Source organism: Phyllostomus discolor, chromosome 2 (genome assembly GCF_004126475.2).
Source record: "Phyllostomus discolor isolate MPI-MPIP mPhyDis1 chromosome 2, mPhyDis1.pri.v3, whole genome shotgun sequence".
Taxonomy (NCBI): domain Eukaryota; kingdom Metazoa; phylum Chordata; class Mammalia; order Chiroptera; family Phyllostomidae; genus Phyllostomus; species Phyllostomus discolor.
In genome coordinates, this window is record NC_040904.2 from 187304403 (window position 1) to 187372754 (window position 68352).

Sequence of the window (68352 nt, forward strand, 5' to 3'; positions counted from 1 at the left end):
AATGAATTGGAGAAAAAAATGAAGAGTTTGCATATATGCAGAATGGATCCCAGTGAGCAGTTGAACATGAGGACCTGAAGCACTGGTAAGTTCCAAAGGAATGCAGCATGTTCTTAAGCAACTACCTTTCTGCTAGACCTTTGTCTAGTTTTCATCAGGTAACCAGAAGTATCTATATTAGTTTGGTGTTCTACTGTTTGAGAATTAATGACAATTTTAGATCAAGGGTATACTCTATGTAATAATCAACAATGCTGACACAAAGAAAAAAATTATGATAAATAAAACCAAATGTTAAATCTTATATAAGTAAAAAATAACAAGTCACACAATTTAAAATTAAAAAATGAAGAAAAAATCTAGTTTTTAAATATATTGTAGCTCTTCTTAGTATGTTTACCTGTAAGGTCTTGTGGCTATCTTCTAATCCTTAGCTGAATCTAACTACTTTATTATCCTTAAGTAGATAAAATATAATAAAAATCAAAATAAACTAAACTAAAAGACTGTAAAGGCTGTAGAAAGGAGAATATTTATCTTAATCCTGAGTTCCTTCTACCTGAATCAAATCAGTTCATAGTTACAGAAAGAGATGTTAGGTTTCCAGGAACGCCAGTGAGAGATGGGTGAATAAAACAGATTTTATTCCTTCCCATGGATTAACTCTACTATGGAGCTCTAAACATCTTAGTTTTGTTTCTTGTTTGTCATGTATATACGTGAAGAAAGGTAAAGAAGCAGCTTTACTTTGGGGAACTGTGACTCATGTCGACATTATCTGTATGAGTAGGGAAATATAACGGAGGAGATATCCCACTTTCTAAGTCTGAGGGATGATGATAGTTCTAATGATTGTGGGGAAAATGACAAGGTGACAGTTTAAAAGGTGAGAAGTTCAATTTGTGCCAGATTTAACTTTAATGGGTGGCAGTATATGTATATGCTCATGTCACTCAGGAAGAAGCAAATGTAAAATGGGAACACAGCTGAGAAATTACACCCTGGAATAAAGATTAGGGAACCGTCTTCATACATATAGTAGGAGAAAGAAAGTAGAGAAATAACAGGGCACAGATTTCAACCCTCCGTCTCTGAAGAAGAAAAAATGAACTAGAAGAAAAGATCAAAATAGTAATTCACATGTCCAAGCATGAAAACATGTCCAGAACAGAAGACAGTTAGGTCTTATGAATGAGAGCTTACAGATTTCAGATATTTTAGATCACTAAATTTTGCAAAGATGATTTAAAAACTTTTGTATAGTGGTACATGAAGGCCTTTGTCCATTTCCATATACTTTTGGATAGTAAATGCTGTTTATTTCAAAAGTTCTTTCACAAACTTCAGACTTCGGGTAAAGATGGTAGAATAGGTAAACACAGTTTGACTCCTTGCATAAACCACATCCAAATTACAACTAAATTATAGAACAAACATCCCTCAGAACCATCAGAAATCAAGTTGAATGGAAGTCCAACTTTGGAATTAAAGAAACCACATCCATCCAGACTGGTAGGAAGGGTGGAGAGGTAGAAAGGGCTGGTTCCACATCCACATGTGGTGGATAAAAATTTGGGAGCTATATCTTGGGAGTGAGTACTCCCAGCCTCACATCAGTCTCCCCAGCCCAGGGTTACATGCCAGAAAGATAAGACCCCATAACTTCAGGCTGCAAAATCCAGTGGGGATTGACTCAGTGGAAGAAACTTCTGGAGTCCCATGCAGTTCCTCTTAGAGAACCCACACACAGATCAGACTCACTCCCTCTGAGCTCCAGCACTATGGTAGCAGCTTGAAAAGCATCAGTGGAATACATGGAGAAACTGAGTTTCTAGCATCAAGGCAAGAGATGGGAGACAGCTTTCTCCCAGACAGAAAGGCAGGCAGAAGCCATTGTTTCTTTTCTGAGCCCTCCCCCAACAGAACCACAGAGCCAGCAGGTGCCATGTCTGAGACTCCTACAACCTGGTTAACACTATTTGGCCCACCCTGGCAATCCCCTGAGGCTCCATTCTGCTCAACTTATAATGGTTAACAGTGGCTTTTCCATATGAATGACTGATCTTGGCTCACACTTCACAACTTCCTAAATCCCCTTAAACAAGCAATAGCTGGCTTCAGCAACCTAGCCCCCATACCTCTTGCTAAGTGGCTCTAGCCCATCATTAGTAGCAGCCAGCCTAGCTTCACACCTTGGCTTCTCCTGGGAATCTCCAAGCCCAACACAAGTAGCAGCCATTTCAGATGCTTTATAGCTTAGGCAGGGTGGATGCAAGTAAAGCAGGTGAGGGCTGACCTTGGCCTGCACCACCCAGGAAACCACAGGGCTTGCTCACCCACTGAACAGCTACAGACCACATCAGAGTACCACCATCCTGCCCCTGCACAGCTGATCCTCCATGGAGGGTAGAGATTGGTGGTCAGTGGACATAGCCAGCCTTGAAGCTGACTGGCCTGGGTAAATCCCTCCCATTTACTACCAAGAGCAACCAAAACTCAACTACAAGATGAAGGTGTACTCAACCACATGAAGGGCACAACTTATGTACTCAGCTTGGATAATAGGGGAGGCTGTACCCCTGGGCCCTATAGGACACCTAATGCATTAAGCTGTGCTTCCAAGACAGGAAACCATAGCAATTCTACCTAATACATAGAAACAAACACAAGGAGACTGCCAAAATGAGAGAACAAGGAAACATGGCCCAAATTAAGGAACAAATCAAAACTCCACAAAAGGAACTAAACAATGGAGATAAGCAGTCTATCAGATGCAGTATTCAAAACACTGGTTAGAAGGATATTCAAGGAACTTACTGAGAACCTCAAGAGCATAAAAAAGAACCAGTCAGAAGTGAAGGATTCACTTGTTGAGATAAAGAACAATTTATAGGAAAACAACAGTAAAGTGAATGAAGCTGAGAATAAAATCAATGATGTAGAACATAAGGAAGCAAAAAAAAAATCATGCAGAACAAGAAAAAAAAGAATCCAAAAATTGAGGATAGTGTAAGCAGCCTTTGGGGGACAGATTCAAGCAATCCAATGTTTGCATCATCGGGGTGCCAGAAGGAGAAAAGAAAGAGCAAGAAATTGGAATTCTATTTGAAAACATAATGAAAAAAACTTCCCTAATTTGGTGAAGGAAATAGACATGCAAGTCCAGGAACCACAGAGAGTCTCAAACAAGATGGACACAAACAGTCCCACTCCAAGACACATCATAATTAAAATGCCAAAAATTAAAGATAAAGAGAGAATCTTAAAAGCAGCAAGAAAAAACAAGTTAGTTATCTACAAGGGAGTTCCCATAAGACTGGATATTCTGTACATAGTCAATAGACAAAGTATCTGAGAATTTTTTTTGTTTCACATTAAAAGCAAAATGCCTACTCCCCTACACTGGGGGGGGGGGGGGAACCAGATGCTTATATGTTTGTTAAATTCCATATCTGAACTGACATTATCACTTGAGGACATTGGTCAAGATGGAGAGCAAATTAAGACTCCCTACATAACAACCAAATAATTGAAGAAAATACATGAAACAATGGTTTTCAACACGTTAAACATCAGGGAGTGAAAGACAGTGATCCCTGAGAGGATGAAAAACTGAGATGAGCTCTGTGATTGCTCCAGGTTAACATCTAGAGAGTACCAGGTTGGAGCTTAAAGAGGGAAAACTGTGGCAAAGCTCAACAGACTTCCTTAGTTGAGAAAACAAACAGAGTGTGAGGAAAACAAGGCAACTAGAGTTCACAGGGCAGAGTGTTGTAGATCAGAGAGGAAGCTCAACAGATCTTCAGAGCTTCCCTTAGAACATTCAGCTGAGTATGATCATCACATGCATGTGAGACAAACAACCACCTGAGACCCAGAGTAGAACCACCAAAAAGACTGGAGGAAACAATATCTAGAGGTTATACATAGTTATGAGGTCTTTTTCCCTCCAACCAGCCTGGAAAAACTCATAATTCATGAGACATCCAATAGGGTACTCAGAAAAGTTTTGTCCTAAATAGCCACTTAGTGTCAAATGTATTATCTTGACCAGTCTTGACCAAATGGACTCACATTTTAAAAATAAGTTTGCCTTACTGACTATGTTAGAGCTCACAGAGTAGCTGACCTATCAGCAAATGGATCTGAGAAACTCAATGGTAGACTGTAATGGATAGTGAGGCACTCATTACCTTTACTGCTGGGAGTCTCAACTAATATTTGAAGGTGTTCAGCTGGGTCCTTCTCTGGCAGTTGCCTTCAGCAGAAGAGAGCAATCTCACCCAAGATCACTTGCCCTTCCTTGGACAACCCAAATCCATTGACTGTTTGAGGAATAGGAATCAAGGTCCAGCTCTAAAGCCACCCGACTTCCAGAGCTCCCTTCAGGATCCAGGGAGGCTTTTGTGATTGCATCACAATTCAGCTCCTCCCTCTGTCATGGTCCTTGTTTCACTCCATTATAGCTGGTGATCCTTGATCCTGAGAGCACTCCTTAATAAACATCCTCCTAGAAATGTCCAACTCAAGGTTTTTTTTCCCCCCCAGGAAACCCAACTTAAGACCACTTCCTACCTAGGTTCAAAAACATATTAAAATTTTGATATAGTACAGAAATGTTCTTTATAAAAGTAAATTTAGTGCCTTCCAAAGACAAGAAATGTAAATTTTTCTTAGATTAGGAATGTGCTCAAGGTCAAAGAATCAAGGGGCAGTTGGCTTTCTCAATCAAAAAAGATGAATCTGCGGTGAAGGTATTTTGCCCCACTGGTAGTGAACATATTGATGAGTTAGTCTGAGATATCAAAATGCTCCTGAGTGAGTGTTTAGTAGATTAGTTTTTAAGTTGTTCATGAAAGAGGTGAGAAAAATTATACCTTTTATGATTCTAGAGCCAAACTTTTATCATTCATAAAGACAAACTTTAAAGAAAATAGAGTCCAAATCAAAATAAATTGTTAGCATATACATTTCCTTTCAAATCACCCTTAAGTCCTTGCACTAGAATCAAACTGCTTTCAGCATTAATATACCTCGGTTTTTCACCAAAATCCCTCTAGACAGCCTTCGTTAGCTGCCAATACATCTCCATCACTGACCCAAGTAGTCTGTTCTCTCTGATTAGACTGTTAGAGCTAATTTAAACTATGGCTTTTGTTATGTCTATAGTAGCCTAATCAGCTAGGAACATTCTCTGACACCCTGACATCCAATCCGTCTCCATGTCACTGAAGCAGAAAGATAAAGATTATGGCCATCAAAGTATATCTTCAGGCAGAGATATAATTCTCCAAACAGTGCTTAGTTAAAATTGTCATGTTTTAAAATCACTGCAAGGATATTCAGATTTTTTTTTGATAGAAATTTTAGGAAGCTCAGAAGTGTCTCACTTGTTTTATCTTGACTAGGTCATATTTCCCTAAGTAAAGGGTAAGCCCCTTGAAGGAATAGATCATATTTTTTAATATTCCCTATAGTATTTTACAGATAGAATGATTTCATACATATTTATGTAACAATGTAATTTACTGAGAAAGTTCCCTGTTGCTTTAAATTTTTTTTCTGACAAAATCTCACTAGGAAATAATGAAGGCATTCCTCTTCCCTCAATGAGGATAGACCAGAGTTGTGTTTCTAAAGTTTTTTCTGTCCCACCACTCCCACCCCATGGTGAAGAAAGACTACTTTGTCTTCAGAATCAAAGAATGGAATATGCCACATGAGCTTTGGCTATTCTGACGATAATATTAGAGGTCTGTGTGTTAAAAAGATGTAGGCTGAGATATCTTAGAAAAGGCAAGGACAGAGGATTTTGAAGAAGAAATTGTCCAAACTGAAAATGCATGGTTAGATCTCTAAGAATGGGAAAGGAGATCTTTACAGGGCTTCTGAGATTGGTGGTGACCTGATCCCAATCAAATGAATGGTAGAACCCTGGAAAGAAATGGCTGCAATTTCGAAAGTGCTGGAATATCTTGGGAAAGGGGCCCTATTTGGGGATTAGAGCCGCCATCTCTGATTAGGTCTCAAGAGCCTTGACATCAACAATGATTCTCCTTCGATTTAGAACTCTAAGCTCTAAACATCTGTGCTCCAAGGGGTGAGAATGAGATCTCCAAATTAATCAGTGGACTTTTTACCAACCCTTGAAATAGATCAGAATTAGTTTACAATATAAAGATATGTGTCATTTCTTTCCTCAGAGTACAGGAAAGCAATCTATATTTATCAAATTTGTTTTAAAATAACAATTGAAAAACTAACACTTGTTGAACACTCACTTTGGACAAGACACTGTGTTAAGTTCTTTATATGTATTATTCTCCAAGTTTAGGAGTAAGGCATTATTAAGATTTTCCCCAGTGAGACAAACAGGACACAAGAAAGTTAAAGATGATAGATAGACAGATAGATAGATAAGCAGATAGATATAGATAGATAATAGATGATAGATAGATAGATAGATAATAGATGATAATAGATAGATGATAGAGAGAGGGAGAGAGAGAAGTAATAGATAGAAGCAAAGGTGGTATTGAAACCCAGGCAGTCTGCCTCTAGAGCCCAAGATTTCATTGTCCTACTTCTCAATGGATGCAGAATCTCTCAGAAGATTCTCTGTGAGTGTTGTTGTTTGCTCCTGGGTCCAGCACAAGTAAGATGTGAAATTAGTTTGTTTTCTGGTACCACTTGTTGAAAAGTGATTTTTGATCAGAGAATAATGAAGATTACAAGTTAAGCCTCTCTGCTGACATATTTGTTAATTCAACAAAAATTTAAAATGTCAGCCTTTCCCTATCTCTGTCTTCCTACTTCAACTTCAGGTATTTTCTTTTTCTCTCATTTAAATCTCCTTCTAGCCCTGACTGGTGCAGCTCAGTTGGTTGTTTGTCATCCTGTAAAGAGAAAGTTTGCCGGTTCGATTCCCTGCGAAGGCACGTGCTTGGGTGGCAGGTTCAGTCCCAGGCTGTGTGCAGAAGTCAACCAATCAATGTTTCTTGCATCCATCGATGTTTCTTTTACTCTCATTCTCCTTCCCTTCCCCTCCCTTTATAAGTGAAATGAAATGAAATGAAATGAAATGAAATGAAATGAAATGAAATGAATATTAAAAAAATCTTGCCCTAGTCCCTGGAGGTGGCATGGTGCAGTGCAAAGAACATGAACTTTGAAATTAGACCTGTCTGGTTCAATTTCTGACTTTACCACTTGTAAACTGTTTGTCCTTGGGCATAGTGTTTAAGATATTCAAATTTAGAGTTTAGTAAAATGAAGACAATAATCTGCACTACACAAGGTTGTTTTCATGAATCAATGACATGACACACGAAGTTCAGGGCGCGTGAATGATACTCAGTAGTTCTGAGTTCCCTTTGCCCTGCTTTGACTGCTTCACTTTCATGATGAAGAAAAACAGGTGCAATTAGCCACCAACTCTTAAGTCTCTCCCTCCAGTAAGGAGGAAGGCAGAACTGTTCAAGCTGGAAATGGAAGATTTCCTATCTCCCGTATGTGGAATTGCTTTAAGTGAGTAATTAAGAAAGGACCTCAATTACATTTAAATACTTGTCTTGATACTTTAAATACTTGCTTTAGTGCTTTGATACTTTAAGAGCAATGCCTTTGATGTTTTAGTACTTGTGTTTGGGGATGTTTCTTAGATTTAGAATTTGATTGCAATTGCAAGGACTTAGGGTCCATTACCTCAGATTCTGTAGGTTTATTTTTTAATAGTTCCCCAATACTGAGGCCCTTATTAACCCACCAGGAGGTAGAGGTACTCGTTTGCTTACATCATGTCATGCATTCTCCATTTTTGTATTAGTCAGACTTTTCAACTGCAGAAGCAATGTGGCCTTCAAGAAAGGGCACTAAACCAGGGACCTTGACACTGGATTCTCACTGTGGCTCTGCTGCTCTCTTTCATCAAGACCTTGGACAAATAGCACTGAGCACTTTCGGGAGGGCACCATTTCTCATTCATTCTTATACTCAGAGTCCAGAAAAGCACTTAGAATAAAGTAAAAACTACAAAAAAAGTTAGTTGAACTAGGAAATATTTTAGTCATTAGATAATCAATTAATATAATAAGAATTATAAGCTAAAAATACTGTGGCATTTTCAGCTGGCTACCTTGTGGTCATGCTTTTAATCTGGACATGGTGCAGCAGATTAGAGGAAGCATGCTGTCAATGAAAGAACATTCAGTCTAAGAAACAGTCTTGTAAGAGTTTATTTGAGCCAAACTGACAACTACCAGGAAGCAAAATCTCCGAAGATTAAGAAAATGCCCCAGAGAGTGGCAGATTCGCAGATTTTATTATACATTAGAATCAAAGGAGAGGTTATATGAAATTCATTAGGGAGGCAGGAAAAAGCAAAGTGGAGAAATCTCTGAGGCTGGATACAAATGAAAATGGAGAGGCACGTACTTCTTTTCCATTGGTGGGCACAGGATAGTTAACATTTACCACAGCACATGGAGATGGAATGTGGGCAAGAGAATAGCAATGTGGTCTCATGCTATGGTGCTGACTGTTGTGTTTCTGAGGGGCCTGGAAAAGAAGAGCACACTAACATTTCAAAGGTATGTTATCTTAGATGCACCAGGACAATAGACAATTTCAAAATAAAGATTGACCTTTGTCAAGGTGGGCCTAGGATGAGACTACCAACCATAACCTGCTTTTTGTAAACTGGGAATTTATATATACTATGTGTCTATTCTCGTTCTTAAGGCCCACCTACTGGCCTTGCCTGAGCTTGTCAGGGTTAGTATGTGGACCCTTATCATTCAGTATGCTAATTCTGCATGTTTCTAACTTAGTTTTTCACAGTGAACTTTCAAGAAATATATTCAACCAAATCTTTTCAGTCTCTATCATTTCTTTCTACATCTATACCCCCATCCATTTTATTTGTTTATTTTCCTGTGTTAGAAATTTCTTCAACTTTTCAATCCTAAACAATTGCACTTCATTCTAGTTCAATAGTTTGTTGTACAGTTTTCTGTTTTTTTCCTAGGCTAAGCTTGACCTTTACTCATTTTTAACTTTTACAAACTCTCTTCATTCACATCATTAAAACCACAAGCTTATAACAGAACATTTATAAACAATAGTTTCAAGCAGACATATAACAAGTTTTTAAAATAGAGGTGTAAATTGACTTCATAATCAGTGAAATCTGTAACTAAAAAGTTTTTTCTTTACCACATGGTCTCATTTTCTATCTTGTTCCCAGATTGAAAATTTAAATTCTCAAATGAAAATGAATAAGCCCAGCTGACCCTATGTTAAAGGCAACTATATAGTTATTATATATAAGCACACATGGGAGGGACTTCTAACCAGGTATTATTTATTTTGTTAAAATCTCTATTTATATGCAAAGCCCTGGCTGATATGGCTCAGTGGGTTGAGTGCCAGCCTGCAAACCAAAGGGTCACCAGTTGGATTCCCAGTCTGAGCACAGACCTGGCTCACTGGCCAGGTCCCCAGAAGGGGGCACATGAGAGGCAACCACACATTGGTATTTCTCTTCCTCTCTTTCTTCCTCCCTTCCCCTCACTCTAAAAATAAATGAAACATTTAAAAAAACTATACATATGAAATGAATTTTAAAGTTATTTCTATAATATAGTAATAAACATTTATAAAAGAAACTATAGAATTGTACGTGTGAGTTTTCTCCTACTGATGCTGAAGACAAGTAAATCATTCCTGCCTCTGGGAATGTCAGCTTCCCCTCACTTGTGTGGTTAGGTATATTTCACTCCAGGCCAAGAAAATCTGGTGAGTAGATAAAAAGATGTCTTCAAATCAGCATAGTTCACAATGTGCCCTTCTTTACAATGAAAATTAATGGACTGGCATTGTGAAAGAAATAATATAAACTGTAAATGTTACAGAAAAAAGTTCTTGCATTTGTATTCAAACTAGGAAAATGGCAAGAAATATGTGAAGAGTAGAATATCTAAAATCTTAATGTTGTACATGAAGGACAGCAGAATATGCAACTCCCAAATATGTTGCTTTGGTATATCGATTATTTTGAGGAGTAGGCACTTGGGAAATAGCGAATTTCTCTGGGATAGGCATCCTCCGAATTCCCATTATCTGAGGAAGACACATCCTCCAAAAGGGACCCTACTGTCAAAAGTGCCCCCCCGGGGAGTTTCATTAACCAGGGATGATTCATTTCTATCATGGGAGAGGGGACCAGAAGTCAAGGCCACACTCAGACAAACTTTGTCACAACTATCACACCTCCCATCTACTCTTCTAAGAGCCCATTGATCTTTCCTAAAAATCATTTACATGAGAGACCTATGAGAGACCATGAGAGACCTATGTCCTCTCCCTATTTCTTCTGTTACTGGTATTTAAGCCTGAATTCTAAGCCATATTGGGGAGTTACTCATTTTCCCAAGGATATTTAACATGCATATATGAGAAACACATGTTAATAAGTTTGTTTTTATCTTGTTGACTTGTCTTTTATTATAGCTAAGTGCTCAAAAGTGTACAGGAGAAATTATATTTCCTCCCCTATATGTAATTCCAGAAAATGAACATATCAACTATGAAATGCAAATTTTGCTTTTAATGTTTGGTTCCTTGTATAAATGTTTTAATCTGCCATAAAGTCTAAAACATATAGTGATTATTCAAAAATGTTTTTAAATAATCATCTTGAAGCCCAGAAAAGTCAGGTAATATGGAGGAAGACATGAATCTTCCCCTTCTGGTCAATAATTTGAACCTAATAAGTGGTTTACCAATTCAGAGTCTCTGACCTGTAGAATCCACTTTGTAGACTATGAAAATCATAAATCTGTATACGTACCAAAAGACAGTAGCTAAAATAGTTGATATACTAAAGCAAGTTAGAGAGTATGAAAGCTTAGGGAGCCTAATTGTCTTTTGGGGCACAAATATTCCTCTTGGTAGAACTAGCTTATGTCTTCCCTTCTAAAATTTCTATTTATATGAAAAGATAAGTTAACCAACTATTCACAAGTTAACCAGCATGTTCTCTTTGATATTTTATTATTTGGATCAGAAAGTGTGTAACTTGTAGTTTTCACAGGGTTTGAAATCTAGATAGAGAGGAGAGAGGGCACATAACAGCAAACAATACAAGGTAGAATAATAAATGTAACATTTGAATTATAGTTTATAGTTTACAAAGTTCTCGCCATTTCATTTAATAAAAATGAATAAAGTTCAATTACATCCTGGTGTGCCTCGAGAATTTTTTAAACATTCAATACCTGATTATTTAGTCAGGAATACTGACCTCTTCTCCCTTAGATTATCAAATTAAGAAAAATAGGACAACTGTAATAGAATAACAATTAAAAATTATTTTTAAAAATGACAACAGCTAACACAAAAAGAATCATTCCATGTGTAAAATCAAAATTATACCCATTTTCCGTCAGATTGGCAAAAATAATATATTTGGTATTCTGCAGTTTTAGTAATTAGCTCATGTGTGCCACAAGATGAAATATGTTGAAAATCGCTAATGTAGGAATTTGGAGAATAAATAGATTAGAATGAGTAATAATAATTTGGAAAGTCTTTATTCATGGCAAGCTTTTAAGGGGCTCTTGAAATATGACAAGAGAATAGATTGTGGTGGCCTAGTATGTTTGCAACATCTAAAATGACTTAACACTGGCAGAAACATCTTTTGATATGTTTATATAGACACCAAAGATCTATCATAGTCTCTACTATTGGAAGAACTTTTGCTTCTACCACCCACATCGTCCACTGGTTGTATAAAACACCCTCTGTGAAATGACACATCATATACACATGCTACCCTGAGTATTAAACTTGAATCTCGACAGAATATCAGAATCAGTTTGGAATTTTTTATAAGTACAGGCAACTCCTCAGACCTACTGAAACAAAATTACAAAGGGTTGAAGAATTTGTATTTTTTACAAGCTTCAGGAAATTCTGGGGATTAGCCAGATTTGAGAACTACTAGATTTGAGGTTAAAGGATCTTATTATATTATTTGTCAAGGTTTTCTTAAAATTAACAACGATGAAATGTTGGACAGCAGTTCTGATGGGGCTTGCGTCACTCTCATGATTACACTCAACTTTGCTAGACTTTGTGCACACCCCGGCTCTGGGCCTCTTGGTAGGCTTTCAGGAATGTCCAAGAAGGCAAATTCCAGAATTTGTTCAACCAAGAAGATGGTAATCACAGTGTTTGGAACTATGTTAGTGAGGACCATTGGCAAAGTGGTATTTGGTTCTAAGAGAAAGATACATGAGTAATAGAGCAATAAATATGAGCTGCCTCTATTTGAGTGTAAAAAGTACCTCACTTAAAAGATATTTTTATTAATAAAAATATTACAAAATGGAATGACTTTAAAAGAATAATCCAACCATTGGTAACTACGTCTACTCTGAACAAAGTACAGTATACTACCAGACTGGACTTGCAACTCATTCAAAATTTGTGTTGAAACTTGTGGCTCTCTCATCTTTTCTACCATCTCCTTCACACTCAATGCATTGATTGTGACTTCCTTAAGTTTGCACTCTTGATTATTAGAAATATTGATTTAATGGAATTTCAGGTGTACCAGAAGTTGGAAGGAAGAATATTTGCCCAAAAAAGCTTTCCAGAAGCGCAGCACAAATTACACCACAGAGGATTACTTTATACTGTTTACATAAGACCATATGGTCAGAACTCTTACAAAGTAAATATAACATTTAGCTATTGATCTTGAAATTTTCACAAAACTTAAATTCACTCTGATTTTTTAAAGTGCTATAGACAGTAAGCCTTATAATAAACTCATTTATTCATTTGACAATTGCTAAGAGTCTTCTATGTGTCAGAAATTATATGCTGGAGATGCCAAGATTAAATAACACCTTTAATTGGGTAGCTCAGAAGTGTAAACAAATGTGAACAAATATTGGCACATACTCTGCCAAGAAGTAAGAATACAAGATACAGTGCCTTGCCCAAAAGAGGATGTAATCAATACGTCCTTGAGAGTGGGTAGAAAAAAAAGTAGATGAGACATTTGAGTTGTATCTGTTAGGAAAAGCACAATTTACTTTAATGACCTGGCAGAAGGAATAAAAGAGGGTTCTGGTGGAATGGGTATTGCTTTCCCACACAGATACTGATGCTGGGGTATTTCTCCCTCATCAAACCCTGCACAGCCTAGTACCTGATGTCTCCAGAGTTCATAAAATACCTTAGCCAGGAAAAATCACTGTTCTGTTCACAATGGGGATACTGAGATGAGAGTCAGCAAAACGTTAGGCAATAGACTGATGTCTTTTCTGCTGAGGAATTCATAGACATCATGCAGGCAGCTGTGGTTATGACTTTCCCCTGACAGCTCCATGAGAAGCAGGCCACAGGCCCCCTAACATAAATGACATGTGGTCGTCACCAAAATGGCAACAGAGCATCTGCAGGCATCAGCTCAGCTCCTTCACAGCAAATTGTGGTCAACAAAGAACAGCGACAGTGGCTTTCTTGATTCTAATTCACTGACCTCATCATTTCTTCTAAGCGACACTCCTTGAGTAGCCACACTACTCACCCCAAATTAATGACCATTACTATGACCATCAAGGGTGGGTGTACTGAAGAATTTCTTGCTTTATTTTCAGTTTATTATTTTGGCATACAATAGTGGTTCTTCTTCCTTCAGGGTGCCTCTTGAATCTTAAGAGCCTTTTCTTCTCTCCATATAAAGCTGACTCTTCCAAATATAAAACATTGTTTCAAAATTATTGCATTTGACAAGGGCTCCAAAAGCCTAATCTGGGAGTCAAAAAATGAAATGTTGGTCATTTTTTCCTCCAAATACTTATTATCCACAATTTTAATTTTTGAAACAATGGATACCTCTGAGAAATTTCCACTGGACAGATATTAAAACAAAATTATCATTTCTAAGTACTCATTCTACTACAATCCTCACTATATTTGTCAATTTAAAAAAGTTAAAAGGGAAATTTAGGAGATGTAGAGACCTGAATGGAGCACTTACATTACCTACTACATTTATAAGCTTAATACAATCTTCTCAGGGAGATGTAGTCATCCCCTACACTACAGATGTAGTTGTGTTCATGTCTACAGTTAGTGTGTTGAGTTCAAATCCAAGTCTTCTGATTTCAAGTGTACCATGGTTCAAGTTTTATCTATATAAGAAAACTAACTAGAAATAATATAGCCCAAATTTCTATATTGCATGTGTATGACTTCTTCTTTTTTAAGATTTTATTTATTGTTTTTTAGAGAGGGAAGGGAGGGAGAAAGAGAGAGAGAGAAACATCAATGTGCGGTTGCTGGGGGTCATGCCCTGCAACCCAGGCATGTACCCTGACCGGGAATCGAACTTGTGACACTCTGGTTCTCAGCCAGTGCTCAATCCACTGAGCTACGCCAGCCAGGGCTGCAAGTGTATGACTTCTTAACTAAAGAATTCAAGTGTATCACAAGCAAAATAATAATGGCTAACATTTATTAATAGTTAAATATTCATCAGGCACTATGCTGTGCACATCATATGACTTAATTCTTGTTATCCTGACAACAAGCTTATGAGGTTGATATTATTATTGATTCCATTTGATACCTAAGTCAGCTAGGACTTACAGAACTTATGTAACTCTCCATAGACCACAGAGCTGATAAGTGTTTGGAACTGAATATGATTTAGAATTCAGACCTCATTTCAAAATTCTATGGTTTTAATGATTATTCTACTCTATCTTTACAACTAAAGAGATCCAAATTATAATATACATCAGCAAAGAATATACATCATCAGAGAAGGCACTTTTTTCTTTAGTTCTATCCTCTGTCAAGAGTATTAGAAAACAACCTTATAATAACACCATTCATACAGGGAGACACATGATTTTAAGCACCATCACTTGTACATGGTGTATCTTCCCATCTCAGTACATTTAAGTCAGAAACTAAACACAGACAAAAAAGGAGGAAATAAACTCACACATTCAGTATTAAATAAATATACTTCTTTGTAATCTATGGGTGAAAGAAGGAGTTAAAGGAGCTAAAATGGAAATTTAGAACATTTCAACTGAATGGTAAAAAAAATTCTATATACTAAAACTTCTAGGGTGCAGCTAAAGCTATATTTTAAGGAAAATTATAGCCTTATACATTTATATTAGAAAGCTGAAAGAATAAAAATTATCGCATCAAACATCTATCTAAAAATGCAATAATTTTAAATAAGTCTTAAAACACAGTATAAAATCAAAAATAAATCCAAAAGAAGTAAAAAGAAATAGAGTGCCAAACAATAGAAGTTAATAAAATAAAAAAACACATTAATGGGAGAGTATCAACAAAAACTACAGTTGGTTCTTTAAAAGACTAAATAAGAAAGTTAAACAAATATCTGGTTAGACTAATCAAGGCATAAGTAAATGAAGAATCCAAAAGAATCTATCATATTAAAAGATTTAAGCAAGTTTATATGCAAAAAGATATATAGAAAACTCAATTTTATTTCTATACCTAAACAACAGAAAAAAGAATTAGAAAAATATACTCTTTGTGATAGATAGAATAAAAAATATTAAGTAACTAAAACACTAAACAAGGAGTCACAAAAATTCTCCAGAAAAATTAAAGTAGATGTGCAAGAAGCCATAGTGCTTATAAATAAATGCAGAGGTACTTGTGATTATGAACTAGAAGATTCAATGTGTAAAGATGTTAATTCTTTCAAGGACTTTTTAAAATAATCTATAGATTTTCACATAATTCTAACACAAAGTTAAATGAGGGTTATATTTGTATGTATGCACATGTATTTGGAACTTAATAAGTTGACAGTGAAATATATAGAACAATGCCATAAAAAAAGACAAGGTGATCTTGATGATGTTCAAGGTAAAGGTAAGTAGTAATTAAGATACCAGGTTGCTGATGCTGAGAGTAGACACATAGACCATGGAACTGAATACGGAGAGGCCACAGATTTATACACACCTATACAGACACTTCATTTATAACAAAAGTTTATTTTATTTCACTCAGAAATGATAAACTTATTAATAAATAGTGATAAGAAAATTGGATTCTTTACCTCACACTATATTTTAAAAGTCACTTTCCCAGTGGATTATAGACTATATGTAAAAGAAAAAACTATTAATATTTTATAAACAAATATTAAAAATGTTATTAACTTGGATTATTGTCATAAATTTTATCCAGAAAACACCAAAAAACCAAGAAGGGAAACATGTTTAAATTCAATTGAATTAAAATAAAAACTTCAGTTTAATAAAAATATCTCAGAGTGAAAAAACAAGCTATAGATTGAGAGGAAATATTTGCTATACATAAAATTGATAGGATCTAGTTTTCAGAATATATAGAGTACTTCTGTGAATCAATAAGAAAAACATGGGTAATATTGTTTAATAATATTATATAGGTTTTAGGTATACAATTCTACAATACATTTTATAACATATATTCTATACACATTATCTATAATACATTATCTGTGTTCACCATCACATCAAGTCTCCAATAAATTCAATTTTAAAAAAGAAGAGAAAAAGAGCCCTGGCTGGCGTAGCTCAGTGGATTGAGCACCGGCTGAGAACCAAAGCATCGCAGGTTCGATTCCCAGCCAGGGCACATGCCTGGGTTGCAGGCCACGGCCCCCAGCAACCGCACATTGATGTTTCTCTCTCTCTCTCTTTCTCCCTCCCTTCTCTCTATAAAAACAAATAAAATCTTTTAAAAAAAATTTTAAGTATAAAAAAGTAAAAAGAGAGAAAAAGAAAAAAAATGGGTAAATCAATAGGAAAATGGCCAAAAGATCTGAATGACCATTTCCAAGAAGACAAAATCCAAGGGCCAAAAATGTCACAATTAGGACAGTTAGTAAATTAAAATCATAGTGAGATACCATTAGCCATTGACCAATTTGAGAAATACTTATAAGTCTAACAGTATCAAGTATTGATGAAGGTATAGTGTAACAGGAACTCTCAAATACTCCTGGTGGAAGTGTTTCTTAATTCTGTCTCTTTGGAAAGCTGTAATTACCAGGAAAATTGGAAATGTGTATATTCTACAGTCCATTAATTTGTCTCCTAGTTGTATGCACCAGAAAATATATTGCATGTTAGCACAAGGATGCATGTATCCGGATGTTCACAGCTGCACTTATAATAGCAGAAAGTGGAAGCAACCCAACTGTTTATAAACTGGTTAAATAAATTGTGATCTATTAACAACAACATAGATGGACCAATGCTAAGTGAAAATAAGGCAGACCAAGAAAGAATACCATATGATCTCACTTATATGAGGAATCCAAAGAACAAAATAAACAAACAAAACAGAAACAGACCCATAGATAAAGAGATCAGTCAGATGGACGGTTGCCAGAGGGGAGGGAGGTTGGGGAATGGGTGAAAAAGGTGAAAGGATTAAGAAGTACAAATTGAAGTTACAAAATAGTCACAGGGGTGTAAGGTAGAGCATAAGGAATATAGTCAATAATATTGTAATAAGTATGTATGGGACCAGGTGGGTACCAGACTTATTGGGAGGACCGCTTTGTGAATTACATATGGTAAATGTCTAATCGTTGTGCTGTACACCGAAAACTAATGTAAAATAATGTTGAATGTCAACTGCAATTGAAAAATAAATAAAAAATAAAAATTATCTATAACATAGTAGATTACTCAAAAAATTTGACAATAAAGGAACTATACCATTAGGTTGGGATTGGGTTTGATTTGAGTGTTAACTGATCCAATATCTTAGTGATTTAAATGCATTACTAATGCTTAAGTGCTGCAGGCTTGTTCTGGACCACTGATATGGGGAAAGAATGATAGGAGAATATGGTGACCAGTCATGAAACAGGCTGAGCCCCAGGTGACATAATACCTGGAACCTTGGTCTCCCTTCTTTCCTCAAACCAAGATAGAAATCAAAGGTTTACAAACGTTCTGATTACAACCATCAACCCTGCTAACACATGCTGCTCTTCCAAGCCCTAGTTTCGATGAAACTATGCCCCAAATCTGTTGTTTCCATTGCATCTTTTTAGCTTTGATTGTATTAATATTTTATTGAAAGCAGTGAGGCAAGTTATATACATCGATTGTAAACAGCACACAATCAGTGGCTATGGCAAAATCTGGCCTTCAACCAGCCTTCAGCTTCCTGAAGAAGCAGTAAGCAGCAGCCACCACAGTGCTGGTGGTCTCAGCCTCACTGCTCCTGTGCGCAGCCTCACACCGCAGTTCCCTTGCCCTGACAGTTACAGAAACTGTGGCTGTTCCTCCCAAGCTCTCCTGTATCTTACTCACCTGGGGCTGAGGAAGGAACAGGGTGAGAAGCTAATGCTTCTCACATAACAGGGTAGATTTCTCTTTATTCCCCGCCTTTCTAGGGACAAACTCTTCTGCTACTGTCACTTTCACAGCTTCATTATGAAGCTAATGAGGCTTATTTGCACAAGTTTCTACAAAAGGCCTAGAAGGAGCCTTAGCAATGTGTTCACATGGTTCTATCTTTATAGAATTTGCAAAAATAAGATATTTTAATGGGAATTAGTTAAGACCACTGTCAATTTCTGCTGTAACATCCCCTTCATAAAACTTCAGCTCATGGTGAGTGACATTAGAATAATCCAAAGCATTTTTGATATGTGGTTATGGGGAAGTAAAGCTGGAAATACATTTAATATAATATTAGTGGGATATGGATAAATACCAGATCTATCTACTGTTGATCAAATCTACTATTCACAGATCAATAAATAGATATAATTATATAATAGACATAAAGATAATTACATCATTCAGCTACACAAAGAGCTGGAAATGGGGAAAGAGAGAGACAGATATTGTTTGTGGTCATGATCCCTAAGGATCCATCCGTAGAATGGCTTGCAGGAATATTCTTACTGGCCACTGTGCTGACTCATCTGCTGAGAACAAAAGTGAGAGGGTAGAGTTTTAGCAGCCGAAGCAATGTAAATGCTGGGAGGGAAAAACAGGTTCCACTGTTTGAAACCAGGGCTACATTGTGGGAAAAAATCTTACAAACAGTTCTTACATTTAAAAAAAAAAACTTGATAGAAATTTCCCTAAATGTATCACCAATCCTAAAATTTTGCATAATGTTACAGATAATATATTATAAAACTAAAACTTTTCCAGAAGTGTCAATACAGTTTTTAAAATTGTTGATTAAACATGTGTAGGGGAGGAAAAGTTTTCCTTGATCCTCTTGGGGTCCCTGGCTAGATCTGAAAATTAAACTGACACAGACAAATTAATAGAAGAAAGCATCCAATTTATTTGATATGTTTTGCTTGACAGAGGAAACTTCATAAGGAAATGATGACGTGAAGAGACAAATCTGAGTATTTTTATTTTAGGTTTGAAGAAGAGTGGGCAGTTGTGTAGAAATATGATAGGTTAAAGGCCTGAAGTGCAGCAAACTGGAGGAAACGTAGCAAGGCCTGTGTGTTTGGATTCTTCCTGGCTGCCCGTGCCTTTGGAGATGAAGATGCCCCTTTTCTCTGGGTGTAGAGAGGGCGCCTCTCACGTGAGGTTTTTATGACCCTTTTCATGGGGGAGTGGGATGAGGGAAAGTCAGACTGACCTTTCTGCTTCAATATTGAGGCAGGAGATAGTCAGGAAGGAAACTCCAGAGGCCCCACAGGGCTGAGGTAGAAAACATCTATACATGACAAAGACCCCCTAAGACGGGTTGTTCCTGTTTTCTGGGATAACTCTGAATCATGGAATGCGCCTGCGCGCTACCCCTGATTCATTATAATAGCATTATAATGAAATAACGTTGTGGGACTCCCTTCTCCAGTAGCCAATCAAGAAAATCATGGGAAACCACACATGCGCAGTAGCTTTGAAATCCAACTCCTTGTACCTGTGCAGGAAAAGTCCACCAAAGACTAGCCAGGGAGCTTCTGCCTTATAAGGATAGAATCCCTCCAGCCCACGTGTTCCTTCTCTGCTCAGAGTTGGCCCACTCCCATGTCCTGTGGAGTGTACTATCACTTAATAAATCTTCCCTCTTTCTTTATGCTATAAACTTTGTGTGTTAGGTTCAATTCTTTGTCCTCGATCACTAAGAACCTGGTTACCTGTGCACGCCTGTGACAATGTGCCCAGGTGCTATATCTGGGGGGAGACATGTCCTGCATCCCATCACATGCTAGAGTTTAAAGGAAAAAAATGTCCTTCTATTATTATAACAAAAAATCATTTTCCATAAACATTGTCTTTTGGAGAGGCACTCAAAGAAGATGCAATGAAAATATATTGAAAAAAAGTCTTAGAGATATGCGTGACAATTAAAAAACTGTTATTTTTTATGTATTTTGTAGTCTTTGTTAGCTTTTTCAAAGGAACATTTTGTTTTTATTTTCTCAGCTAAGTAACTATTTTCACACCTGATTTTATATATTTTTTGTTTGTTTGGCTCTCTTTTTGAGATACCACAAACTATGTAAGCTTATGGCCCCATGAAACCTGGATCGACCCCTGTGTGCATTACATTTGCCAAGGGAGATGCTGCAGATGTCAGTGCTCAGCAGAGTCGTCGTGCTGGGAGGACCTACGTAGGGCCTCTCCTTTGGAGCCCTTGCCGCATTAATGTGAACATATGAAAATCAGCCTCAACCTGTGCCATTTCGATTCCTGGCTCACAGAGCTATCTGTATCACCCTCACCCACCTTCTCATACCAGCACTTCTCTCTTCTTCCTTTTGCATATGTGCAGCCCCACCCCACTCTTCTTCATCACTTCCACCTGGTAACAACCCCTGATCCAGTGCTTCTGGCACCCTCCACTCTACTTTCCCTTCTCCAAGAGACCAAGTGTCTCATTCGGCCACCCTTGGGAGCATCTACCACTACAGCCCTGACACGGCTCATCAAACAGAATGTTCGACTTCAGCCCCTAAAGAGACAGCTGCTGAAGCCCATCCCCCTCGTTTCCCTTGGTCTGGAATCCTGTCTGCTGGTCACCGCCTTAGGGGACTCATGCACTGTTGCTGCCCCTGCCAGAGTAAGGAAGCTGAGAGAAACCCATCTGTCCACTTGTTTCCCCCGAGACAGAGAGGAGAACGCTCTTCCACCACAATTTGAAATTGGGATTTCAAGAATCTGGAACAAAGAAAGTAATGTTCTCTGCATCTTGACTAAATCTGGTCCATGGAATTCTAAAAAAAAAAAAGAGAAAAATATTGCTTCATTATTTCATTTCAGTTCCTGCCTGGTTTCAATGATTTCCTGTGAACAAACAGGAAACTTAACCAATACTCTCAAAATGGTGTTTTAGGCAAATCGTGCTCTTGCATAACAATTAACCGGCTTAAGAAATGATTATTGGGACACTCACTGTTGGTGCATTGAGTAGACAAGCTATTTCTTTTCAGTTTATGAAGCTAAAACTCCCACTGTTTCTGTAATTGCTGCTGGTTGCTGGGTAAGCCATCACACTGTCTGTCACCTAGGTGTCACTATGATTAATTAGTAAAATGAATCCAAGTACATGCTATTTACTGTCCCTATGACACCTTGATTTTTCTAACTTACAAAGTAGCCCTTTACAAGATACATAATTTCTGCCAGGAAGAACTCTTCTGCAACTCTCATTCCTTCTTCATGGTTATTGCTGATGGAGATCACCCATTGTTTTTGGTCTAAAGCAGCCTCAATCTGAGCTTCCCTGTAGTAACTCAGTGGAAGCTCCAGGCCTGGCCTAGAACAAAGAGCCACAAACCTCTGCACATTGCAGGAGTCTCTATTCAAGTCTTCTATGGCTTCCTTGAACCTCTGCAGCTCCCCGTGGTCCACTAGTTTTGATGAAGGATGTGGAACTAAGCTTCAGGATAACGTCTCTACCCGTGCCTCTCAAAATGTGCTCTTCAGACCAGTGCGGTCCACAAACTGCTGACAGTCCATGACAAAATCAACACAGAAATGGAGAGTCTGCATTAAAAAACTTGTCCAGTCAGCTGGCACTGCTACTCACAGTCACATCCAAGCATATAATCAGTGAACCCATTGCATTAAACAGGGAATGCCCAGTTTTGGTATTATCACACCCACAGAGTGAGTTACATGTGAGGTAAGCTGCAAAGTGGTCATGTACTGTAAGACCTGGTCTGCAAGAGATCAGAAAGGCAAACACTATGCTTTCAAAGCTAGTTCTTCCTGATAAACAGCTTAAAAAGCTTTGGTGTAGGCTATTAAGAGTAGACTGAGAAGTGGGGATAGTTGAATGAATTCAAGTGAGAAAGAACTCAGGGACCTCTATAGAGATAGTCCCCATTTCTGCGCAGTCTCAGAGTTAATTTTCAGCTTTGCGTGACCTACTTGAAACCAGTGTACTAGGGCCAAGGTGTGTCAGGTTGCAGCTTGGATGATATTCCACTGTCAGCTGCCTCCTCAGAGAGTGTGGAGAACTTTCCTCTATCCAGCTGAGCAGAAATAAGTTAACATGTGTACAGCACTGATGACCAAAAGAAAAGCCACACAGGGACATCTAGTGGCAATGGGAAATCACCAAAGGAGTCCGACAATTTCCAGACCACGAACTGCTTGGGCATTAGATTCATTTATTGAACTTCATTTCACACCCTTGCAAATTAGTCACTGCGTATGAAGGCAAGCAGAGGTGCAGGATAATTTGCAGCACCTGAAATGGAGCTGGACACTCTGGCCACTTATTAGGTCACACCTAATAAGTCACTGTAAAGCCACATGAAGCAAAGAGTGAAGGCAAGAGATAAATTCTCTATGCCAGTGTCCTGAGGAGCAAACAGAGATAGGAGGCCCTCATTCTATGGGCAATTACTTCAATACTCCCTTTCTAGTAGGCTGTCAAACAGACCTGACCCTGGAGAGGTACAAAAGCCTCAAACCTCTGAAATAAACTAAATACATTAAAAACAGTCCTCCAAACTTGCTGATGTAAAAATGAGCATCAGCAGAACTCTTAATGAGAATTGCTAGTGAGCCTCACAGCAAGATGACAAAGCCAAATCAAAGCTAGCCACCCAGATTGATAAAACAAAGTCCTCAGAAGAGGCAGGCTTCTCCTTGCCTTTGATGGTCAGACTGAAGCTAAAATAGATACGGTTGCATCAGATTGTCACTGTCAAAAGCTAACTCTCACACAGGCAGAGAGATGTGCAAATAAATCAAATTAGGTCTAAATTAGCTGGTAAAACTCATAGTGGATTTTATTATGAGAAAAATATTGAAAGTCTATTACCACTGATTTTTGCCTCTTCCACATTTAGCAAGGTCAAATTTTACATACTACAATTCGTGTACTCTAATGTAGCTTTTACAAAATTATCCAGTTGATACAATCTCAAAGTCCTCCCTTCAATCCACCTATCTCCACCCATCTAATGACAAGAAAGCTCTTAAACCTGTCCATTCACACTCACTTCACTTAACCTCTTCTTGATTACAATTGCCCATTGTAGTTGAACTCCTATTGCAGTTCAAATTATTCATTTCAACAATTTTTCTCTTCAAGTTTCCCCTCCTTTCCCAAATGAAATGTGGGCACAAGAAGAGGATTATACCAGGAGGTGGTCTGTAGACACTGTGCTGCATTTCTTTCCTGGCGTCTGCCTCCCAGAGCTCCAGCTGTTTCGGCTGCCCTCTGACCTCAGGCTGTCCTGTCTGAATCCACTCCAACAAGTCCACACTGGTGAAATCCGTGGCCTGTTTCCTGAGCACATTGAATGTCTAATATTACCTCCTTCTTCCCAACCAACCCCTGTCCCTTCTTACGTGTCTACCCCTACTATCCACCTCCACCCACAGCCTCTACTGCACCCCTCACTAGAGTCATTCTTCACTCTAGAGGTCTCTGTGACCAACTCACCAGTTCTTAGCTCTCCCTCAGGGAAAGTGTCAGAATTCCAGAAAGCACCCATGAGTGAGCCAAGAGAGGCTTAGGGGTCTTATTTCTAGACCTCCCCTTTCCCAACCACATGGCACTGATATTACTCTTTGGCCACCTCATCATCCTGGGGTACCCTATGAGATTTGTTTCTTCCAGAGTTCATTATGAAAAGTGGGGTATATTCATTTCCTAGTGTTGCCATATCAAATTGTCACACACTTAGTGGCCTAACCCAACAGAAATGAATTCTTTCCCATTTTGGAGGACCAGAAGTCCACTTACCTTGCCAGCAGGGTGGGCTCTCTCTGGGGGCTTGGAGAGGGGCTCGGTGCCAGGGCTTTCTGAGGGCTGCCTGCAACTGTTGGCATTCTTTGGTTCAGGCTGCCTGACTCCAATCTGTGCCTCCATCTCCCCCCGAACTCCTTCTCTCCCCATTTCTGTGTCTGTGACCCCTTCCCTTCTCTTATCAAGACTTGCCATTGGTTTTAGGGCCCATCCTAATTCAGAATAATGTCATCTCAAGATCTTTAGTTACATCTGCAAAGACCCTTTTTCCACATCAGGTTACACTGATAGGATGTAATGCATCTTTTTTGAGGGGTGGGGTACTACTAAATGAACTACATGCAGCACAGTCCTCATTGAGTCTTCTATTTTCTATAAAGGTCAGTGGTACATCCTGCAGGGGACCCTGGTAGCAGCCCAACACTGTGCTCATTCTCTCTGAAATCCCTTCTTTTTGCACAAAAGTGTTTCTGCTTTCTGTCTTCCTTCAGTGAGGAATTTACCTAAGTCATATCTGCACTCTCTTCTACTTCTTAACCTTTTGGTTGTAGGACGTAACAATTTGCTTTGCCCCTGAGGTGATAAAGTCTTAGGGCAAACATCAATGACAAAAAAAGCAGTGTGATTTAAAGGATCCTGTTATTTGTCATAATATTTCAAAAATATTATCTTCATTAAATATGTACAAACACACAGAGTCAGTTATATTAGGATATTGGTTCCAGGTGGCAATATTTTAACAAACACTAATACACTTCAGTTTATATGTAATCTTCTCCTACTGAATAAAAATACTAAAACTATAACTCAACGGACAGCGTCTAACTCATGAGGTTTTGATAAGCAATAGCTTTAGGTCTTAGAAGAATTTACTCACCTCTGCCCACCATGTTTTAACATTTCATTTTAGAACACTTCACACATAATAACAACAAGGAGAGCAGTATAGTAATTCTCCACGTACCTATCACTGAGCTTCAACAGTTCACACTCACGACCAACCTTGCTTCCATTGTACTGACACCTTCTTGTCCTCTCTACCCTGTCGCAGAATTGTGAGCTAGCTCAGGTATCATATCATCTGTGAGCATTTCTGAGATCTGTCTAAAAGATAGCCTTTTTGCACGTGCAATAACATTGTCAAACCTGAAAATGTTAAAAACAATTGTTTAATGTCAAATATTCCATCATGTTCCTATTTCCCCAATTGCTTACCATTTTTCACTTAGTTTTTACTTTGTTTTTTGAACTAGGATCCAAATAACACCCATACATTGGGAGGTGATAAATCTTTCAAATTTCTTTCAATCTCTCTCTGTTTGTGTTTGTCTCTTTCTTTTACTCTTTTACTGTCTTTCGTTTCAAGTTTTTGTTGAAGAATCGGGTTTGTCCTATAACATTTTCCTCAGTCTGAATTTTCCTGACTTTATCTTCATAGTGACTTTTGTCTTTTGTGTTTCCTATGACTTTGTATTCAGAGTTAGAGACGTGTGGAGATTCGTGCTGGCTTGTCTGTCTAGACAACTCAGGGGCTGTTCCAGACTGCCCTCAGAAATAAACAACCCCTCTTCATCTTCTTGTTGTGATGTTAACAGACAGTTATAATCATTGCCTAGATCTATTAATCCATTGGGCATTTAAAAGATACATTATTACTTTAATTTTTAGCTGATAGGATTGTGCAAAAAGGCATTTCCCTCTCAACAACGATTGGTCATGCTGAGGTACAGTTTGCACAAGAGAGGCAAAATAAAGGCTTGCTTCTTTTTTCAAGTTTTCCAAAAGGATAAAATCCCTAACATTCTTCAAAAAAGATTATATATATGGCCTTCTATATATATTATGTATTTAATATGTGTGTACATATATATATGTATGTGCATATATTTTATAAACTCATGGATTTAAATATCTTTGATGTCTTACAATTTACTACAACTATTATACTTACTGATACTCAAGTCATCCTGTCTTTGACAGGGAATTCTATTCATTTTGCTCCCTGAGTCCTTTTGAGATGATGGTAGTAGTCTTGAATAGCATCTGTACTTTCTGATACAGGTTATTTACAAGGATCACCTTACATTTTATGCATCTGGCTGCTAATTCTGTAGTGGCCACAGATTTTAAAAAATGGTTAGCTCTGTTTCATTTTGAATAAGTCTTATCATAAGGTCAAGCTAATAGTTCAAATTAGGTCAGACACAGTTTTTGCTTAACTGATTTCATATCTGTAAATCTCCTGCCATGCCCCATACCCTAGTTTATAATGACACCAATATAATCCCTCACTTGCTTTATTCCACCCTGCACACACACAGTCTCAGAGTAATATCAACACTACCACCAATTTTTTAATTTCTGTAAATACTTTTTTAAGTTTATTTGTCCCCATTATGGGTGTACAATGAGACTGTTACTCTTTAAAGTCTGTTGAGATAGATCCTCTGTGGGAGGTTATGCCATCAACAGGATACACAATGAGGTCTTTTTTCTTTCAGTGTCTTGTAATTGTTCTTTGTATTTAATTATTTTTAAATTATTATGTAAAATATATGTTTCCAAAGTTACATCTTCAAAATAAGATATTAAATAATAGTTTTATTCGAGTAAAATAGAAAATTTAAATAGTTTCTATCCCTCTTCTACTTATTTCTTCCTTCCCCTTATAATTAACCATTTTTTTAACTTTATGTTTGTCTTTTTACTGATTTTTAAAATATAAGCACAAATATACACATATATGCATGTACACACAAACCTGTATTGTGTGTATTCTTGTATAATTATTTGGGAGGTTATTCTTTAGTAAAATATCAAGATTTTTTAAAACAATTTATATTATTTTATTTTTTTAGAGACAGGGAAGTGGGGAGAGTGGAAGAGAAACACCAATGTGTGGTTTCTTCTCATGAGCGCCCTACTGGGGAGCTGACCAACCCAGGCATGTGCCCTAGATTTGGAATCAAGCACTGGCCCTTTGGTTCACAGGCCAGCACTCAATCCACTGAGCCACACCAGCCAGGGCAAAATACAGAGATTTTTAAAATTCTTTTATACAGCTACATAATAATCCATCACATGAACACATTGTAGTTTATTCACCCATTTCTTATTGCTGAATATTTAAATTGTTGGCAGTATTTTACCATTATGAATGGCATTTCTATAAATAGCCTTGTTAACAAGTACTTTTCTATTTTTGACAGTTGTAATTTTGGTATAAATTCCTGAAAATGGGACACGTGTAAATTGTCTAATTCATGTTTTGAATTATATGTTAAAACTCAAGCTCAGAATTCAAAACAAAATTGTTATTTTTTTTCTTTTTAATAAAGGTTTTGGGGTAATTTTGAACTGGTGGATTTAAAATTTGCTTGTGGGGCAGAGCAATGAGGAGTCATGATTTTCCTAGTGGAACAATATACTATTTCTCAATAAAATAGTAATGAATTTAAATCCATTAAAGAAACTAGGAGCAATAACCATGACAATATTATATGCATGCAATATAAAATCGCCACCATGAGCATAAAAGTCCCAGTTTTTTAAAAAAAAATGTTAAATTAGACCTCATCAGTTGTTTCTGAGTTTTTTGTTCAGTTTCATTTGGCCATAGTTTATTCTGTTTTCTGTTACAGTACACTATCTGGCTTTGGGTATAAAGTGATTAAACGTTAATGGTTTTAACTACCATTTCTGAGAATTGAATGATTTAATAGTGTTTCATTGAAAGTGTCATGCTTTCTATAAATTGGCTCCAATCAAAAAGACACTTTTCCAGCAAAAGAGACTTTAAAACTTCAACATCCATCATTGTAATATCAAGAGTACTGATCTTGGGGAGGAAATTCCACCACCAGGTAGAATACAGACAGGCCAAAGTGCACAGGTAAGAACCTATGTTTTCATAGAGGTCAATGAACAATATCTCAATCCTATAACAATTGAGCAAATACTTACTTGATTAGATTACCAAGTATATTCTACCATATGACATAATAATTTGAAACAAATAGATAATCTGGGTGAAATACAAGAGGATCAATATTGAAATAAAGTTGTCTTCTTGGTCACTGAGATTAAATTCTAGTAATAGTTATTTAGTAAAAAAGAACTAGAGAAATTTCTGTATTTATTTATGTCATATTTTACTCTACTGTATAGCTCAAGAATTGGCAAACTTTTTGTAAGAGTTCAGATAGAAAATATTTTAGACTTTGTGAGCAAAGAGGCAAAATCAAGTATGTTAGGTAGGCACTTATATAATGAGAGAGAAAACAAATGTCTACATTTTTTATTGATGAAATTCAAGAGAAAATAATAATAGAGCACAATTTAGCTTCAGTAATTCAGATCTCCTAGTGAGAAGAATGGAATTGAATTCGAAGGATAACATTTTGCTTAATTAGGCTTCAAGGTCAGTGTTCCCAATCACCAAACTTATTGCAAATGTTCATTAGTAAAAAATATTTTAAGCGTGTGCACCAAACGAAAGTAGGTAGCCAGCCAGTTTTGGCCCACAGGTCATAGTGGACAGACCCCTGGCGTAGATAATTTCTCTTACAGTACAGGCTCAGCCAGTTCAGCGATCCTTTTGCTATCTTTACAAGCCCCAAATTAAAGAATCTCCACTAGAATACAAACTCTAGAAGAGAGAATTCATTTGTCTACTCATTGATGTATTCCAAGCACCTGACACATAGGAGGCCTTCCATAAATATTTCTTTTATGAAGCAATGAATAAAATATTTTCTGTTATTTTATGTGTAGACCTTTGGGCTAGGTGAAACCTAACTCTTAAAATCAAAACTCTGGAAGCCCAGGAAAAGGACCAAAGAATCCTATTGTACTTATTCCTGGGCATTCCAGTGCTTTGGCCCACAAACCATCACTACTACTAGTGACTGGTCCACTCACATGAGAGCATGTTTAATGTCTGAAGAAAATTTAATAGAAGGACATCTTAAAATGGGGGCAACTCAACGCAGTTATTTTTGTTCTGACAATAAACAAATGACCATGTGGTTTTGGTGACATCATGTTGATGATTTAAATTTTTTTTTTCATAAAAAAATAATTTAAAGATCACTATTCTACACTCGCTGGTGTGGCTCAGTGGAAAGAGTGCCAACCTTCTAACCAAAGAGTCACCAGTTCAATTCCCAGTAAGGGCACATGCCTGGGTTGCAGTCTGGGTCCCTAGTATCAGAGGAAGGGGGTAGGGAGGTGGTACAAGAGGCAACCACACATTGATGTTTTTCTTCCTCTCTTTCTCCCTCTTTTCCCCTCTCCCTAAAAAATAAATAAATAAAACCTTTTTTAAACATAATAAAGATTATTATTCTAAGACATAAGCCACAAAGTGTTTCAACCTCACAAACTTAGGTTTGACCTCATTAATAGCCATACTCTTTCTATTGTAATTATTCCCATACCTTGTTACTCATATTTTATCACAGGAAAAGAGGTGACTTACACCTACCTCCAGACAAACAGAATTTTTAAAGTTAAGGATATTTCAAACATTTTTCTGATTCAATCCACTTTCAATGTAAGGGCATGGAGAGAGCAAAAGTAAATGGTTTGCCTGTGTGTCTCATATAAGTTGGTGGCAGAGCTAGCGTAGACCAATTCTTGGTTCTCACTCCAACCATATTGCCATGGAAGGTGAGTTATAAAGAAACAGTAAATTATATTCTATTAGTTATCAAGTTTATATACTTAGAAGCTCAGACAAGGATTTAGCAAAGCCCTTATTTTCATGATTAATACAACCCATAGAAAGATAACATACAATTATTTCAGCAAATACTAACAAAAATCTTACATTTGGGCCAGTCATAATATTATCTGTCTTACATTTAATATGCCAGCAGTCAGAAATTGACTGATTTTTATGAAACACTTGGTTGGGAGCAGGGTGCAGATAATAACCTCAAAAGAACAGACGGGGCACAGTTTGGGAACCAACTTGATTACAAAGGCAATAAAACTATCCAAATATTTGTTCCTCGTTCCATCTGTCTCCCTAAGGCAGCACAATGCAAATGAGAGGGAGAAGGCCAAGTTCACATACCCCGGGTCACATTTTTTTATTTGGTTGTAACTATTGCTATCATACTAAGGATGTATTAACACTAATCAGATAAAATTATAACACATTAGAATGAATGCTGTTTTAACCTCACAATGTTGTAGAGATTATAAGATGCTCTACGTGTGTCTGGATTAAACCTTGTAACAACTCCATAAACTGGGCAGGACCATAGATTATTACATGGATAGCTGAAATTCTTCATCTCTCCATGCATCCATGCCCCTGTGCATTGTGACTATGTAGTTTTTCTCACTAATGAGGTGAAGTCTATTCCACAGCATTTTACTTCTGCAGTTGTAGATATCACTTCCTTTGGCAATAACATCTTAATATATGTGACAAATGCAGAATCTTCAGAAGGTGCTTACACATTTCCATTTTCTTTCTTACTCATTCATGACCATAACACATGGAAGCTAGACTACTGGAACTAGAGTCAGCAAACATTTTCTGTGAAAGACCAAATAGCACATCTTTTTGGTTTTGTGGGCCAAGTGTTGTCTATTGCAACTATTCAACTACTCAACTCTGCCATCGTGACACAAAAGTAACCCTATAAGATATGAAAATGAATAATCACAACTGCATTCCAGTAAAATGTTATTTATAAAAACAGCCCATGGGCTGGATTTGGTTGATGAGCCAGTTTCCTGAGCCATGTACTAAGACTGAGACACATAGAGTTGAGTTGCCTCAGTAATACTAGTGGAGGCCATTGAGCACCAGCCAAGCTCCAGTCAATTCCCAGCTGTGTGAGGCAGCTGGGCACATCCAGCAGCGCTCCCTGGCCAACCTGTAGCTTTCAGCAGGCACATGCGCAAACCCAGCCAACACCAGCTCAGCCTTGCAGAATCATTTGCAAAGCCACTGAGTTATGGGTGATTGCTCCACGGAATTGGTGTGGCCAAAGATTATTAATACAGTAGGTAACCTATTAATTTTGCCATTTTAGAATAAATGATGGGGTTTAAAGAGGTTAAATGCCTTGGTCATTCTCTCAGTCAGCCAGAAAGTGTCAGTTAAAACTCCAAAGTCCAGGATTCTACTACACAAAACGGTTTCAGTCCTTTATTTTTCTCTCTATTTTAGGTGGATTTGTTATCATTTAGGCTAGTAGATGAAGAATTTTGTGCAGCTACAGCTAACTTTCCACTGGTTGCCCACTTAGCTTTTAGTCTTTAAAAATCATGTCACTCTGGCTTAAAGTTTGGATTCTTTTCTTTGAGCTGCTGACACAGATATCCTTGTGCTGAATCATAGTCTATATTGTCCTGGTTCATATTTTCCAAAACTCTGGTAAAAGGAAATAACTTAAATGGCCCATTCTTGCGCACAGCTCCTCTCTCCGTGTTTTACTGCTCCCGTTTCATGCAGGGCTGTCAGGGTTTTCTGAATTAAATGTGACTTAGGGTCTGCGCTAACTGACTGAGGAGGCTCACAGGTCCTATAGCTCATCCCCAATTTTGTACTTGAGCTGTCAAGTATGAGAGATTGGTGCCAAATTCAACCCAACATGGCCCCTTCCCAGCAGTCTGCCTTCGACAACTCCTCCTTGTCAGATCCAACAGTTTACATAGGATATATAGTGAATAAAATACTCTGAAAGGTACGAATATAGAGGTGCTTCTTCCGCTGATAGCAGGGACACCGATCAGCTTCCCACAGGGCTGACATTTCAGGCTGGCATGAGAGAGATGATCATAGGATTTCTGTGCTGCTGTTTCTAAACGGATTGTAGAGACTCCCAAGGCAAATTGCCTCACTGCTCACCATCTGCCTGCAAGAAGACTCAGTATGATGCAACCATGCAACTCAAAAAACTGGGGGTTTTTTGGTATTTATAAAGAAGAATCCTCAGGTGGTTTGTAGAACCCATGCAGGATTCCCTAGGCTTAAATCTGTCTTCTGCATTAAAGTTTCATGGTTAGGGCACAAGAAACTCCATGCCTTTCTCACTGCCTGGAGAAATATCTGGCTTTACAATCACTGAATGTTAGAGTGGAAAGGTAGCTAGCTGTTAGTAGTGCTTAGGTGTTTCTTGAGGAGGAACCAGAAGTTATATAATGATTCTTTGATGGTCAACCTCCCAGCTGAGCACATCATAAACATGCCAAGTTACTAGCAGCCAAGTTAATAAGACCCAGGGGGTAGATGCTTTGTGTTTTAACGTGGTGAAAGGAAGAATGTTTCCATCAGAAGAGAGATTATATAAAAAGGGGACAGAGAATATAAAGTTAAGTACTGATTGTGTCTATCTAAAGCATGCACAGTGGCGAGGGGGTCTGTGTCATTGTGGTCTTGCCAGTCCCCTTTGCAAGGCTCTTCCAAATGTGGACATGAAGGCACGGTGCCGTGGACAATGGGCGATGAGTATTTTCATCCCATTCATGAGATCACCTCTATCTTGAAATGGATGTGTCAGATTATCGTAGTCTTATGCCATTTAACATTTGATTCATCCAATCCTCTTTGGTACAAACCCATACTCACCAAGCATATTTGTGTTTTGTTTCTTGCCATGCAAGCCTGCCTACATGTGCAAAGCACCGAGTCATCGCGACACTTTGGTTCCTTTGGCAGGTTCCCTCACAGAAAAGCAACACAGCCTTTCTGGTCATGATCTAGCTTCCAGGGCAGCTTAACCACAAGGGCAGAATGGACTCATCCTGGGATGCAGACCACCTGACCGTGGAAGTTACAAGGCTCAGTTTCAGTGAATTCCTTACCATCCTTGTTTATATTCCAGTCTCATTTATATTTTGGTTCTTATGAGTACCCCTCAGTGCCTAATTACATCTGTACCCCGAAAGAGCAAGTCTCTGAGTCTTCAAAACAGAGGGACTCATCCCATTGCCATTGATAACTTAAAACTATGGAGCCTCTTGATGAAATATTTTCATATCCCACCAATGTTCTTCAACATGCCCAAGCCAAATCAGTATATCTTAAAGACAGATGTCCTCACCTGCTAAGATTTTACTTTATTTAATATGAAAGAATAATATACCTATATCCTAAATAATATAGGTTATATAAATTTGCAAATTTATCAATTGATTACCCAGATAAAAAGATACCTTTATAATGGGTAAACCTGGTTGATAATACCTTACTAAATTGACCAAATCTAATACCACCAATAACGGAACAAGCTGACATCATGTGCCTACTGATGAGCTGTAATGTGAAAGATACAACACCACCAAAAATGTTTGATCTGAATCTAAAACTGAGAAAATAACACCCCAACAAAGCCAAATGAAGGGTCATTCTGTGAGACAACCAGCCTGTACTCCTCAAAAAATGAGGTTATAAAAAGCAAAGAAGAAAAAAGTTAAAGAACTCTTTTATTTTATGGAAAACTGAATAGATATGATAACAAAACGCTTGGGTGGTTCTTATATGATTCCTGAGTAAAACACAGTGCCAGCATAAAGGATATTTTTAAGAAAATTGGGGAAATTTACATATAAGGTATATATTTATTGATATTATTATATTAATATTAAATTTCTTGGGTGTGATAGTGGTGCTGTGGTTATTTAGAGATTGTCTTGCTCGTAGGAAACCCGTGGTAAATTATTTCAAGTGAAGTGTATTGATATCTGCAACTTACCTTCAGGTTGTTCAGAAAAAACATTGAGTGATTTAGCTCAAGCAAATATGGCAAAATGTTAAAAATTAGTAAATCTAGGTGGAAGACATGTAAAGGTTCATTGCATTACTTTTCTACCTTTCCACAGGTTTGAGACTTTTGAAAATACAAGTTGAGAAAACTAAAATCAGATAAAATTTTTCTTTAAATTCTTTATTTTATATACCTATTTCGGCAATATTGAAATAACGGTTTCTCATACATGCACTCACTCTTTTTATAGATTTAAAATATGAAATGGTGAATGAATGTTACAAATTACAATCTAAATGTACAACAAGGTACTTCAAGAATAAGGCAAAAGATGTAAGTATTACATTAAATTTCTAGCACAAATATAACACACGAATAAAGGATACAGGTGATGTGAATAATCAGACTAGGCTTTCCCATTTTAATTTTTCTGTTCCCTCCCACTTAAAATCTTAAAAAGTATTCATTGTAAATTGGAAGTGCAGAATTCTTAGAAAATAATTGGATGATGAGTTGCATGGTTCTCCTCATAGGTACAATCTACTTGTCAGCAACCGGTAAGCCATTGAAATAGTAACTCCATATCCAACAAAAAAAGCCAGAGCACGATTCGGCTGGGGGAGGGGTAACAGATATGCTATTGTGTGGTAGATCCGAGCTCCCACGAAGACTCTGAAGTGCAGGATGGCTGTTGAGAGGTCTGGACCGCTTAAGGAATACAGAAGGCCAATGCCAAGAAATGGCACAATATTCTCAAGGTCATTCAGATGGGCCCTGTGGAAAAAGATGAGTAGTAAAATACTAGTTTTAAAATCAGAAGAAATATATTCACTTTTCCCTTTCTTCTACAAATAAATATAACTATTCATGGATCTTAAAAACCCAAAGAAAGATTCATTTTATTTCTCTCAAATTGCTTTGCTTCCTTACCTACCTGGTTTTATTTAGAATGTCTCATTATTTGTGTTTATTTTTATTTTTAGTGTATCTCAACAGATAACATAGAGAGCATTTTGCACTTTCAAGAATATTAAATCTGCATTTATACAGTAAAACTCACTTCATGTTTGTAGATAGGAAATACTTTTTCTTCCAGAGTTCAGGCAACAGCAATTCAAGATTCTTCTTATAAAAAGTCTTCCTCCCAGAGGAAGATAATCCTTTTGATTATGATCTTTCTAAAGTCTCCTCCCTCAATTCTGTCAGTTCGTAAAACAGTCACTGAGAAAATCCTTGCTCATTCACCCAAACCATGGGTTGCCAAGTTTTAATTTACCAATTTAATATCAAGAATCTCACACTCCCAATGTCCAAATAATGGAAGACTAACTGACCTTTCAAATATGGCTAACATTTTAGTCAATGTACCCTCAAATTACAAAAGTAAGCTAAGTGAAGGAACTAAGTAGAAAGAATACACAAAAATGATAGACCACACAAGGAAAGATAATCCTATACCACAGCTAGAAGAAAGCCAAAGCATGGTTTAGCCACAAGTTTTCCTCCAATTCACGGCACCTTGGGTTTCTCTGGCCAGGGGTGTTGAATAGGAGGCACATCTGTTATTGACTTGGTATTTTTAAAATTGATGTGAGAGAGGGAGAGGGGAGGGACAGAGAGAGAGAGCTGTTCATTCCACTTATTTATGTATTCATTGGTTGATTCTTGTATGTGCCCTGAGTGGGATTGAACCTGCAAGTTCAGCATATCAGGAGGATGCTCTAACCAACTGAGCTTGATATATTTTATAAGTACTTATTTTTTTTTTTAAATCTGATGCTCTTGTTTATATCTCCAGACTTAAAAATTGCTTTACAATCTATATCAGAAATTGAGATTTTATAGGATTTGCCAGCTTTTGATACATATTTCAAGATGAAAAATATTTCTGTTTTATGTTACTCTCTTTTCTTTCAGCAAACAAATAGAACAGTGACACACTGTGTACTCAATGATCACCACTATCTCCCCTCCTTTCCTTTCTCCCATTTTCCGTAGATTATCTCTAAGTTAGCCTGATGGAGATGGTGACAACCTAAAGGTATGAAGAAGATGACAGTAATCAAAAGAAATAACAGTTCTGAAAGATTTAAATAAAGAACTACCTGTTCCTGAGTAAAAGCAAAGATAGAAAGGTATGAGTGTTCCTACCCTTTATTTCATAGAACAACCCAAGGGCTCCTGAGAATAAAGTGGGACGGAAAGGACAAAAACACTGTTTTCTCTTAAAGAAAGCCCTTCTTTTTCTGTTTGTCTTGGTCTCCTGAATTCTGCTGGACACAGATAAGTCTTTACTTCCAATCACAGGCATGCTAGCTTTCTCCGCAGCATTCTAAAAGGATAGATATTTCAAATTTGGGGGGAAATCTTTAAAAGGAAGACCCTGTGGAAATCAGTTCACTTCTAAGCCTGTATTAAGTGATTGGAAAATAGAATTCAGTGTTAAAACAGGGTAGAAAGCCAAGAACAATAAGGGGTAATAAGCTTCAGTGGGAGTAGAGAGAAGGAAGGTCAGGGGCAAGACTGCCTTTGACCTTAACAGCTTCTTCATTTTTTCTGACCTCCTTTCTGTCTTAATCTCATTTCTCTTCTTCGATTTTCTTTCCCTTTCCTCGGCCCTCAAAATATTATCACAGATAATATTTTATATTATCCTGGAAAGACCTGTTTTCAGCAGACCCTCATGCTCATTGCTAACATATGCCTTTTTATAGGCTGTCGTTTTTAGACCCCGCCCTAAGCTTACACTTACCCAGCTCTCCCAGAGAAAACCTGCTGTAGTTCACTCACCCTTGCACTGTAACCCTTTCTCTGCTCAAATGACAGAGCTCATCCTAGAGCGGCAGCTTCCTTCAATTTCATGTCATTTCCAGACGGCCACCCAATTTATTACTGGTGGACATCAGTCTTTCTGGCTGGGTCTGTTCGCCCACCCTATGATGGATGTTCCCATTTTCCTCTCCCTTTTGGACAGGTGTCCCTTGGTGTCTGTGGCTGACCTTCCCACCTGACTTGCTCTAATGCTTATGATGCTCCAGGCATACCTCCCCGTCACAGATCAGAACCACTTGGATCTCAGCATCAACATGCCCTGTACCAGAGTTTCATGTGTCTTTGAGAACTGCCAGGCTGTGGCCAATCACAAAAGAAGTTTCACACCAGATTCTTCCTGACTCCCTCATCTCAGCCAAAGTCCTTCCCACACAGGGCACTGCAGTGCGTCCGAATTCCCACAAAGATATTTTCCCCAACGGACATGATCTCTTCGTTCCTCTTCCCTTTTCTACATCTTAGTATCCTACAAAATGAACTATTCCTAAATGCCCTAGGACCTTATACTTCATACCTCACAACTTAACATATAATGGCAGACTGCTTTATATTATTCTCTAATTATTACATGCATGTCGATCTTATTTTCAGGAAAAAAGTTTTCAAGTTTTCCAGGGCAGGAACCCAGTCTTAAAGCTCTTTTATATCATCCCAATAGAAGAAGTAACAGTGATAGACACACAATAATCTCTAAATAAACGCTTCACTCAGGTATCTCATGAGGCTCCTCGCCAGCATCTTTGGGCCCTTGACAGAATCCCAGCCAGCATCACCTAGCCTGCACCGCACACTGGGAGTGCTCTTTACCTTTGGAGGCGGTATAACCTAGGTGCCTCTCCTTTCTCTTCATATGAAATTCAAGCCTTTTTCAAATGGCTTCCCTTTATTTTTCTAGCTGCCCTGATTACCTTACAACTTGCTTTTTATATTGTTGTATTGAATGGATATGGTCTTGAATTCTTTCCAGAACATTTCTAGAGATAGAATTAATGAAATAAATACATACGTAAAATATTTCCCAAGCACCACTGAGTTCTCTGTCCAGAATGTAAATAATACATTTTAGGCTACTTACTTCGTCATTTCAACACATATTACCTGCTATTATTAGGAACACTGGATAGGGCCAAAAATGTTTCAAAAAACAAAACTGCAAACCTTGGACACCTTGTTTTTCTTAGTCTCCTCTTGTCATAATGAAAAGCTAGTGTCTGACCACCAGGGGGTGCTGTGCACACAGTTGCTGCACCTGGTGAAGAACACTCTCATTTCACAACTACGGTCAATTATTTCACTAAAATTTATTTATTGTTCACAATCAGACCAGAAGATCAGCTTAAATAATCAAATTTTCCTTTTGAAGTACAATCCCATTGGAAGGTGGTGGGGGGGGGCGGGGTGAAAGAACTGGACAGGAAGGGAGAATGGGGAAGAGTTTCCAGCTGATTGCTAAAATAGAGAAGTGACACTCCTTTCCTTCAGTCTCCACTTCACTCTCTAACCATACGCACCAAACTGAGGGAGAGTCCTCAAATACACTCATGACGCTTCCCATCTTAACTCTGCATCACAAAACATCTGTTCATTTAAGTATGACTATTAAAACTCTTCATTGCTTCTTTAATTTTATGTAACTTTATTCCTTGAAATATGCCTAGAATTGTACCAGTTTGGACGATCACTAAAAAATACTAAATGAGAAGATAGCATGTAACTTTTATGTTTCACATGTTAGAAAATGGTGACTCGTGGGTTGGCAATGCAACCTCAATATATACATTTTGCCGGGGAATCAACCAAGATGGCAACATGGGAGGCTTTGAACTCCCCTCTTCCCAGAGACACACCAAGTATATGATAACACACACAGCAATTACCTCTGAAATGAATTCAGAAAGTAACTGAGCCGCTCTTATACATCCAATGAGTGAAAAAATACCCTATCGAAGTGGGTAGGAAAGGCTGAGAGACACTCTGACCATAAACTTTACCGCTGGCACAGTGCCATATACAGTTAGGAGGGAGTTCTCAACTTCCAGCTTCTTCCTGATGATGAAAAGGTTCAGACCCCACATTTAGCACCCCAACTTTTAAGACTCCCACTCTCACTTGAAGGATGGGCCCCAAACTCATCTCACTGTGAAAGCCAATGAGCCTTGAGTCCATGAGATCCATGAGACCACAGCAAACAAAGGAGCAGCCCTTCCCGATCACAGAAGCACTTGCTGAGTGAGGCTATCGTCCCCAGGAATCAGTGCAGAGGGATCAGGCAAAATCGCCTGTCTCCCAGGCTTTCCCTAAAAAAGGTCCATCTGCATACGTTGAAAGTACTGCCTGGTGGTCAGGCTTCTAATTTAGCACACTTCTATGGGTTGAAGTGGGCTAGCCCACTCCAAGTGTCCTGTAACTCCCTGGAAGGGCCTTGCTTGTACACACTTCAGCACCCCAGCTTCTTTCACTTCCACCTGCAGGATGGATGGGTCCCTAGAGAGCCTGGCTCTGAAGGCCAACACTGAGGGAAGAGGTAAAAATGCCCATCTCCCATGATTTCCCTGATAGGAATCCAGCTGCCTACTTTAAAAGCTGCTACCTGAGGGCCAGGCTTTCAATTTAGCATATGCCTAAGGGCTGGATTGGATACTTCCCAGAAACAGAACAGCCAGCAGACACCTCCCCTGCCTCTACCCTTTTGCCTGCTCTAAGTCAGCGGCTTTGTCCTGGAGATAGCTTGTGCACACATCCGTGCCCCAGCCTGTATACCCACAGCACAAGGGACAGGTCCCTGGATCACCTGGCTCCCACAGCCAACAGGGCTTCCATTCAATAAATTTTGTTGGAAAAAAATGAATTTTCAAAGGTAAAAGAAAGAAACCAGACCTTATACAGTATATAAATGTTAACTCAAAATGGATTTAAAAATTGTACATAAGGTCTGAAACCATAAAACTCCTGGAAGAAAAGCAGAGAAGGTAATCTCCTTCACACGGGTTTTGGCAATGATTTTTTTTTATGACACCAAAAGTAACGGCAACACAAGCAAAACAAACAAAGCCACAGGAAGGTCTACATCAAAATTAAAAGTTCTGCTCAGCAAAGGAAACCATCAATAAAATGGAAAAGCAAACTATGTAATGGGGGAAGATATTTGCAAACCACATTATCTGATAAGGGTTATTATCCAAAATGTAAAAGGAACTCACACAACTCAATAGCAGTATTTAAAAAAAAACACCCAATAATCTTATTTAAAAATAGGAAAAGGACTAAATTGACATTTTTGTCTAGCTACAAAGAAGACATAAAAATGGTCAACAGATACTTGAACAGGTACTCAGCATCAGTAATCATCAAGGAACGCAAATCAAGATAACAATGAGTCATCACCTCACATCTGTTAGGGTGGTTGTTACCAAAAAGATAAGAAATAACAAGCTGGTAAGGATGTGGAGAAAAGGGAACCCTTGTATACTTTTTTGGAGGAATGTAAACTCGCATAGCCACTATGGAAAACAGTATAGAGGGTCATCAAAAAATTAAGAACAGATCTACTCTTACCTTCAGTGTTTAGCTAGATATAGAGGAAAGAGAACAAAGGGAACTAGACACTGAGCTTAATAAACTGGGGAACATAAACCTGCTTGCTAGCCAGGAAGCTACAGCTTCACACCCCGGGGAACCACAGCATTTCTCCACCAAGAAGATTAACACTCCTCCCTTCCCCCTCCAGTGCCAGACTGCCAGCGGGGTAGTTGGGAGGGGACAGCAGGCACATGAACCATAGAAGTCCAAATGGTGCAAGGAAGGCACTTGACCAAAGGGGCCTGTCAGTGTAGCCTGGGAAAAAAGGAATTGTTTAGAAGGTGGGCCCATCCCAAGCCTGCAGAAGCTTGGGAAATTCACTGGTCATTTTGAAAAAGCACCTGGTCCATCCCCTATCCAAGCTAATATAGACCCAAGAAACAAAGAAGCTTCTTTTGCCCAACTGGTGATGCAATCACTGGTTTATTCATGCACTCTCTAGCTTGGTAACATGTGCCCATGTGGGTAGCCACTGGGCCCGCAGAAGATGGTATGGGCTCCAGAAGGACTAAACTGGCTCCCCAGCAGCCATGCGAACTTTGCCACTGGAGCAGCCTGGAACAAGCTAAGCTACGAGGATGGGGACTAAGACCACAGAGCAGTCACTTGCCGGCTCAAAAGGACTATAATATGGAACAGAAACTCTGGACACTGGCTTTTGTCTTGGCCTTGCTGAGGACATGGCTGGACTTTTTCTGGGGCAGGACAGATGGAGACAGGACATTGGAAACTCTCAGAGCAGCTTTTATCTCCACATGAATAAACCTTGCCACACCGCAATCTCCCATGCATGGGTCCTTGGAATACTTCCTTCACATCACATGGAAGAACCTAATTCCTGCTGACCATGCTATCATACGATCAACAATCCCACTCGGGTATATATGCAAAGGAAAAGGAAGCATCATCTTGACGAGATGTGTGCATTCCCATGTTCATTACAGTATTATTCATAGCAGGCAAGTTATGGAAAGAACCTGTATCTGGCAATGAGTGAATGGTTAAAGAAAATGCGGTATATACCTCCAGTGAAATATTATTCAGCCTTAAAAAGGAAATCCTTCTGGCTGAGATGGAGGGGTAGTAGATAACACTTCCCTTCCTCGAACAACCAAAAAAAGGATAACAACCAATTTGAAAACAAAAAAACAGCCCTAGCTGGTGTGGCTCAGTGAATAGAGTGCTGGCCTGTGAACCGAAGGGTGGCTGGTTCAATTCCCAGTCAGGGCACATGCCTGTGTTTCAGACCAGGCTCCCAGTGTGGGGGAGATTAAACATAAGGAGAGAATCTTTAAAGCAGCAAGAGAAAAGGAAACAGTTACCTACAGAGGAGTTCCTATAACACTACAGCTGATTTCTCAAAAGAAACCTTACAGACAAGAAGGGACTGGAAAGAAGTACTCAAAGTCATGAAAAGCAAGGATCTACAACCTAGATTACTCCATCCAGCAAAGCTATCATTTAGAATGGAAGGGCAGATCCAGCGCTTCCCAGATAAGGTTAAGTTAAAGGATATCATAATCGCTAAGCCCTTATATGAAATGTTAAAGGGATTTGTCTAAGAAAAAGAAGATCAAAACTATGAAGAGTAAAATGGCAACAAATTCACAACTATCAACAACTGAACCTAAAAAACAAAAACAAACTAAGCAAACAACTAGAACAGGAACAGATCACAGAAATGGAGATCCCATGGAGGGTTAACAGTGGGGAGGCGAAGGTGGAGCATGGGAGAAAAGATACAGGGAATAAGAAGTATAATCAGTAGGTACAAAATAGACAGGCGGAGGTTCAGAATAGCGTAGGAAATGGAGAAGCCAAACAACTTATATGTATGACCCATGGACATAGACTAAGGGGGAAGAATGCTGGAGAGAGGAGGGTGCGGGATAAAGGGGGATAAGAGGGAGGAAAAAATGGGACAACTGTAGTAGTATCATCAATAAAATATACTTAAAAATTAAATCTTTTAAAAATAATAAATTAAGCATAAATAATCTTAACAAAAAAGGAAAGGAAGGAAATCTTGTCATTTGCAACAACTTGAGTAAACCTGAGGGCATTATACTAAGTAAAACAAGCAAGACAGAGAAAACCAAATGTATAGTATTAGTTATATAGGGTAAATTTAAGGGGGAAAAAGTCAAACTTATAGAAATAGAGAAGTGGTTGCCAGGGTTTGAGGTGGAGCAGGTAATAATGGGAATTTTGTAAAAGAATATAAACTTTCAGTTAAAAGATAAGGTCTAAGTATTACATGGTGACCATAGCTGATAACACTGTATTATAGAGTTGAAATTTGCTGAGTAGAACTTAAATGTTCTCACACACATAAAAAAGAAAGGGGTAAATATATGAGATGATAAATATGCTAAAATTAACTTGACAGGAAGAACTTTCAAAATGAATATGTATATCAAATCATAATGTTGTATGCTTTATTTTTAATAGTTATATATTTTTCTTAGAGAGCGGGGAAGGGAGCAAGAGAGGGAGAGAGATGTGAGAGAGAAACATAAGATTGGTTGCCTCTCATATGCACCCAGACCAGGGACCAAACCCACAACCCAGGCATGTGCCCTGACCAGGAATCAAACGGCAACCAATCACTTGAGGGACGATGCCCAAACAACAGATTCACATAGGTCAGGGTGTAATGTTCTATACTTTAAATTTCTTCCAATTTTATTTGCCAATTACACCTCAGTAAAGCTGAAAAAACACTTCATTTATCTGACTTTATGACAAGAATTAAGAAGTATACCTACAGAATAAGAATCAGTGTGCTTTTAAAAGAAGTTCATTAATTGTATTTTTAAGAAGCTGTGTAGATGATATCTTGGCTTATTGCTTTTCACTGTTCATTGAATTCGCAGTACATTAAACATAATGTCTACAACGGAGGGAGAGAGAGGACAGAGTGATATATCCCACATGAATATTTTGAGTCTTACGCAAAACACGTAATTCTTCATCCTTTTACCTAAGTTGACAGTCTCACCTCTGGAGAAAGACAACAAAATTGCAAAAATCTACCTTTATTATTTTACTCGTACTTATCATTAGTTTTGATATACATCTGCACAGACCAAAGTCATTAACCCCAACAAAGTGCAGAGGATAGCAAAACTGGCAATCGGTGCAACTGCAGTGATACTTGAAGGCTTCTAGATCCCTCATTCTCTGCAATTATTATATGGACTGACTTTTCTTCCTTCTTGTGCAATACTCCCATACCCTCACTGAACTCCTTGACCAAAAATAGTCAACCAAGTAAAGAACTTCAGGAGACAGTGGGCTTACCTTCGCACACGTTCTACTGTGTCATCTACCCGAAGGTATTTCTTGGCATTTTCTCCTTTGCCAAAGCTTGCGCAGTCTTCTGGGTTGACAAAAACCTATTCCAAACACCAAAAAAATATTTCAAATACCAGATAACATCATGATATTCTAAGTTATTTTCATTTTAACAGAAGAAACAGGCATGCAGAATGGCCCCACAGAAAGAAAATTTGGAGCAATAGGCCAAACACAGGGAGAAAAGAGCATCTGTAGTTTAAATCTGAATGTTTATTAACACTGTAAAAATTTTTTGAAAAGCATAAATAAGAACTTAAATAAAAACCAATGTATAAAAATAGTGAAAAGTAAGCAAAATGGAAAAGAGAGCACAATTGAAAGTCATCATGGACTATAAGTATGGTGAACTGGCATCTTTTCATGGTGATTTTCATGCACCTTCTCTCAAGAGCATTAACATTTCCAACTGATTGTGCATCTGAAATCATAGGTTTACTTGCTAAAGAAATTAGAAGAGCAAGGGGAAGGAAATGTCTTTTGTACTTTGTTAAGATATATGTACTTCTTTTCCTTTTATTTAACTGAAACTTTGGATTAATAATATAGTGAAACATAAGAACTTGATTTCATTCCTATAAATACCAAGTACATGTGCTAAGGCACAGGAGGTCTGGCCAGAAAGTATCCAGCCATATACTATGAAAAATAGAGACTCTAAAGAAGATACAAGATGCAAGAAACTTTGTACACAGGATAATGACACCTCAGTCACCTTCAAAGTAGGCACCCTGGGACCTCCCACAGTTCTCCCAATTGCCATCAGCTGCCCAGTTGTATTTTCCTAAACCTCACCAACTGTCTGAAATCTCTCCCCTTTCAAAGGTGATCTTAGTTTTGAGAAAAGCCAGAAGTCACACGACACCAAATCTAGGCTGTAGGGGGCTGAATCACCTGAGTGATTTGATGTTTCTCCAAAAAACTCTGCAGGAGATGTGATGCATGAGCAGGTGTGTTGTGTCGAAGCTGACAGTCACCAGTCACCCATAGCTGTGGCCATTTTCATTATATTGAGTCTCTCAGCCAACAAAGAACATGGAGTTAGAACTCCTTATTAATTGTTCAACCTGGAGAGGTGTGCTCATGATGGACAACACTTCCCAATCAAAAATCAAAGTAAAACTCTGGCTGGTATGGCTCAGTGGATTGAGTGCCAGCCTGCAAACCAAAGGGTGGCCAGTGGGATTCCCAGTCAGGGCACATGCATGGGTTGAGGGCCAGGTCCCCAACAAAGGGACACATAAGAGGCAACCACACACTGATGTTTCTCTTCTTCTCTTTCTCCTTCCCTTTCCCTCTCTCTAAAAATAAATAAATAAAATACTTTAAAAACACTTCGCATGATCTTGATCTTGCTGTGGCTTTTTCACACCTTCTTTGGGCTTGGAGTGTCAGGCAACTTCCATTAGAATGACAGGGCCTTTGTTTCCAGACCACATGCATAGCTGTAGACCCACAATTCATTTCTGATTATGACCTTTTGAGAAAATCTGGTTCATTGGTAGTGGTTTGAATCATGTCATTAGCAACTGAAGCCTGATGTTCCTTCTGCTCTGGTAGGAGAAGCCATGGAAAGAAATTTGCCACGATATGTTTTATGCCAAGGTCCTGCATCAAAATCTCAGACACAGTAGTTTTTGAAACCCCCAGTTCAGCTTCTAGTTCTCACACTGTCAGTCGCTGATCTTTGTTGATTGTAGCCTGTATGCGTTCAACATTCTCAAGTGTTTTGCTTATTGCACATCTTCCGGAACACGGATCTCTTGCAACAGATTCTTGACCATCTTTGAAGCACTTGTGCCACTTTTATTTGCATTGCATTCATTGCATAGTCCCCAAAAGCCTTCTGAATCTGAATAGTTTCCACGGAGAAATGTTCAAGCTTAACGCAAAATATGATGCAGACTCATTGCCCTACTCGCTTAGTCATTTTGAATGTGATGGCCACACACCACACATGTTCACTCAACAGCATCTACCATCCCTACAGACTAGTACAGTGAAGTCGTCATTGTTCATGCATGCACATTCCAGTCTATGCTCCTTGGTTACCAGGTTATATCGATGTCACACAAACCAGTCTTGTTGTATTAACAATGGCTGGACTTTTTCTGGACAGAACTTACATGTTTGTGTATTTCTTTCTGTAATTATTATGCTGAAATGATGTCCCTGTTCCTTGAAACTCGAAACATGTGCTTAAAAAACATTTAAGTATGGTCCATTGTTTAATAATTTATAGTGAATTAATAAATAAAAACACAAACTATAAAATTAGCCTTAACTTAAGCTCAGCAACCTCATAAATATTATAATATTTTTCTTAATGTGACATGAATATTTATTCCAGATAAATATGTTGAGGAGACTGATGGGCAGGAATGTGATACAGTGTCAGCTCTTGATGTCAGTCTTATTCCTAAATAAATGTCTGGCATCCACTAGATAGTCAGCCAATAAATATATTTTGAGCAAGTAAATAATTATAGTATGATGGAAAGTATATGAGATTTGAGTTTAAACAAATATAAATTTAACCCTTAACCTCACCCTTCACTGACGTGAAACCTTGGGCACGCTACTTTATTCCTCGAACGTTCAGCTCCTCAGCTGTAAAATGAGGACACTAATGAGGATCTCACCTGACAGTGCTAACAACTGTGTGAACAATTCCATGATCTGGTACATATGAAGGGCATCGTGACTCCTGGCACACATCACCAGCACCCTACAAATATGAATTCCTTCGTTCTTTCCTTTTAAGACAGAGCACATTTCTTCTATCCTTGGTGCCACTCTGTTTCTGGAGGACAGTGAGAACCTGGTGGTAGGCAGCTATTTTATAGCCTGCTGCTCCCACACCTTGTCCCATTAGAGATTTAAACAAGTGGGTATGTGCCCCATTAAAATGCAAATATCTCTGAGGAAGGAATTACACCTCCAGACGGTACAATGAAATAACTTAGCAAGTACTATGACCTCCAGATTAAAGCAAGGCTCTGAAGGACAAAATTCAGGACAAGCATTCACAGAGGAATAACTGGTTTTCCAAAAAAGAGAAAAAAAATGCTGAATAGGGTACAGGGGCCACACCAATGAAAATCATTTAACTTTGTCAAGGTAGATTTGCTCAACCCCCCTCACTGTGTCATGCCCCTCGCTGGAATATAGAGTATGTGCTCCCAATCTTTCTGCCACTTTCTCCATGCCTCCAGTTTTCTTTTCTCTTAAATCATTCTTATAACACTGGGTAGCAATATTATTCCCTTACGAAGTCAGAAGTATACAAAATCAAAACGCCTTATTCCACAAGAAGCTCTACTGTGGGAAAAAGAACTTTAATTTTGTCCCTAAATGTGTATCCCTGACCTGTAACAGAGCTAAAAACACCAGTTAGTTATCTGGAAAATGACTATTTTACAAACTCTAGTTGGCAAAATTAACTTCAAAATCATAGATAGTTTCCTTGAAAACTTTGATCCTCCAGAAATCTCATATATATGCTGAAGCACCATGACAAAAGGTAAAATCCACAATCAAAAAAATTTTTACTAGTTTCTGGGGGAAAGCACCTGTTTCATAAATATATTAACTCCATCTATACCAAATGATTGCATACTTCATTTGCAACACTAAACAATGTGCCATTGCAGCATACAAAAAAATGTAAATTAAGAAAATTGCTTTTCAGAATTTCAACCCTTAAAAGTAAGACAGTATAATCTTTCAAATTTCTTACCTTTCTTGTCAATCTGTAGAATGAAGTTGCAGTACTCATAAACATCATTTTGGAAAGAACAATTGTAGCATAGGAAGCAAAGGCCATGAGAACTTTATCTTCCATTAGCTGGGTAATGCCAACCATTTTTTCAACTTTGATCTGGAATTTTAAAAAGGTTGTCGATAAGATAAGAAAAAGAAGACATAAATATCCCAAATATCTTCATAGTAATTTGGTGTGCTGATGTTGCAGTACTAACCATAATGTTCTTTAAAGTATCATGGGTTACTTGCAGAAGAAATAATCGTTTAGTTTTTCTAAAATTTCAAAATGAATAGTATTACTTTTTTCTGGTCCTATGTCATTAAGTTTGAAGACTTCAAACAAGTAGAATGAAAATGAACATGTAGTGGGCATTACAAGGCAAAATAAACAGGCAAAATGCTGTAAAGATAGATTAAAGTCATACATGAAGATGAGCCACAAGTTGGACACAAAAGATCAGAGTTCATGGACTGAGCTCTTCAAAAATAACCAAACCGGTATGTACATAGTAGTACCATTAATGTTTGATCGGGAATGCCTCAAACTTTAGAAACCATACTCTTAGCTTTCTGTCATTTCAGTAATTTTTAAGTTCTCAGAAACTAAATTCCAATGCCACCATTTGATCATTAACCTTGGTTGAGAGATTTGGCCACTCTAAGGCTAAACTTCTTCATTTATAAAATGGGCCTAGTAATAAATCCTAGCTCATTGGGCTGTTGTTAGGATGTAATTGAGATAACATGTGGAATACAGTTAGCACAGCACACCTGGCCTGTGAAAATCCTCAATAAAGTTTATTATATTCTTATCACAATCATCACTCACCATGATCATGGTCATCATTCATGACAATGCATGTGAAGAAGAAGCAGGATAATGTAGCCAGACATAAGATAGGCTTGCAAAGTGCAAGGTGAAAATTTGGCATTTATGGTACTTTCATCGTAGAAAGAAGGAAAGGAGGATTAGCTTTACATAATTTCTCAGGTTCTACTTCCATCTAAAAGATGGACAGAGTAAATCGAATGTAACTATGTGCTCAGGAGGAAAGCTAAGGCACAGTGGTGATACTGAAGTCAAAGTGGGTAGGAATTTAGGGTAAATCTTAAAATTTAAACTCCTTGCATTATCTGAAAGTCATGAATTTTTTAACCTCTTTGTGTTTCATTATCATTGCTCCTATCTGCTTTTTCTATCTCTTTCATCTTTTCTCACACCCAAGCTAAAATGCTATTTAAGCTGCTTAGCATGAAGTGTAGTTGCTTCTAGGCAACGTTCATTCCTGCCTCGAAAATTCGGCCCTTCCATGCAACATTACTAGAATGACCTCTGTCAGATTCTAATCATTTTATCCATCTACCATAATCTATAAATCCATGTATCTTTCTCTACACTAGTACTGGTCAAATAGGTGTCTATGTGCTACTGATGAATGTGATACTAACTGTGTACAATATACATATAATTTAATGCATCAACTATGAGTCCAATGATGCCATGTGCTTTATATGCATTGCTCCACGTAATCTTTGTAACTATAACATTATAATCCTCACAACTAGATCCTTTTTACATTTGAAGAAAATGGGAATTAAATAGGTTAAGCAGCCAAGCTGGAGTGCAATCCCACATCTCTGACCTCTTATCTCATACGCAAACCATACTGCACTGTCTCCTTCAAGAGACTGCAGACGGCTTAATTCTGATTCAACTAACACTGACTGAATGTCTACTCTCGGGCTGGCACTGTTGGTACCCCTTATATCTTCTATCTTCTTTCCTCTTCCCATTACACTACAAGGTGGGTACTATTATTCCCATTTTGCAGATAAGACAAAGCTTCCTAAGGAACTCCTATTTTAAAGGGTAAGCCAAAAAATGTACTCTTTAGATTTAGGCAAACAGAAATTATATACTCTGGTTTAAAAACAAAACAAAATATGTATGATAAATTAACTCACGTCCATAAGTCAGTAGTCTTGAAAGGACAGTATGTCAGGTAAATGCTCTGTGCAAAGAAATACTTTTGGAAACATATAACTTATCTGCACTTGCTCCAGTACTGAGGGTTGAAAATCATGAATGAGCTGCTCTGTCCTTCAGAGCTCAAGTAAAGTAATTAATTTAAGGGATCCCTAAGTCTTATGCTTCTGGAAAGAGATCTGAAACTGTGATGAAGTTAATTTTTTAAAAATGAAGAAAAGTTTATGAAGTAGGAAGTGTTGCTATTTAACAATAATTTTTAAACTACAACAGTTTCTGTAGGTCTCTCTGCTAATGTCCCCAGAATGAAATTTTATTTAGCAATGGAATAAAACTTCGGGGAATGTTTTTCTCTTGGTGAAAATTAGTATGGAAAGAGTAGAAAAATAGTGGAAGACTTCCAGAACTGTTGGTGGGGAAAGTGCACACAGATGCCAACAGCTGGAGAAAACCAGCAATGGGAAGTTTCTTCTTTAAATGTGAAAGTGCAGGGATGTCTGGTCAAGATGGAAGCACAGGTAAACATGGTTCACCTGCTCGCACAACCACATCAACATTAAAACTAAACTGTAGAGCAACTATCACTCAGAACCATCAGAAATCAAGTTGAATGGAAGTCCAACAACTACGGAATTAAAGAAACCACTTCCATCAGGACTGGTAGAAGGGAAGGAGATGAGGAACAAGCTGGTTCTACACCCATATGTGGTGGATAAAATTTCAAGAGGGATATCTCAGGAACGAGGAGTTCCACCCCATGCAAGGTCCCCCAGCCCAGGGTTCCAGTGCCAGGAAGATAAGTCTGCATAACTTCTGGCTGCAAAAGCCAATGGGATTTGAGTCAGTGAAAGAAACTGCTGGATTCCCAGGCAGTTAGTTCCTTTAAAGAGACCCAAATACAGTTTTATTCAGACTCACTCCCTCTGAGCTCCAGCACCAAGGTAGCAGTTTGAAAGGCACCAGTGACATACAGGGAGGAAATGCAGTGTCTGGCATCAGAGCAAAAGCTGGCGGACAGTGTTCTCCCAGACAGAACAGTGGGCAGAGGCCATTGTTCCTTTTCTGAACCCTCCCCTCATAATGCCACAGAACTGGAAGGTAGGTGCATTTCTGAGACTCCAAAAGCCTGGGTTACACTGTTTGCCCTGCCCCAGTGATTCCCTGAGGCTCTGTCCCACCCAGTTTACAGGCCCACCCAAGCTGTTAACAGTGGTTTTTCCATATGAATGACTCGTCTTTGTGTTTGTTTCATATCTTCTAAATCCAGACCCCATACCTATTGTTAAGTGGCCCCAAGCATAGCAATAGTAACAGCCAGCCTAGGTTCACAGTTTGGCTTCCCATGGGAACCTCCTAGCCGAGCACAAGTAGCAGCCATCTACAGATTCCTTTGTAGCTCATGCTGTGTGGCACTGGGCACAACACAGGTGGTAGCTAACCTTGGCCTGTACCACCCAGGAAACTCCAGAGCCTGTATAGCCAAGAAACAGCCACAGACCACATTGTAGCACCACCACCTTGCCCCTGCACGGCTGATCTTTCATGAGGATAGAGGTTGGTGGTCATTGGTCATAGCCAGTTCTTTAGGCTGAATCGCCTGGGTAAATCCCTCCCACTGACCTGCCAACAACAATGAAGGCTAAACTACAAGAGGAGATGTACTCAGCCCACACAAAGAGCTCACCTCAAGTACCCAACTTGGGTGACAGAGGAGGCTGTGCTACTGGACCCTATAGGATACCTATTATATTAGGTCAACACCACTAAAGGAGTCATATGAGCTCTACCTAATACATAAAAACAAACACAGGGAAGCTGCCAAAAATGAGGAAACAAAGAAACATGGTTCAAATGACAGAACAGATCAAAACAGAAAAAGAACTAAACAAAATGGAGACAATCAGTCTATTGGATACAGAGTTCAAAACACTGGTTATAAGTAAGGATGCTCAAGGAACTTAGTGAGGACCTCAGCAGCATGAAAAAGATCCAGTCAGAAACAAATGATTCACTTACTGAAATAAAGAATGATTTACAGGAAAACAACAGTACAGAGGATAAAGCTAAGAATCAAATCAATGATGTGGAACATAAGGAAGCAATAAACAACCAATCAGAACAACAAGAAAAAAAAGAATAAAAAAAAACACAAAGATAGTGTCAGAAGTCTCAGACAAATTCAAGCACTCCAACATTCACATTATAAGGGTGCTAGAAGAAGAGGAGGAGCACAAGAAATTGGAATCTAATTGAAAAAATAATGAAAGAAAACTTCCCTAATTTGGTGAAGGAAATAGACATTAAAGTCCAGGAAGCAAAGAGAGTCTGAAACGAGATGGACACAAACAGTCCCACCTCAAAACACATCATAATTAAAATACTAAAGGTTAAAGATAAAGAGAGAATCTTAAAAGCAGCAAGAGAAAAGTAGTTACCTACAGGGGAGTTCCCATAAGACTGTCATCTGATTTCTCAAAAGAAACTTTGTAGGCTCAAATGGATTGGCAAGAAATATTCAGTCATGTAAAGCACAAATCTACAGCCAAGACTGCTCTATCCTTCAAAGCTATTATTTAGAATCAAAGGACAGATAAAGAGCTTCCCACGCAAGAAAAAACTAAAGAAGTTCATCATCACCAAAACATTATTACATGAAATGTTAAAGGGTTATTTAACATTTAAGAAACCCTATTTAAGAAAAATACCAAAACTATGAATAATAAAATGGCAATAACTACATATCTATCAACAACTGAACCTAAAAAAGTAAATTAGGCAACCAAGAAGAACAGAGAGAGAATCATGGATACAGGGAGTGTTTTAATGGTTGTTAAATAAGAGGAGGGTTTGGAGGAATGGGTAAAAAACTGAAGGAATTAAGAAGCATAAATAGGCAGTTACAGAATTGCCATGGTGATGTGAAGTACAGTATAGGAAATGGAGTAGCCAAAGAATTATACACATGACCCATTGACATGAACAAAAGCGTGGGAAATGCCTGAGGGAGTGAGAGGGTCCCAGGTGGGGGTTGGAGGGGAAGTGTGAAAAATTGGACAACTGTAATAGCATCATCAATAAAATATAATTTAAAAAAATAAATGTGCAAGTGCACCTCACACGGAGTTTCTCAATCACCAAAAATGTGGCTTCACTTCCCTGGCCTGCTGTTTTGGGAGATGGGCCAATGCTGAGCCTCTGAGCTCCTCCTCTTTGGGAACAACGTCTTCCAGTCCCAACACAGCCAAGGGCCAAGTGAGCAGGAGTAAAGGTAAGACATTATGAAATCAGAGTCATTTATATACAGCATGAGATAAGGTGCTGCTACTTTTGGCTTGTTTTTTCCAAAGTTGATTTGCCACTAAATTGCCTTGACCCCACAGCATGGCTGGGCACTATACTCAAAGCAAAATTATTGAAAACTTCTTACCAGAAAAAGTCACCAGGAGGAAAGAGCACAGTATAGTAGTAATAATAAGAGGGTAAAGTGTGAGAGGACTTGAATATTTGAAGAATGAGGTAGAAATAATCTAAGTAAGCAGAGCAAAACACGAAACTTGGTTATAAATTATAGAAAAAAATTATTACAGCGTCTAGCATGTTGTTGCTTTTATTGGCCATCATGGGTTGACACGACAGAGAATACCATAATATGTCTCACCAGAGAGCAGGGCCCAGTCCCCTAACTTGGAGGTGACTGCCTCTGAGAGGACAAAGGGCAGAGTGTTGAACACACACAGATTCTGGAGTTCAGGGGGATCTCAACTGTCACTTATGAGCCGTGCTTTAACTTCTCTGGGGCCTACTTACCTCGCCTGTAAGATGAAGTTAATAATACTTCCTACCTCACAGGAACCTTGTGAGGACTAAACGAGTAAAGGACTTAGAAAAGTCCTGGGACCTGGGAAGCTCTCTGTACATATTGGGTCAATAAATAAGTCCCCACTCTGGCCCTGTTCTAGGCACTGAACATTAAATATTAGAGTTTTCAAGCTTCCACATTATCTCACTTGATTTGGAAAACTCCACTATAGTCAGAGCAAATACTCATCTCCACCTTTAACACATAAGGAAACTGAGGCCCAGAGAGATACAGTGACTAATTTGAACAAATTCACACTTGAGGGACCAACACTAGAACCCAGTTTTCTCAGATGTTTAACTTGTGATTTTATCTACCTTCAGGCTAACAATTCAAGATTGCTTTGGTCTTTTGGGAGAATTTTCTGTCAGATTCCATTCCTATCTTGCCCTTCCCTCCCCCACCCCATCACAGTTGAGTCTTCATCACTCGGCTGAGGAATATTCTTCTTGTCCTTACAGGTTCTTGGCCAAAAAGAGCAAAGTTCTTTCCTTCATGGTGGCCTCCCTCTGTCAATATTGTGAAACACATAGAAAAGCTGGGCATACATCCCTTGGGGCATGACTCGGCAATTTTGTGCTCTCTGAAACCAACAGAACACCACCCATGGATTACGAAAAAAAGATAATCCATGTCCTTTGTTGCTGTTTATGAGTTCTAGAATTTCCTGATGGGATTGAGGTAACTGTAGAGTTGGCCTTCTAAACTGCAGAGCCCAGGGGCTACCAGGAGAATGCTGGTGGCTCTGGGGGGATGTGGGCCGAAGCTGTTCTCAGGGGACTGTGCTGACTTCCTTTGTCAGCCTCAATGATTAAAGAACTCCACTCCTAAAACAAACCCTTAGAAAAACTGTTTGTCTGCCACAGAGACCAATATGCAAATATAAGCCGATTTTAAGAAGTGACCGAAAATGGTTAATACACATAGGCCTTTTATTTTGGACAAGGCAGAGGACAGCAAAGCCCCCAAACCAGCCTGACTCCCAGGTTGTAAACCCACTGGGCATGCAAAAGGTGTATCTAGCTTGGTATTCACAGCAGGCTAGAGCCCTGAGAACTCCAGGCTGTTAGCTGGTCGAGGGGGAAGTTTCCCTCTGGCTGTATAACAATGCTTGATTGGAGCCTACTTGGCATTCCCTTAGAGGGAAAGCAGGGACAGGGAAAAGGACAAAATAGGAGTGCCAGGACTACCAAGAGGCCTTGGAGCGATTTCAGAGGAAGCAGGGAAATGGTAGACACCTTTCTCTCCACCACCCAAGTCCCAAGATAGCAATAATATCTGAGGCCTCCACTCCCAAAGAAACTCCCTTTCTCTTTTACTCCCACATGGCTCCCTCCTCCACATGGAGGGTGGAGAGTCTTCTAGGGAGTTCCATTCTTAGCTTTCCAATCAACTGGCCAAAAAAATATCACAGAGTCTAATCCATGTCCTCCTGCACTTTGTTATTATTATTATTTTAAACTTGCTGTTGTTTCTCGTGCCTAACAAAGGGACTTTGTGAACAGAGAGGACAAGTCCCGTCTTTCAGCAGGAAGAACGCCAGTTTGACCATGCAATAGAGTCGCTTCAGCATTTTACACCCTTAGGGTGAACAGAAGTTGCTTAAACTGCAGAGACTTCATATACAGTGCTACAACTTGCAGGTACTTTTTTATTCCCCCAAAGGTTCGAGGAAAGGAGTACTTTCTAAGTGGATGAGAATACATCTCAGGAGTGACCACTGAAAGAGCAAAGTCAAGTTGCAGGCTGACAAGGGACCTCTCAAGGGACCTACACCCGCAACCAACCTCACCCCTACCGGCCCGTCACCCTCTCCACAGAGCCTCCCTCCGCATCCCCTCCCCGGCATCCCCTCCCCGGCACGCACCGTGGATCACAGCAGGAGCAAGGCAGCAAACCTGTCTCAGCAGGCGGGTGGCTGAAGTGAGGGGACTTTCACAGCGCTGCGCCAGGACAAGACGCAACTGCCACGCCCACTCTGCCTAATTGCCTATTAATTTGCTCCCAGCTTCGCCAAGCCCCTCCCCTAAATCGCCTGATGGTTCTTTCCCGGAGTAATCTCTGCCTGAGGGTTCTCCTTTTTGAACTCTCGTATTTGGCGCCTGAAGCAGCTCTGCTTCCTGAATTGGCATTTCTCCCATTCAGTGGGGCGGAGACCTTGGCGATTGTCTAGAAACTCCGTAAGCTCCGGCATTTCAAGTATGGGAAAGCAAGGCCAAGGCCGTTAACTTTTATTTAATTGGAAACAATGTAAAAACACCTTAATGTTGAATCTTGAAAGCATTAAAAGCTTTATAGAAAATTTAAATCTCTGGGCGGGGCAGGGGGAGGGAATACTGATTAGAAGTCACCAATAACGTTAAGTTCCTTTGAATTTCACTTTCTCTGCACCCGGACAAGGCAAAGGCTGGCATTGACACATGTAAACTTTTAGTAAAGATCGCCTAGATTATTCCAAATCTGTGATCCCGGACAACTTGCTTCCTCACTCTATGCTTTCGAAAATGGAAGTAGAGATTATTCTAGTTGAGTTCACTACACTATCAGTTTAGTATAGCTTTTACAGGGACACTTAGGAGAATGTTTTAGAAGGCATATTTACTGTAACATCGATATCTACATTAAGGGTATTTTCAAGATTCCTAACCCCACAGCAATATTTATGGATCTAGCTCCTGTGGTTTATCTAAAAATGTTCAAGGATTTATGCTTTCAATCTATGTTACTTCTCTCCTGGTAATACTCCCTACATTTTTACCACCTGCTATGTGTAGTATGCTACCTTTTTTTTTCTTTTTGGTCGAAATGTTACCTCCTGTAAACTCTAAGGGGGGTCCTGGGAACTAGCTCTTAGATTTGATAGCCAAGTCCAAGTTCTACCAAAAAAGAAAGTAAGACTTGGCGGTTTGCTCTAGGAAAAAGAAATTAATCACAGGCCTGGGAACAATTTCTGCGTAAGCATATCAGTAGGAATATTGGAAAATCTAGCATCAGAAGACATTAGTGCTTCATTTCCATGTCTATGTTTTTTTAAAACTATATTTATTCACCTATCTTCTTAAAGTACATGGGAATCTGGCTGTAACATTAACTGAAGTAGGACAGAATTTGAGATAAGTCTATTTGGAATTCTCACCACAGGACTTCAACATTACAAGCATTTAAAAGACCCTTTCATTTATTATGAGGTGATATGGCCCCAATCTTATGGCTAATGTTAACAGAAAAGGGTACAGACAGCTATAACTTAAAGAATTTGCTCTACGGAGTTCCAGATGAGCAGTTCTAACATGCTTTTGAAAAGAAAAGGAGTACCTGATTCATCTGATACTCAGTTATAAAACATAAGTCAGTTATAAAACAGACTTAACTGATCAATGAATAAATACTGACTCCCTGCCATCAATAAACCATGCCTGTCTGTTATATATATGACACTGTCTTTGGTACAACATCAGCACTTGATTGGAATAAATTTACTACAACAGACACTTAGGAAATAAATACAATGCTTTCAGCTGGATGCTACAATCTGAAACTGAGATAAATAAAATCAAATAATTGTGTTCAAGGAGTTTCAATCTAGTAAACACAAGAACCCCCAAAAGTAAAAAGTTGCCACTGAACTTGAGAAAGAAAAGATATCAATTTAGGAATGAGAATGAAAATTGAGGTATGAACTAGGGTAATAACAGGAAAAAGGTTGTGAAAGAATTTACACTTTATATACATTTTTGTTATTTGCTCTTAAATGAGTGTGGAAGAGGAAAAGTTATTATTATTTGGCTTGCTTTAGTGTGGGTAAAGGGAAGGGTTCAGACTTTGAACCTTGCTCCTTACCACCATTTTCAGCCTATGAAGAAATCTATCAGGAAACCTGTACCCAACTTTGAGACAAGTAGTTCCTTAGTAGGTTTTAAACCAATTTAAAAGGTTATTGATTTGGGTTAGGGAGAGCAAAGGTCATTCATTCAGCAATGAGTAGCTGGCACAGCAAAGAAAAGAATGATCAATGAGAAAGGTCTGGAAGAATAAAGCATTAACATTCTAGTAGCTCTTTCCTTTTAAAAAACAAGAGAGAGATATCAGAAAGGATCGCCATCATCACTAGACTAGGTTTCTGGTAAGTAGGAAGGACTCAGGTACCCATCACTCATGATTATGAGTATCTTAGATCTTTCCCCCCCTAAATCCACAGACTAGGTGTCCCCACAATCTAAAACTAAGGGCACATACCTTTTTTGGAAATTTCAGTAAACACAAATGATATTATTCATTTTAGGATTAAGGGAAACAAAAAAATGGAATCACAATATGCAACATTCTAAACATACAATTATTATTTTAGAATTAGAATATATTTTAAAGGCATACTAGATTGTTTATCTCTCCCACTAATTCAATAAGGGAGTTCTTCTTTCTCCTATCTTATACACAGACACTCAGATCCAGAGCAATTTGGAACTTGCAATGACTTCAAAAATAAACTCTGAACCTAATAACCTACCTGCAGGGCATAAAAGTAGCCACAATGAGAGGGACAAACCTAAAAAAAATGGTAAAACTCATGCAGCTAATCCAGAGAGTACAGGATAGGATAGAAAAGTAAGTCAAAGAATAGAATGGGATCCAGAAGCAGAGTCACACTAATTGGCCACTTGATTTTTGACAAAGATGCTGAAGCAGTTCAACGGAGCAAGGAAAGTTTTCAACACCTGGATAGCCATCTGGAAAAAACTTTAACACTTAGCTCACACCGTACACTAAAATCAAATCAAGATGATTAATCAAGGTAGATCATTGACCTAAATCTTAACACTATAGGACTTCTAGAAGAAAATATCTTCATGACCTTGGAGTAGACAAAGACTTCTTAGGCCAGATCAAAAATTATTATCTGTAAGAGAAAATAATTTGGATTTCATAAAAAAATTAAATCTTCTACTCACCAAAAGATATCATTAAAGAAATGAATAGGCAAACCACAGAATGGAAGAAAAATATTCTTTTTTTTTTAAAGATTTATTTATCTATTTATTTTTTTTTTATAGAGGGAAGGGAGGGAGAAAGAGAAACATGAATGTGTGGTTGCTGGGGGTCGTGGCCTGCAACCCAGGCATGTGCCCTGGCTGGGAATTGAACCTGCGATACTTTGGTTCGCAGCCTGCGCTCAGTCCTCTGAGCTAAGCCAGCCAGGGCCAGAAGAAAAATATTCTTAATATATTTATCTGAAAAATAACTTGTATGAAAAATACACCAAGAATACTTGTAACAATAGTCGAGACAAAAATACAGTTAAAATAGAAAAATACACTAAAGATTTGAACAGACACTTCATAAAAGAAGAGCTATTAGTGGCGAAGAAGCATACACAAAGGTGTTCAATGTCTAGTTTTAAGAGATATACAATTCAAAACCAACAACAAAATGCTTCTGCCAAAACATTAGTATGGCAAGAATGAATAGACAGACACAATCAAACACTGGTGACTGTGTGAAACAAGTGGGATGCTCATGTGTTGGCTGTGAGAGAAGAAAAGGGAACACCCACACTAGAAAACTGTCTCCTACTTTTTTTCAAAGGTAAGCACAGATCTAGGCTCTCACCCAACAGTTTCACTGCCAGGTGGAAATTTCACAAGAATTCAAAGATTCACGCTATCATTGCATATCATAGAACTCATGCCTGTAGCTGCAAAACTTGTAGAAGAAAATGTCTTTGTGACCTTGGGTAAGGCAAAGATCTTGTGGACCAGACACAACAATTACTGTCTATAAGAGAAATAATTGATAGTTTGGATTTCAAGAGAAGTGAGCACCAGAGAAACAAAAAGGGGAGTTTAAGACTTTCTCTACAGCTTTATTCATAATTACCAAAAACTGAGAACATGTAAATGTCTATCAGCAGAAAAGTGGAAAAATAAATTGTGGTATATTCATAAACTGGTATTAGCTACATCACAATAAAAATAATAAACTAATACATACAATAATATGATCAAATCTTGGTACTATGTTAAGTAAAAGACACAAAAGACTATATATTATACAATTTCATTTAGATAAACTTCAAAGACAACTAAAACTATGATAATAAAAATAAGAAAGGTGGTTATTCCCAGTGAGATAGGGTGGTGAGATAGATTGGCTAAAAAAGGGGGTAAAAAACTTTTTTGGAGTGATGAAAATGTTCAGGATATTAGTTACATGAAAAGTACTGCCTATAATTGTCAAAACTTACTGAACTGCACACTTAAAATCTGTGCACTCCACCGTATACAAATTCTACCTCAATAAAGAGTGGATTTGAAAAAATTCATTAACTGTGAAAGATGGCAATGAGCTAAGCCTAAAATAATGACATATTCACCTCTACCAGTTCCATTTTAATATCAGATGGAAAGTGTAGAAGGAAAGATATAGATAAATATATTATACAGAGGGGTCTGCACAATCCTAATTTGTTCCTGTGTTTCCCTCTCTTCTGAGGAAGTGAAAAATTGCTTGTTTTTCCCAGAAGAGGGACATGCGTAAGTGCAATTGTCTGCCAAGGGTTAAAAAGGACATCATCCCTTTCATTTCAAGCAGTTAAGCAGCAACACCTAATCTTGCCAAGATTCTCTGGCAAATATTGCAGGCAACATGGAGACATAATTCTTCATTTGTGGGATTAATGTTGACGTTCCCAGCGTACTCACTACACTGATTCATGGACCCCACGGTCCAGGGGCAGCATCCTGACACTCCAGTCACAAAATTTAGTTACAAGGTCTGGTTCATTTAACCAGTCCCTTCAGTGTAGATGGCATATTGGAGACTTTAATACAATGAATTCCCAGAAGCAAACCTGAACATATTATTTCAAGTTTGGAAAACAAGCACCGTGCCCCACTGGATAGTTTCTCCATGACTGCTTTTGTTTCTTTAACATCATCTAAGCTCACTGACAACAATCACCAGAACATACTAATAAAAGTTACCATCATTTCTATCACGGAGCCCTTTTTAGAAATATTAGAGCCTTCTGTGTGCTGAGAGAAATCACTTGGCAAATCTTGTAGAAGCTGTTTTATTCTGCCAAACCTCTTTTAAATTCTTCTTTTTCTCGGTTTTGATTTAGTAACTTTAGATCTCTGCATTATGTTGTGTTTTGCAGGGAGCTATTGACTTCAGCTAAGGAACCGTGAACAATAATTATTTTGCATGACTAAGCCCTGGTACACCATTGTCAGACAGGCACTTTACAGTACCACCAGTTTCAAGATTTAGAACTGAACTGTCAAACAAGCAAATGCCTACACCAAAGACTTCTATTTTCAAGCTACAGGCATGAGTTCTATGATGTGCAATAATAGAGTGAATCTCTGAATTCTTGTGAAAGCTCCTCATTTGACAGTCCTGGAAATGAAAGCCTGTTTCTTTCTAGAACAGATATATCAGTGGGAGCAACGGTACACATTTTCAAGCAAGGCTGAAGTGTGGCATTTGTGCTGGCAGAGGGAGACTCGGGCACTGAGATTATTAAATGGTACTAAGAAGCATTGTATTTATGGTGCACAGAGAACTACTTACCCCAAACAGAACATCTGATGTTACTCATCTCAGTTGCACATCTTTCCAAACATTTAATGAAACTTTGATAGAGTTAATTTATATCAACTAGAAATTTTATCCTAGAAATAATACAAATCTAATACAAAATTTCTCGACATTTTAAAGGTTATTTTCTTTATTACTTTTTACATTATTTTGTTGTATTTTTTCTATTACTACGTATCCCCCACACCCTGTTCCACTTCTACCCACTGCCCTCCTCCCTACAATCACCACACTGTTGTCTATGGCCATGAGTTCTTTCTCTTTTTCCTTTTGCTTGATCCCTCCACCCCGCCTCAAATCCCCTCAGCCCAGAGCTGTCAGCCTGCTGTCTATCTCTGAGTCTGTCTCTGTTTTGCGTGTTAGTTCTGTTTGTTCATTAGATTCAACATATGAGTAAAACCATATGGTAATTGTCTTTCTCTGACTGGTTTATTTCACTTAGCAAATATTCTCCGGGTCCATCCATGCTGTCACAAAGGGCAAATTTTTCTTCCTTTTAATGACCAAGCAGTATTCCATTATGTACATTTATCATAACTGTTTTATCCACTTACGTACTGAGGGACACTTGGGCTGCTTCCAAATCATGGCTATGGTAAATAACACTGCAATAAACATAGGGATATGCATAGTGTTTCATGTTTCTTTGGATAAATTCCCAGATTTACAAAGCCCAAGAATGGAGCACGCTAGAGCAAACATGGATAGAAGGGGACATACATTTTCTATAAATTAAATGTGTTTTACCCTTCAGCATAGTTAGGATGGCCCTTTGGGAATATAGGCCCAAACAATTCTTGTTCACAATCTTTGGTTGACCTTTTTTATCCCTTTAAATTTTTATTGTACTTTACTTTTTTATACATCTCTTTTCTTCTTCTGACAACTTGATTCTCTCTTTTTAAAGATTTTATTCATCTATTTTTAGAGACAGGGGAAGAGACAGAGAAAGAGAAGGCAAGAAACATCAATCAGTTGCCTCTCCCATGCCCCCAACTGGGGACCTGGCCCACAACCCAGGCATGTGCCCCAACTGGGAATAGTTCACAGGCCAGCACTGAACCCACTGAGCCACACCAGCCAAGGCCAATTTGATTCTTAAAACAATACTTTAAGACAAGTATTATCTTCCCTGCACAGATCAGGAAACTGAAGAACAAAGATTAAATGTCTTTGAAAGGCCCTCCGGGAACTAAACAATACAAAGTAGGGTAGGGGGAAGCATGGCTGACTAAGATGCCTCACCGATACCTCCATCTTTAAATATTTTGTATTTAAATATTTAATTTAATGTTAAAATATTTTGACTCTTTCTGTTCTACTGGCCCAGGAAAGTGTTCAGACTCTCCAAAATGAATTCATAATAATATATTTATTATTGCTGATTTGTAAATCAAAATTCCAATTTATTAATTTTAAAAAAGAGTTCTGCTTTTCCATTGATCAAACTACTCATATCAAGTTTATAAAGTACTCCCTCTCTAGTTGTAAAACCAAATGGGAAATAACAAAGTGTACCAAAAAAATAAAAGAAAATGCCTCATCTGGCTGCATCAGAACTTGGAGAATTATCTCAGGTTCCCTTCAATGGATACCTTTCAAGGGACCACAGAAGTATTGCAAGTTTTTAACTGGACTCTCCAACTTTAGCCTCTCTTCCCACCAGTACAGCACTGCCTGTTTGGACTTCCTGGAGCATAGCTCTGATCAAGCCACTCTTATGCTCGAAACTTGTAGTAGAATTTGAGAAACTTAATGATTTTGACTGGTCTAACCTTCCAATCTCAACTATAGGATACATAATATTGCAGTAAAAGTAAAGTATGAGAAAAATGGAATGAGTCTTCTTACCTGGTTTGATCAACCTCTGGGTTGTCAAAGTGTTGACCATAATAGTGAGGTAAGCTGGACCTGCACACCCTTACAACAGTACCTAACAGAGTGCTGATGTGCACCCAAGCTCCTCTCTCTGAAGAATATGAAGGATTTGTTGAAAATCTTTAAGCAGACATTTTGAAAATAACAAATCTGTGTGTGTGTGTGTGTGTGTGTGTGTGTGGTATATATATATATATGTATGTATATATAATTTGCATTAGGGAAAAAATAATTTACAATTTCCTGACACCCTCAAGAGAAGTATGCAACTGAAAAAAGAGACTTTAAGTGGCTCTATGGTGAATAAAAGATAGATCAGAAGAGGAGAGGGTTCTTAGAGCAGAAATCAAACCAGCAGGCCAGCAGGAGCAGTTGGGGAAAGGGCTGAGAAAGAGATGAGGTGGCTGATGAAGAAGAGAAACCCCAGCAGAAAAACAGTTGTGGTTAGTGAGGTTTTTATCAGGATTTTAGGCATTGTGTGTATTATAACCATTCCCCTCCTTTCCCATACAATCTTCAATAGAGTCTCCAGCTCTCTCTAATGTCTCAGGGAGTTGATTTTCCTCCAGAAAGTCATGAGAGGTGCTGAGCTGGGCTCCTACCACCAGGCTGAGCAGGCAGGGCCCTGTGAGCACAGCCATGTCTTGGGCGAACGACTCAAAAACAATGATCATCCATCAGGCTCTGATCACCATTTCAGTTCTTCCTCGGGAAAAAACTGGCAATAATTGCATTCTATTACTCAATAACTGGAGATAACATGACTCAGAATGGATTTGTCTCCCTTGTATGCTACTTTATTTTTGTTCAGCAAACCCTATGCTGCATCTTGTTTTAGAGTCCTTATTGTGAAGTTGCAGTTTTTGCCTGGGCAGTGCTCATAGTGCAGTCTATGTATACGTAGGTCCATATATGACCTTGGTGGGAAGGTTTTTTTTTTTTTTCCAATATGATCTTTAAGGCTGGCTGGCTGTTGAATGATGATGCTCTCCAAGTTTGCCATCTCTTTGTAAGGTCAACAACTTTCTATTCTCTTACTCACAGGGGATAGGGAAAATAGGGTTGAGGTTTAAACCCCCTATTCTTGTTCAAAGATTTGTTCCCTGCTCCACATGAGATCTGAAAATAGTTTGCTCTACACTGACATCGCCAGTGACAGGATACGGTCTGTCAACACTAGGAAGCTTGCGTCCCTTATCTCTTTCAGCAATTGCTTAAAAATGTCAAAATATTTTAATGACAAATAAGTATACAAGTTTTGATATTTTCACTGTATTGGGAGTCCCAGGCCAAGCAGAGAAAGTAGATCAGGGGGAGAGTCCAAATGCATTGCTTACCCTGGGTTGGTGAATAGACACACCGTGCACCTGTTTCCATTGCTACCCCTCAACTCCGTTGTCTTATCCGAGATTACCTTCTTTCTCACAGCAGTCCATCTGGAGTGCATATAGCCTAACCTAGTTCCTATCTTCCCTTAATTCTGAAACCAAGTTAAAAGTGATTTCATTCTCTCTGAACTCTCGTAGCCGATTACATTTATCTTGTTTATGACGTGCATATATTATCTTATTATTTTATAACTTTTGTAATATTTTAACACTCCTACTAGACTATCTGTGCTTATCTTTAAATACATAGTATATAACTATATGGCCCTAAGTTGGATGAAAGCCAATGTGTATGTGAGCATGCCTGCAGGCATGCACACAAGGACTAGAAGCAATGATACAAAACGGTTTTAAATGTTTTCTCTGGTTTAAAGGCACCCATATGATTTCCATTTTCTTCCTTATACTGCCCTCTGATTTTTAAAATGTCCACCACAATGTATATTACTTTTAATGTAAAAATAAAAAATAAATATATTTCATCAAAAATTCAAATGTCTGATTGCTTCCTTTGCCAAGGTACTTTGGGCCTTTTTTTTTTTTCACAAGATGCTGTGAAGTGATATCAATAAAACACAAATCACTTTACCATCTAGTGTTTTTTTTGCTGGAAAGAGAAATAATCATAGTTTTCATGTTTATATAAAAAAAAAGAAACTCTGGTAGCATGAGTTCAAATGTATTTCAAACTATTTTTAGTAGAATTGTTTTCAAATGAAATCTAAAATATAACTTTAATATTTAAAATAATGGACAGCAAGGCGTAAGCTTCCCAGACGGTCTAAACTCTTCACTGATTAGTGAATGCAGACGTGTGCTTCCTTGGCTAGGAAACCCCGGAACTACCCTCATGGAAACTTGGGGTTCATCCAGTCTAACATTCTCATTTTACCAAAAAAGAAACTGAGGTACAGAAAGGTTATAATACCTGTCCAAGATCACTCTGCTAGTAACTAGAACCTACATTTTTCTAAGTCTAAGTTTCTGGCTATTTCATTATACTGTCCTAATTCTTGCTTGCTATTATTTTAGAGCATTGTGTTTCTCTAGCCTAATTCCTGATTGTGACGTGCATCCAGTTTGAATTCTTGAGCCCCTACCCTCTGTGTACACCCGAGGCTTCAATGTGTAGAGTCCAGCTTTCATTCCAGACCTCAGGAAAGATTTCCCTGCCAGAGATCTCGTGTCACCCAGTGGCTATTTCCTTACTTCCGCAGGGCTCATCGTTAATGTCTGGCCTGTTATTTGCAACATTGCTCTTTCTTTGACAGACCGTGAAGGTTTGTTTGAACCTGAAGGTACTTACATATCTTTCTGTCTCTTCCATATTTGGCCTGACTTTGCGGTTGAAATCACTCCAGCCTCCATATGTCAGTCTCCAAATTTACCTCCCCCAGCCTAAGCAACACATCAAGATTTCCCCATTCTGTTTGCTCTTCCTTGCTCAACCCATTGGGAAAATCCTTTGAGTAAATTTTCTCTTGGTCTACTAAGAATGGATTGGGGTGATACATCTTTCCCTCTCTTTTTCTTTTATGTATGCAAGTCCACAAGATAATGACATAAGACAACAAATGAATAAATGCTCACATGAGTAGAGGAGGAAACACCAGTTTCAATGGTTTAGAAAGGAAAGTTCGATATGGGTAAAATAGACAGAAAAAATGCTTTTGAAGGAGACAGCACACTTTGGTACTATTGAATAAATAAGAGGGCAACAACTTGAACAAAAGAATAGTCAGAAATACAGGGTTACTGACCTAGACTGAGAAAAAAGTACAGTATTTGTACCCCCTGATTTTATTTTTTTGGGATCCATTGATTCCTGCAGTTTTCCCCACTAGTGTTAAGATGAATTATTTTATAGAATATATTAAGATAATTTTAGTCACAAATCCTTCAAGATTTCTGATTTTTATTTGATTCGTGCATGGCCACATTTTTCCTTTTACTTGTTAGTCGTTAAGAGAGCCTTAGGTGAAACCATGAAGTAGGCAATAGCTCACTGGCAGGAAAGGTCAGCTACGCTTTTCTCCACACCTGAAAAAACCTGAAAGTGTCTTTAGTGCTATCCTGGCTCTGATTCTCCTTTGTGAGTGCATGGTAGCTGCCTACAACTTGAGGCTGACCTCAAAAAGTTTGAGCTCCTTCCCTGCCTAACTTCTCTTTATATATTTGTTAGGACTTTTTAAGTTACAAATATAATAATACCTAACCCAAATTCAATTAAAATGGATTTATTAACTCACATAATTAGTACTCCACAAATAAATAAATCTAGTTTTTATAAGGACTTATGTTAAGTTTTATAAAAATAAAATTGGGATCTTTCTCTACTACTCTACTTTGCTTCCTTAGCATTGTCTGAATTTCAAGAAACCTCTCCCCTCATGTTTGCAAGAGTCATGTGTCTGGAAACACATAAAGTCTCAGAGGTAATCTTTCTTGGCCCTACTCAGTATTAATGGGGTCAGGTATCCATCTCTAAAATTAGGTAGATAAAATACACTGAATGGTTTACACTGCTGTGGCAGGTAATTTTATGTGTCAAGTGAGAAGGTGTTATGGATGAGGATAATATTTAAGTTAGTGAACCTTGAATAAGCAGATTGTCTTCCATTTGTGGATGAGCCTTATCCAATCAGTTGAAGAACCAAACAGAATTAAAAGACTGACCTCCCAGAGAAGGAAGGAATCCTCCAGCAGGCTGCTTTCGGCCTTTGCCTGCACCAGACATCTTCATGTGCTCTCCTGAGCCCCCAAGCTGTCTGTCAGCCCACGCTGAAGATTTTAGACTTCCCAGTTCCCATCATCACATAATTTATCATTTTTCTATCATTTGTCTGTCATCTATCTATATCTAGCCCACTGGTTCTGCTTCTCTAGACAGCCCTGACTAATATAACTGCTGACTAGGTTAACCTCTAGAGTGAGGGATGAAGGCCAACCCCCTTCAAATTTTAGTTGGGAAAATTGGGAATAGTTTTAGGAGTAAGGTAGGGAAGCGTGGCTCCTAACAAGACAATGAATAAATATCCGCTAAAACTTAGAAATTTTCAACAACCTTCTGTTTTCTATGCTTCCTTTCATAATTCATTTCTGAGACCAAGTGACTGGGTTTGAATCTCCGTTTGTCCACTTAATAGATATAAGACCTTCAGTAATTACTTGATCTTTCTGTTCCTCATTTTCGACCTTCGCAGTTACTCATTTAGAAATAATAATAATAGTTCCTACCTCATAGGGTTTCTGTGATAATTAAAATAAATATATGGAAAATTATTATAACCAGGCCTAGAACACATTCTACTAGTAGAATAGAAAGCATTCTACTGTGTTATTGTTGTTGTCATCATCATCGCCTCCTTTCACCCCCACTTCTTCCCAATTTATTGAGTTTCTAGTTCCCCCACATTACACGCTCAGGACTCTCAGCTAAACTCTCCTGGCCTAGTTTTTCCAGGCTTCTCTGTCTCCTTTATTGTAATTTACCCATGCCAATAAGAATTTCATCAATGTGTTCTTTCTATTAATATAATTTCCAAAGATGAACAGGAAGCCTAGAATCATAGATTTTTGGAACTTGTGGAGATCATCCAGTCCAGTAGTTTCCAAAGTGAGGCACACAGGAATCTTGATCCATGCAGTTCAAGAGAAAATACTTTAAGATTTGTATTTTATATTTTTTCAGTATAAAATTTAAGAAATGGGTTTATTATTTAATAAATATATTCACAATGGTATATATAGTCTGTCCAGAAGGTATCAAGTCATGTAATATGAAAAAATAGAAACATTTATGGAAGATACAAGATACAAGAAACATTTTACGTCAGACAGTGATGCCTCAGTCCCCTTCAAAGTAGGTACCTTGGGACCTCACACAGTTCTCGCAATCACCATCAGCTGCAGCTGCCCTTTGTATTGTCCTAAATCTCACCAATGGTCTGAAATCTCTTCCCTTTCAAAGATGATTTTAGTTTGGGGAAAAGCCAGAAGTCACAGAGCACCAAATCTGGCTCTAGGGGAGCTGAGTCACCTGGGTGATTTGATGTTTTGCCAAAAAACTCTGCATGAAATGTAATGCATGAGTGGGTTCATCGTCCACAT

General features: G+C 38.3%; 1 protein-coding gene across 1 annotated transcript; it reads right to left on the reverse strand.

The window, feature by feature from the left end:
* Positions 1 to 33699: 33699 nt before the first annotated feature.
* On the reverse strand, positions 33700 to 55374 carry MGST1 (microsomal glutathione S-transferase 1). Its single transcript, XM_028532650.2, has 4 exons — positions 55245 to 55374; positions 47506 to 47646; positions 43713 to 43807; positions 33700 to 34772 (listed from the first exon to the last, which is right to left on the reverse strand). The coding sequence occupies exons 2-4, from the start codon at positions 47629 to 47631 to the stop codon at positions 34526 to 34528; spliced, it is 468 nt and encodes a 155-aa protein (XP_028388451.1). The 5' UTR covers positions 47632 to 47646; positions 55245 to 55374; the 3' UTR covers positions 33700 to 34525.
* Between the last annotated feature and the right edge of the window lie 12978 nt (positions 55375 to 68352).

Coding starts and splice junctions, on each gene's coding strand:
- MGST1 (XM_028532650.2), bottom strand. CDS start 47,631: ATGGTTGGCATTACCCAGCTAATGGAAGATAAAGTTCTCATGGCCTTT. Junction 43,808..47,505: donor TCTACAGATTGACAAGAAAG/GTAAGAAATTTG, acceptor TGTTTGGAATAG/GTTTTTGTCAACCCAGAAGA. Junction 34,773..43,712: donor ACAGTAGAACGTGTGCGAAG/GTAAGCCCACTG, acceptor CTTTTTCCACAG/GGCCCATCTGAATGACCTTG.